General features: G+C 43.6%; 1 protein-coding gene across 1 annotated transcript; it reads right to left on the bottom strand.

The window, feature by feature from the left end:
- Positions 1-38,605: 38,605 nt before the first annotated feature.
- On the bottom strand, positions 38,606-67,354 carry LOC142803347 (uncharacterized). The gene is made up of 5 exons (XM_075888464.1): positions 67,240-67,354; positions 58,723-58,818; positions 57,238-57,522; positions 53,173-53,402; positions 38,606-38,713 (listed from the first exon to the last, which is right to left on the bottom strand). Coding segments are annotated over exons 1-4 (462 nt in total). The 5' UTR covers positions 67,319-67,354; the 3' UTR covers positions 38,606-38,713; positions 53,173-53,400.
- Between the last annotated feature and the right edge of the window lie 4,735 nt (positions 67,355-72,089).

Genomic DNA, 72,089 nt, shown 5'->3' with positions numbered 1-72,089 from the left:
ATAGCCATGGCGGCAAGTGTGGCACACTTTTTATGAGCTCGTTTGATGTAACCTAGCACGTGAACTTCTTACGAGCTGGCAGTTGACGAATAGTCCCTCGTTTACAACCTAATGGCACAAAGTCTGCCAGTACGAAACCCTCGTTAATAAAGAAGGGAAAGAAGTGTATACTTAAGGGCTCATGTTTTGTGTTTTTGACACAATAATAATGAAATCTAATAGACAATAATGCCAAGGTAAGTATTGGGAAGGTTATTAGACCGGATCGCAAGGTAACTGTGAAGGAAGAAAAGTGAGTGAAAAGATAACTTGCCATGGGCGGGAACCGAACCTGTGGCTATATATATATATATATATATATATATATATATATATATATATATATATATATATATATATATATATATATATATATTGTAATGAAGAGAACGAGAGACAACACCCGATCCTGGGCCAGCTGTTCTTATTCTGTCCTTCGTCTTTCTCTGCTTCTACCAGCTAGCTCCTTGCACCCAGAGCCCCGATTCCGCTGCTCTTAGTCATCAGTGCTCATCACACTCGGCCATGACTGCGAGTGCGTGGAGCGCCCGACAGTGCTTCATGTGGGCGCGGTTGGCTGCATTGTGGTCGTCAGACTCTTCCATTCTTGAGCTTCGTCTGAAAATATTTTGCAGCAAAATCCAGTGGCCGACATTGATTATGTGGCCGTGGTCGTTCGAAATGTCGGTTAAGACGCTGAGGTTTGCTGAGGTTTGGCGTAAACTTTGGCCGATAGCGACTCAGAGTTACGACTTTGTGTTGCGACGGTCTATAACCTCGGCCATGTTCTGACGCTTCCAGTGCGTTTTCCGACGGGCGGAATAAGTTCTGTCGTTGCGGTTGATCTCGTCCAAGGTTCGACGTGTTTGGAAGACTTGGCGAAAACAGTTCTGGCTGGTGGCACTGACTTCCTCGCTTAGGCCGGACCCGTCTAGGCTGTGACTTGGCACGCTGAGACTGTATTTGTTGCCTTGGTCGGCCACAGTGTCGTTGTTGACGTAGGGCATTGGCATTCGCTCGCACCTTGTTCGATGAAGACTCGGGGGTATGGAAGTGGTTGTACCTCGGTGGTCTGTCGTTACGACGCTGTAACATGGTGTAAAGATTTGGTGGGTGACAGTGGGTGTGTTGGAGCAGTCGTTGCTTGCCGAGTAGACATTTATGTCGTCTGAGTGTGGTTGGGTGGTTTTTATGCGCAATTAAATGCCGAGCCGGAAAATGTTTGCGCAACAGAGGGTGAGTGTGAGCGCTCACAGGCCACTGGACACAATCATGATGCGACGTGCCCGCAGCTTCCTTGCTGTTATCGCTATTGTTTTGACTGAGCTGGTCATGGCCTGAACAATCAGGGGTGATTTCCATGATTATGACTTCATGGGCGTGTGCGCGATGCTCAGGTTGTACGTTGGAAGTCAGAATGGCGTGCTTGTCGTCGTCGGAAAGATCGTGCATCATGTTGCCAGAAAGGCCGATGCTGACTCTCTCTGCCTGGAACGCATCGATGTAGCTCACACGCTCGGCCAATGACTGAAGATGTGGAACAAAGTGGTTCAAGATTGTCTCCTTGCTATCCACGGCTGTCTTCGACAGCTCTGTCTTGGAAATGGCATTGGTTGCTGGCACAAAAGTTCGTGAGATGGTTCCCGGTGTGGAAGCTGGCATCGGAAGAGCGACGCCTGCCTTGGAGCCTGTTTCAGTGTACCCTGCAGAGAGTTCTGCAAAAAGGTCATAGAAGCTTATGCAGAACACAGCTGCACATTCGGGATGGTTCAGTGTGGTTATGTCGTTTGAGTGACGTCCTTCACGAGGCCCGTCTTAGATTGTGGTCTTTGGCTGAGCTGAACATGAATTGAATGATGGCGAAGAGTCCAAAAGCTCAAGTGAACTGCAACGCGTGACTGCAACCAGGAGGCGGAAACCCTCCAGCGCCTTATACTCGGTTGTCGTCAGGTTGAACTGGGTGATGGAAGGGAGATCGGAGAGTGTCCGGTCAAAGGTAGCTATGAGCGTGGAGCTCCAATCCACCCAGGACTGCTGCTTGAAGCCTTCATACCGGTGCCACGCCGCTGCACCTTCGCGAAGATGGTCTACAGCCGCGGTCCATTTCTGAGATTCCGTCCAGGCCTCGCGCATTGCTATCGCGCTGACGGTTGCCACCCAGCTGTCAGCGTCGTTCCGGACCCCGTGGAATTCCGGTAGTTAACAGACTGCTGGTGATTGTGAGGTGGCATGTGGCAACGCAGAGGTCATCGACGCGCAGCAGTCGAGCTGGTGTGAGAGCTCGATTAGAGAATACCGAAGCTCCCTGCGTTGCTCTGGTGTGCTTGCCTCAAGATCGTATGAGGCAGCTAGATCACACACTGCGTTAATGTCACACAATGCTGGCAACATTGTAGGAGCTCGCTCGGCAATAAACGCAGTCAGTTTCTTAGTCTCGGCGCGGAGTATCCCGATGGTACGCCGCAGTTCCACGACACTGTCGCGCGAGGCTTCTGAACCGCTTTGGTTCGCGTCTGTGAAGTACGTAGTTCTAGTAGTACTCACGGCGGTGACACGAACGTCCGAGGAAGCATAAACAGCGTTTCTTGGTGGCTCGAATGTTGGAAGAGTACCGGACAGGAAATGCAGGCCGTGGGAAGCTTTAACAGCATTCCCAAAAGACAGGAGCCCGTGCGTATTACGGCCGCAAAGTGGTAGCATAATGACTATTGGGTGATGCCCTTGTACTACAGAGGAGGCATGAACGGTGTGCACTGATGGTCCGATGGGCAGCTGAAGCGGCGGCCGTGTTGTTGACTCCATCGCCAAAGAAGCGTTAACGGCGTTCCTGGATGGAGAAGCCCGCACTGCCGACGAAACATGAAGACACGTACCGGTAGCTTCCCGCAGAGGGTTCACTTGTCGGCTTGCGCTAACGGTAGAATCTATAGCCAAGGACGCGTGAACGGCGTCCCTTGTAAAATGGTACCGGTAACCTGTACTGCAGCCGCCGAGGAGGCCTTGACGCCGTCCCCGAACGGTGGTGGCAGTGGCGGCAGGTGAAGAGCTGCCGAGTAGGCTGTCCTCAAGCGGCGCTTATCGCGGCTGTCCTGGATGACGAAGCCGGGACGAAAGACTTCTTCTTCGTTGACCGCGCCATCGTAATGAAGAGAACAAGAGACAACACCCGATCCTGAGCCGGCAGTTCTTATTCTGTCCTTCGTCTTCCTCTGCTTCTTCGAGCTAGCTCTTCGTAACCAGAGTTCCGATTCAGCTGCTCTTAGTCATCAGTGCTCATCAATATATATATATATATATATATATATATATATATATATATATATATATATATATATATATATATATATATATATATATATATATATTATGGAGCATTGTCTCCATTATATATAATCTCGACCTTATAAGAATAACTTTGAAGTCCTTACTGTGAAGTAATCTTTGGCAGTTGATTCGCCTGTGACCAGGTATGCGAGTACAAGTATCCAGCACAGTAGCTCTAACAGCAAGATACTCAGGAGAGTTAGAAAAATCCAGCTGCGTATGTCGCCACCTGCACTCTCAACCTGCGAAAGGTCAAAGCACTGGTTGAGGAAGCGATGGTGTGACTTCTTGGTCATCCACGTAAACACTAAAAAAGCAGAATCCGAAGCCACATATAAGACATATTCTATCGGTAGTGCGACCTTTCAGCCATCACTATTTTAAAAAGAATGCTGAGACCAATATAGAATTGAGGAAATAAATTAGCTTGTGTGCAAAACGCTTTGGTCGTTAATTAGCCACCTATTCATATAAACTGTATGTTAGGATTCATATAAACTGTATGTTAGTAAATTTTAATGAATATGCGCCAATGATTCCGTATATATTTATTCAAATGGTATTGCTACTACGTAAGCGCGCTTCTATTTTATGTTCTAAAAAGAACCTGGAACAAAGAGAGCCCATGCAAAGTTCTAGAACAGGAATGAACAAAGGAGCCTACCGGCAAGGCCTTGTTAACGAAGAACACCCGCGATCTATCTAAACACCTGCGATCTATCTATCTATCTATCTATCTATCTATCTATCTATCTATCTATCTATCTATCTATCTATCTATCTATCTATCTATCTATCTATCTATCTATCTATCTATCTATCTATCTGTCTGTCTGTCTGTCTGTCTGTCTGTCTGTCTGTCTGTCTGTCTGTCTGTCCGTCTGTTCTATACGCTATAGATGTTGACGACTAGGCAGCATAATAGTACAACATGTAGAAAAGGTTAGTTTAAGTATTAGGATAACAAATAGCAAGGTGGGAGTGGCGATGTAACTGAATAAGTTACCGGCAGGTAAATATATATATATATATATATATATATATATATATATATATATATATATATATATATATATATATATATATATATATATATATATATATATATATATATATATATATATATATATATATATATATATATATATATTATGCTCCCGCATGTGTACTTCTCGTCAATTCGGGCTTCACTGACAAATACTGTTCCCAACACTGCCCAAAGTGGTCGCACAGCTTTGGAAAGTTGGAAACAGCTAAGGATTCAACCACATCTGTTACGTTGACAAATTCAGAGACTAAAATTCCTCTTTCCGCTAAAAACTAATCTTTTAGGTATAAACCAGAGTCATTATTTAGAACCACTTACAGCTGGTAGAACCCGGCATCATCACGCTGACACTATTACACCTTATCGTACGAAAACTAATATTTCGAAAATTTCCTTTTTCAACGCGCCATAACATATTAGAACAAGCTATCTTTTTCACGTCTTTCTAACGCCGATCTCTTTTAACATGCTATCATTTGACACCAGGAGGTATGCACTTCTTTCTTATATATATATATATATATATATATATATATATATATATATATATATATATATATATATATATATATATATATATATATATATATATATATATATATATATATATAATAAAAAGAAGTGCATACCTAGGGGCTCGCTTGCTCGTTTATGTATGTTTTGACACAATCTTAATGAGATATCACAGACAATAATGCCAAGAAATGTATAGGGACAGTTATTAGAACCAATGTGATGTAATTAGGAAGAAACAAAAGTGAGTGAAAAAATAACTGGCCTTGCGCAGTAATCGAACCTACGACCTCGAATAACGCGTTCGATGCTCTACCACAGAGCTGTCATGGCGGCTATCTCCCCAGCCACTTTATTGAGCCTATATGTGAATTTACACGTAAGAGTGTCAGTCAGCGCCACCTAGCTGTAGCCATGGCGGCGAGTTCGGTACACTGTTTTATGAGCCTGAATGGCGTCATGTAGCACGTTAACTTATTACGAGCTGGCAGCTGACCAATAGTCCCTCGTATACAACCTAACGGCACCAAATCTTCCAGTACGAGACCCTCGTTAATGAAAAAGGGAAAGAATTGTATACCTAAGGGCTCGTTTTTCTATGTTTTAACACAAAATTGTTGAGATCTAACAGACAATAATGCCAAGGAATGTATAGAGAAAGTTATTAGAACCAATGTAACATAAATAGGAAGAAAGAAAATAAAGGAAAGATAGCCACCGCGATATCTCAGTGGTAGAGCATCGAACGCGTTATTCGGAGGTCGTAGGTTCGATTCTTGCTTACGGCAAGTTATTTCTTCACCCTCTTTTTTTCTTAGTATTTACATTACAATGGTTCTAATAACTTCCCTATACATTCGTTGGCATAATTGCTTGTTAGATCTCATTATATATATATATACATATATATATATATATATATATATATATGGGATATATCACAACGGGAGCGTTGTCAACAAGGATAAATATATTTATTTCCCAACAGTTTCGGGAGGGGACCTCCCTTCATCAGGGGATGAGTTATACTGACATGAACTTCCTTGCTGCCGCGTCCCTCTCGCCTTGAAAGACGTTTGCGAGAGTGAGAGGGAACTGGAAGAAGGAAAAAAAAAGAGAGAGAGAAAAGACGAAAAAAGAAAGAAAAGAAAGAAAGTAAAAAAACAGGAAGAACCACTGTCGACACTGGGAACGAATCCAACTGTCCGTCTACATCCACCTATGGTTCATATCACGTGCTGTTCACTTCTTGGCGTGTGTCGGGCCACCCAAGATTGTCGCCGCGGTGCCGGGAGGGTCCGGGACGGCGTGCCTAAAGAAAGGGGATATCCCATACCTTCACGAAGACTAACTGGCCCATTGAATTATTACTCCCACTATATATATATATATATATATATATATATATATATATATATATATATATATATATATATATATATATATATATATATATATATATATATATATATATATATATATATATATATATATATATAATGAGATCTCACAGACAATAATGCCCAGGAAAGTATAAGGGAAGATATTAGACCGACATATTAATGTAAATAGGAAGAAAGAAAAGTGGGTGAAAAGATAATCCTGCCCACGGCAAGTTATCTTTTCACCCACTTTTCTTTCTTCATATTTACATTAATATGTCGATCTAATATGTTCCTTTATACTTTCCAGGGCATTATTGTCTGTTAGATCTCATTAGTATTGTGTAAAAACACGGAAAAATGAGCCCTTAAGTATACACTTCTTTCCCCCAATATATATATATATATATATATATATATATATATATGTTATCTCGTGTTCTCTCATCTACTGTCTAATAAACTAAGACAACCACTTCTGGAAATACTGTATTTCTTTATTTTTCCACGTGTATGTGAGTATCTACATATCGCGCACTCTTAACAATGTGACTTTAGCCTGAAATATGTGAACATTTTACGTTTGACTATATTTTGGTGTCTACTTTTTGTTCTTCGCAAGTTTTCGTGTCTATATTTTGCATTGTTTCTTCTCATAATTGTACAGTTTGCACTTCCTTCTTTTCATTTTCGTTTTTTGTGTTATATATATAATGCGTTATTCTTCGCTCATTATGTATATTGACATTTTCTAACACTTGTGCGAGTTTCGTGCTTTATAAATGCATTTCTTTGTACGTTGGTCTCTGCTTGGGTCCCTCTTGAGGATTGCAGTATTCAGTAAATAAATAAATAAATATTCTAGATTTTTTCAGAAATCAAGAGACCACCAGCAGCAACGCTGAGATACACTATATCACCTGCTGAGAAACTGACAGGCTTTACCGCTTTGCAAACCTTCAAGGGGCGATGCTCTCTTTGCCGCCATCGGTGGAGAGTGTGTAATGCTTGTAGTTTGGTTTTCTTTTTCTAAAAAGAAATATACTTTATTTGTGCGCAGGGAACGTTTCAGAAAGAAGAAAATATGCAGATCCCACGTACAGTGGGAATGGCTGATATGTGAAGCACGATCGAGAAATGTTGATATGTCACAATAAAATCAGTAAAACGTTACGAGGTGGAGGAAAACGATGCCGGACATGACTTCCATGAAATCATTATTATGTTCGGATGTATCGTTTACCTTCGTCATCTACTCACATCACGTGATACCAAATTTAGTATACCTGGAGCTAGCGAAATGGCCGCGTGCACGCATTGAGCGTATGTTGTCATGTTCTTACATCACACGCCTGTCGGGATTATCATGTTTGCACCAGTCATATCGTTCCTAATTCATTCAAGTCATGTAGCACCAAATTTGATATATGTGGGGCTAGCAAAACGGCCGCGAACGCATCATGAAAGGACCAATATACCTCAATGTAACGTTGACGTGCGCGCACGCTTGGCACAGCAGCGCTACGTTAGCAAAACGTGAGCAGTCTATAGTCTGACGCCAGGCGCGACCAGCTTTCGTCGACATGGCCCTACGACAATCTCGCGAAATGGGGCATGCTGCGTTTCGCGACGGTGCGTAACACGGACAACACTGTCTCCCTCTTTTCGTGACGGAGGGATGCAACGCGCGCTGAAACGCGCATGCGTCAAAGCAACGCAGCGCTGCACGCGCCTGCGAGAATATGGCAGGACCGGTGCCTGGCATGGCAACGCTGGCGTGACGTGACGAAATGAACGCTGGCGAGCACGCGCACCGCGTCTTGTCGAAATGTATTGGCGCCTTGACTGTGGCAGGCAGTCATGTTCTCACATGACACGTATCTGATGATTATTATGTTTGTACCAGTCACATACCTTCGTCATCTATTGAGGTCAAGCAATATCAATTTTGGCATATGTGAAGCTAGCGAAACTGCGCGAGAGCACCATCTGTGTGGCATGTAGTAATGTTGTTAAATGACACGCATGTCTTGAATATCATGTTTGTATGTGTTATTTACCTATGGTGGCCGTTCGCGTCATGTACTATTAAATTTGGTACATGTGAAGCTAGCGAAACGGCCGCGAGCGCATCATGTTCGTAGCATGTAGTCATAAGGTTACATGACACGCATCGCATGTTTATCATGTTTGCACCAGTATCACACCTGTGTCATCCATTAGAGCTCTATAACACCAAATTTATTATAAGCGAAGCTAGTGAAACGGCCGCCAGCGCATCATGAGCGTCGCATGTAGTCTTGTTGTTATATGACACACATCTCATGATTAGCGTGTTTGCACCAGTAGCATACCTTCGTCATCCACTCACGTACTGTATTAAGCAATTTCGTATATCTGACGCTAGCGAAACAGCCACGAGCGCATCCTGAGCGTGGCATGTAGTGATGTTCCATGAAACACATGTCATGATTTTCATGTTAGGGTCTGTCGCTTGTGTTGGCGATGCAATCATCCCATACCATACCAGTATCGCAACATGCCATGTTAACGAAACCACCGCAAGAACTGCAGGACCATGAAATGTAAAGCATGACATTCATTACATCCATTTCATGATTTTCATGTTGTGACAAGTCAAATATATTCTTCATACAGTCATGTTATGCCATGACAAGTTTGGTATCGATGCCGTTATCAGAACGGCCAGGAGGGCTAAATGTGTTAGGTGGCAAGATAGATAGATAGATAGATAGATAGATAGATAGATAGATAGATAGATAGATAGATAGATAGATAGATAGATACGATCAAAGTTCGCTAAAAAGTGCTTCGCATTTAAAAGATAGGAAGGAGTGCGCCCTTAGAACCATTTTACTGCACAGTGTGTGTCAAAAGGGTGGGGAGACGACACACAATTAAGAGGGTGGAGAGATGACGCACAGAAAAAAATGGAACAAATGATGATACATGAGCCAGAACATCTTATTGAAATCCTAAAATAAAACTTCGACTCGAAGTAACCTGTATTAATTGTCCAACAGAGTAGCGGACGAGGCACTTACACACTCAGCTCCTGCTTTTCGAATAAAAAACGCTTCATGTATTTCACGTGACCTCTTGTCTTTATATCTTGCCATTACTAGGCATTCATCTCACTTCGAGATGCATCCACAATTGGCACTGACTTGTCAAGTGGCTGCCGACTGATCCGCGCATGAGATTTGTGTGCTTCCTAGGACGACAGTTCAGACAGCGCGCCTTCTGACCGGTGTAGTATCAACTGTATGATAAATAAGTGAGATAGACAATGCCTATATTAAATTCTACGAACTGTTTTGCGTGCTTTAAAATTTTCTTTGAGGGAAACCGCGGTTAAGGTTGTCCTCACGACAAAAAACAAGCTAGGCTCTCTATTTAAAAGAGTTAATCACGAAGGATCTTCAAGTGTCGGTTGCAATAAGAAGCACGCAAAAATGTTCGTAGAATATATCATACCTTATGTATTTCCTACCTTTCCTTTTGAAACGTTCCCTGGACACTAAGAAAGCATGTTTCTTTCAAAAATGCCAAACAAGCCAAAGTTGCCACACATTTGCAATTTTCCTTTTTATTTCACGAGACAAGTTTCGCCAAATGAAGTATTTATCTTGGACACCGTGACGGCTTCATAAGTCAACAGCCCCGTGACTAGGCATACTAATGGTGTGTACATAAGGTCTGCGTTAACTATGCGCAAGCTTGAAAGCTCGCTCGACGCGTCTTAAAATATTTTAGGCATAAACGACGAAGAAACGATTGAAATGATTGACCTGTAGCTCAATAAGATGTATCTAGGTTCTTGGGACTTTCTGACATTTACACCTAGCTTATAAAACTCAGAAAAAGGCAGGCAAAAGAGCATATTTGCTATGTTCTTCAAGTGCATGCTAACAGGGCTAACTCACGTTATTGTGTAAAGCTGTTTTTATCATCTTGTGTTGATAATAAATTACAGCTGCTGCTCGATGTAATACACTTACGAGAACCATATGACAAAATCATCCAGATTAATTTCAAGCCTTCTATATGGGTATTTTTCTTAGCATTCGTGTTAGCTGTGGAACTTATACTATGCGAGTGAAACAGAAAACCACGTTACCATGTTCTATCGAAGTGGCTGTGGACCCTCCAGAAACAGAGCCCGTTTTTTTTGTACGCTAAAGACAAGGTGACTTCTTAGTCTGAAGGAAAAGATTGCGCCGGGTTATGCAGGTTGCAACGACACTTCACAAAGCAGCGTTGTTGTTGGTGTGACCATTAACACGGATTGTACCCACTAAGGGAGACTGGACAAAATTTATTATCTGAATTCGTTAAACACTTTTATTATTGAATATTGACACCCCGAAAATGCTTAGGCAAATCGAAAACATTGCAATAATTGTTTTTACCCATTCATACCAGACGCAACAGTCGAGATCTTGAATAGAAATACAATAAGAGTAAGCTACTTTTTAAATGAATAATTACCGCTGAAAATATACTTAAACAAATTGCATGTGAAAATCATTTCTTTTGTTTCCTGAAGGTAACTGCAAAGGGCATCAAAAGGTGTGCGTGGCTCAAGGCCAAAGCCGAAGCACCCAGCCTGACTACTTATCACTTGTGAAGTTAGCGCACGGAATAACAAGAAGCCTGGAGCAGTTTCTCCTGGTCTAGTGTGTGCGGAAGTTTAATTACCATGTTACCTATGCCACAGATCTTGGAACATGAATACAGAAAAGAAAGAAATAACATGTTTTAAGGAACGCGTATTAATAATCTCTATCATATTCACTTTTTAACATGCACAATGTTGCAACATACCTCACACAGATGCAGCAACAGCTGAAGCGAAGAGGAACGAACGCTATAATGGGACACCGTCTTAGCCACACCTAGTTGTTCTGTGTCCATATCGCAGTTGTACTTCATCCACTCTGCTATACTCTTTTTGGTAGAGTATAGAACACGGAGTATAAACTGAGTAGGTAGAGTAAATACGGTGTATCACTGCGAACTTGCAGCACTGCCGAAGGTACGTAGAGGGAACACGCAGTATGCTTTGTGTAGTGTAGTATATAGTGTCTTGTCACTGTTTCTTCCTTGTGGGCTGTACGGGTTGTAAGTGTGCTTTTTTGCATGACGCGGTGTAGAGCTACGCTGTGCTTTAGCGCTCGCCATTGGTGCGGTTACTACCATCGATGTGGTGGCGTTGAGAGATTTGATGACGTAACTAACGAATTGAATTAAGCCTAGAGTTCTATATCAGGGCTTTACACGCAGTGCAGAGGGCGAAACTGCTTGTTTTAGTGCGAACATACTTTGGATCGAAAAGGCCAGCGTGCTTTGAAGATGACGAGTGAAGCGATGACACATCACTACGATTGGTGTGTTTTCGCTTTTATTTGCAGGTGAAAACCCTCTTGTTTAACGTGCTGGCCCATGCGTTTCCGAGTAAATGCTTTCACCAGTCAGTGACACTGCTGAATAGTACCTAAAATATTAAAACCAAAATTCAGCGCAAAGGCTTGCCGTATTTGGACTCCTGTGTTTGGGCGTGCAAAGTAACTCGTTTACTTTTAATTATTAGGCAGTCATCGTGAAAGAGTCCTTATTGCTCTATCATTCTTTTTGTGGCACTTGACAGTTGTTGCCACTGCCGAACTTAGGCGATCATGCGTGCCTTGAAGCTGTGCAAGCGTCTGAAGCAGAAAAAGCGTTACATATGAATTGAACGCATGAACGAAACGTTACCTTATATAGAGCGGTAGTCTGCCTTATGATAATCAAAATATTCGCATGGCACAGGCACAATCACATCATGTTAATGAATATTAGGTTATGTGTAATTTAAATGACAGGCATTTCTATATTGCCCATGTGCTCATTATTTCTCGAAAGTTCAGTGAAGCTTCCTAAAGTCTTAATACTACTTCATTCATCAGTAGCCACGATGTCAATCTTATATTGTGCGGAATTCAAGTGAGTAAAAAACGAAGCAAAATACACAAAATAATACCTCTTTACCTTTTGTGCTGTGAACCCTATTGAAGAAACGTGCACCATAGGAATGGTAGATTCCACCATCCACCAATTTGGTAGATTATGGTGCTGGAAACGTTGGTGGCACATGGTGTATGGTGGCGTATAGTAGAGCGGATGGTGGATGGCGCGCTCCAGCCAGCCGGCAATGATGGAGCACGAAGCGGTGTCACAACCACCGTGACGAGCTGCCACTAAAAAAATAATAGAAATAATTCTATAAAAAACAATGCAGAAAGCACCCGTAAAAAAAGAGTGACAGCACGGTATCGGACCTGCCACCTTCGGATTCCCAATTGAGCTTACTAACCACTGCGCCACGGTGACAAACGGCAACTGCGGTGTTACAGGAGTAGTGAACTCACAAACTGACTGTTTAACTTACGTTCTGTTTGCCGTTTACTCGAGCTGGACGGGCTCTGCACTTTCCACTGAAGTTTGCACATTTGATAAACACGAAATACTGCTGTCTGTAACAATTGGCACTGTGATAATGGCAACAACGCTTAGTTTTTTTTTTTACAATTTACTTACGCAAGAAAAAAAAAACAACTCGGTGAACTGAGGAGCAGATAGAGTTTATCGGCGGTTACTGCAGAGTTTGATATCCGTTGCTCGCTCCTTCCAAAGCTCAATATCTGTTTAGCCTTTATGACGATTTTATGCCTATTTGATAGGTAGGCCCGCACAATTGATTGCGATGTTTTTCGCGCAACGCAAAGCACAGTCGTGCCAGCGCACCGCTCTTGCTCTGTCGTTAGGAGCAACTACATAAGGGCTTGGCCAAAACGAATGCACTGCGCCAGAAACATTATGCTATCTTATTGGTTCAGTAAGCATACGAATTGACGATTCTGTGTTCTCGCATACGAACCAGTGAAGTGCCGGCAAGTGCGATCGGCGGCTGTCAGTCAGGGTAGGCAATTATTTATTTATTATTTATTTATATGATTATTCAATATACATTACAGACCCAACAGGGCATTGTGTAAGGGGAGAATAAAAAGAATATATACACGCATTGGCACAATTTTTATGCAAACAATGACATAAACTAATTGTCAACTATTATATAAGTCTTAACAAGAATATCATTCAGAAAATATAATAAGAATTTTATTAAGAATAGAGCGGCAATGAAAATCAGATGAGTATACATGTGAGATAATGGCGAAAAACAAGCTGAAAAAGCAAACACAAATTGTGAAAAGACTTTCTATTATTCAAAAGAAAACATCGCTCAAGAATACACAACAGAACTCAATGGCATGTTAGTATTCAAACCATCAAAAAAGTTTAAAGTAAGAAAAAAGAGAGGTACTAGTAGTGAATAAACACGTAGGTGCTGATTTTGATATAAATAAAACAAGCAGTTAATCCTGGAAATGGGTGAGTAGAAGGTGCAGGAATTTTTCTCGATTGTGTTCATCTATTATTTCATCTGGAAAGCTGTTCCATGTGTGGATGACACGGGGGAGTGCAGATGAGTTAAAAATGTATGTTTTACCGTACATGCGTGCGAATGAAAGATGAATATTCAGTCTCTTTCATGTGAATGCAGATGTTTGCAATGTCATTGATAATGGCCTTGTTTCATGTACGTGATTTTGAAATAATGCAAAGAGGTTTATATCACGTCGGCTGCTTTGAAGAGAAGTGATAAGTTTTGTTTTTTTTGTTATGCTTGCGCTATGATCATAGTTTTTTCAGATGAGTCTAGTGGCTCTATTCTGGATAGACTCCAGCATATTAGTTAAATAAGTGTAATGAGGGGACCAAACTGCAGAAGCGAATTTGAGCTGAGGGCGAACAAATGCTACGTAAGCTATTGATTTATATGTGAGGTTGAACGTGCCACAATCACTATATGATTATGAAAGACGCTTAGTGGAGGGATCCGGAAATTTCCACCGCCTGGTGTTCTTTAACGTTCACCCGAATTTGAGTACACGGGCCTACAACATTTCCGCCTTTATCGAAAATGCAGCCGCCGCAGCCGCATTTCGATCCCGCGACCTGCGGGTCAGAAGCTGAGTACCTTAGCCAATAGACCACCGCTGTGGGGCTGTTACGTAAGCTAAGGCATGTATATTTATGGGCGTCTTACGTAGATTGCGGCGTATGTAGCCTAACTATCGTGATGCGTCGCTGCAGATGATGATGATGTGGGTAGTCCAGGAAAGGCTAGATGTGAAGGTTACACCTAAATATTTAAAAGAGTTAACACTGGATACGCGATTGCTAATAATAAAGTAAGAAAACTAAGAGTTAGAAGGTTTGTGAGAGAAGGACATTGCTTTACATTTACTTGAATTAAGGAACATTAGCCAACAATTAAACCAATTGCTGATGAGGTCGAGGTCATTTTGAATTACTACGTGATCACAAGTACTAGGTATTGCTCGGTAAATTATACAGTCATCTGCGAAAATGCGCACTTGGGAGGACAAATTACTTGGTAAGTCATTAATATAAAAAAGAAAAAGCAGTGGACCGAGAACACTCCCTTGCGGCACACCAGAACAAACTTATGAAAGTGGAGATGAAAAATCATTAACGATGGTTAATTGCTGCCGGTTAGTAAGAATGTTCCGTATTCATGACAGAATTGATGAATCTATACACAAAAAAGAGATTTTAGAGATTAAGCGGCAGTGAGCAAAATGATCAAATGCTTTGGAAAAATACAGAAAAAGACAGTCAATTTGCAGGTTTAGATCCAAGCGATAATATAGGTCAGTCGTGATTTTGAAAAGCTGTATTTCGCACGACATGGCCTTTCTAAATCCATGTTGGTTTGGGAAGAAAAAGTCATTTTGCTCTGAGTGATTGTAAATATGGTAGTCGATTATATAATCAAGTATCTTACAGCAGATGGATGTTAGAGAAATGGTTCTGTAATTTTGAGATGAGTTTTTATTGCCGCTTTGAAACACGGGGATGACCTTTGTAGTTTTCTAGTCATGCGGAAGCTGTTCTGTTGTTAGTGATTGCTGGCACGTTAAAGAACCCCAGGTGGTCAAAATTTCTGAAGTCCTCCACTACGGCGTCTCTCATAATCATATGGTGGTTTTTGGGACCTTAATTCCCACAAATCAATTAATTAGTGATTGCTGAAAGATGTGGCATAATATTTTACTCGAGGGTGAGGGCGTGCTTATAAGTGTCTTAGTGTTAATCTTGTCAACGCCCGCTGACGTGGACAGTTTAAGATTATTTATTATAAATGCGATTCCGTCAACAGTGATTTCAATGGGGGGCAAAAAAGGATAGTCAAGATCGGCTACATCGGAAACGTTTGTATGATCTTCAGTGGTGTAAACTGATGTAAAGAAAGTATTGAAAGCGTTAGGACAGTCTTGATCTGGAATGGGAATGTGATCGTTATTTTGCAACGTGATTTTGTTATCGTGACAATCTGGGCACACTTGTTTCCAAAACTTGTTTTCAAAGCGTTAGTGGTGAGCAGTGACGGTAGCTCGTGAGAAAAATACTTATCACGAGCGGCGCGTATCGCGGAGCAGTAGCTATTCAAGAAGTCTCTATACCTTTGCCACGATGCAGCAGTTTGCGCGCGTTTAGCCGCCACGTACAATCTCTTTTTTTATTTATTAATCTGTTAATTGATTTAATAAACCATGGATTTTGTTTATCATTTGTTATTATGATTGTAGGAATATGTTCACTAACTAATGAAGCTAACTTGTTTTTGAAGAGTGTCCAGTTGTCTTGTACGGATCGATTATGAAAGGATGGTGAAAATACGCTCTCAAAGAATGTACATATTTCATCATTTATAACATTGTAATTACCTCAATTATAATAACGAATTGTTTTTGTTTTAGCTCCAGCGAGACGAAATGGGACGTTGAGAATCATTTGCATTACCGGTGGTCGCTGAAACCATCTATGTATGTTATATTTATATAGTATTGGGTGCCATTGTTTATACCAAGTCAAGTACGTTCGAGTCAAGTATATTCGAGTGGAAGTGCTGCAAGCGCGTCGCTTCGCTGTTTTTCGCTTCTTGCGCGGACACCATACGCAATAAAAAGGCTTCTCTTAGGATAAGTTATGCCACAGCTGTGCTGTATTGCAATTTTTACTCGTCAAAATTGTGTATTCTGATACCCAGAACCGCCGATAACCCTTGTACGAGATTGGTCGGTAGGACTAAACTTTGGTGGAAATCATGGTGGTAGAGCAGAAGGCTGAAAGTTAAATTCGCTGGGGCTTGTCTCGACGCATGTCGAAAGTGAAAGTTTGGGCATAGTCGCACGCACTTTGTTAAGTTAAGTGTACGGCTCAAGGAACAGGGTGTGCGAGAATTGCCAGAGTTGCGTTTCTAGCATGGTGACTTCAAGTGATCGCTGTCTTCTGCTCTAACATTGAAAAGGGCAATTCTGAACTGGAGCTCGTTTATTTCTCGAGAACTGCGCGCCGATGTGAAACATTTTTTGTCACTTTTCACAGTGACACTTCTAGTCTTCTAAACATCACAACAAAGAAACACATTGCAGATGTCGTTTTGATGTAAGTACGTGCGCGAAATGTAAACATATTCATGGCCTTATATTCCACGCTACCCAAAAATTGAAGCGTTGTTGACACCACAAGAATAAAAAAAACGTGCTAGAAAGCGTTATGAGCAGCGTCGGTTTCTTTTGACCATAAGCATATACTTCGGCGCATTCAAGAATGAAACACTACAAATAAGTGACTTCACATACTGTCATGTGCTTTTTCATCATGCCACCATCATCCACCAAGCTTCCATCACGCCACCGTCATCCACCTTGCTCACCAAGCCTTCCACCGAACACGTTCTTCCCCGCCACCATCAGCTGGCGTTTTCCACCGTCACCACTATTGGCTCGCCACCTCCACCACCACCATTTGCCACCATTTTTTCCCCTCTAGCGGTAATCAGCCGCCATTTTCCACCGTTATCACCATTGGTTCGCCACCACCACCAACATCTGCCATCATTTTTCAACATCTGTCATCAGCCGCTATGTCCACTACAGTTACTACCACATCCACTAATAATTCCACCATATCTAGTATTCTTTCACCATGTTCACTAACGATTCCAGCATCCACCAACCCAGGATTTTCAATAGAGAATATTTCTATCCTGTTACACTACGTGCAGCATACGCTAAATGAAAGGTGACAGTGCATGGATACCTCGACTTGCGCTGTTTTAAGCCAAACGCATATTTGCTTGAAGACGCTACTACCTTTCACAAGCATCATGCCTTAAGGGACACTAAAGACAAATATCAGGTCGATGTGGGTTGCAGAAATGTTGGTCAGAAAACCTTGTTGTGCTACTTTTAAGTCCAATGGGAATTGTCTATTTTGAAATAAAGTCTTGTTTTAGTGGTGCGAATCACGATAGGGCACTTTTATTCCACCACCTGAAATCAATCCTTTTCACTTCAGTGTTGCCGTGCCTACTGTTTTCTGCTTTTACTGCACGGCCCTCGACACTAGTAGCAGCAGAGCGAAAGTAAAGTGGAGTTGTAGCAGCAACAGTGGCCTTCGAACAATTTTCAGTCGTGGCCCCCGAGATGGTGGGCGCACGGTGTGTTCGGTTGTTTCAATTCAGCCCCGCTAGATGGCACCAACTATTCAGCCTAATTAGGTGAAAAAAAAACTTTGAACCGCTCACGCCGTTCCTCAACGGACGATTTTTTTTATTGCTGTTAGTTTTCTTTCTAGTTAATAATTGTAGTCGCACACTCTGACGTCGTTGGACTCATGTTCAAGCTATCCCATGTGGGGCGCGTCGTGTGAAACACTCAGCAATAGATTTTGGTAAGTAAGGCACGCTGTTGATAATATTACTGTTTTAGACATTGTGACACATTGAGCTTTCACTCTAGCGTAAATTGTTATTTTTGTTTTGTATGCCCTTAGGAACGTTTTCTTGTTTGCACTCCGAGCACTTGCAATACCAATAACGTTTACAGTACCGTGCTAAGTGTCACTACATTGTTTAATTTGTTTTATTAAACGCATACTGTGAACACAAGATTCATGCAGGGTAGGGAAAACACAATCAAAAAGTTAAACAATCTTGTTAGTTCAACTGTATAGTCTTTAGCATTGCGAAAAAAAGAACTTCGAAGAACACATTTTAGGTAACCCATCTTACACAATGCAAGTTTGCAAAATAAACAATACAGTAATTTATTTTTCTAATCATTATTGTTGCGGAGAAAAAAGAATATTAGAATTGCTCAATTCGGGCAATGTAGGGATGGAGTGTATTCGGGTGATGCTGGTGAATAGACCTCGTGAATATTCGACTCACATATGCTGCTGGATCGAGTGCGAGTTTACCAAGTAGCTTTGACAGAAAACTAATCCGCAGTTTTTTCGACGCGACTCAAGAGTGGCAATATTATTCGACTGCATCACCTCAGTTGGTGATTTGAAAGCAAAAAAACTATTGTAAATAAATCTGATATCATGTATTTGGATTCGTTCGATGTTTTGTTTTTAATTTTACACTTAGTGTAAGAGTTGCATGCAATGCAAGTGTACTCGAGCCTCGGCCGAAATAAGTAGGAATACGCAAGAACTTTAAAAGAGACCAGGGCATGTTGAAGTTTGTATTTAGAAAAGAAATTTTTGGGAAGGCAGAGGAGTATATGTGTAGCACAGTAAGCTTCCAGGAGAGGTTATTGGAAATTATGACACCTAAATGTTTCTATTTAGTGGCTTCTTTAGATGGGGAGGAGCCCAACATTTAATTATATTATAGAGATTTCTTTCTTTCGCGAAGTTGGTAAAAACACTTTTTCTATATTCCAGGTCATTTCCCAATCAGAGAGATATTGGAAAATGTGACTGGGGCTCTCATTCTAGTCATATTGGTCACTGACGCGGTTGAACTCTTCAAAGAACACACATCCATCAGCGACTAGCCTATTTGCACATTACGTTTCCCAGCATCAACAGTGTCATTGACGTGCAGGAGAAACAACAAAGGACCCAAGGCAAGGTGGTTCGGCGAATCACTTACAAATAAGTGTTCGTCGATATTCAAGCATATAACGAAATGAGCAACATGTAGTCATGCGACCTCACCATAAACGCCAAAAGTATCAGCATTTGTTTTGATTCAGCAATAACGATACATTTATTCTATCTTCTGGATCAAAACCAGCTGCGTCTGGGTATCATGTTTCCTTGCCACAGTAACTTCTTTTTACAACAAAATCTGTAGAGGGCTAGGGGAAGCGACAATCCATTCGACAGTGGTGTCACGAGCAGTCTACATTGACTGAGCTATCATTTACGTTGTTGTCAGCGTCATACGAAAGCACGCTTTCCACTGGCTGCATCGTCAGTGACGTCGACCATCCCCTCAAAGCCATGGCGCCGACCACGTGCGCATCACTTTCTTCTGATACCTTTCATGTGGGTAAGCCAGGGACAATTCTAGAAGTGCACCAACAGTGACAACGCAAGAGAGCTCGCATTCGCTGGGCCAGTGGTGCAGTCCGGACAAAAAAAAAAAAAAACAGGCCTGGGAGGCCAAGTACCAGCCGCAAGAGCGTTTCGATGATCCGGCTGCCTTCCCAGCCACGCGAAAACTCGAATGTGACTGCCAGCGTCGGTGGTGGGTGACTTGTGCAAACACACCGCCTTGTTAGCTCACGATGTCCAAAATTGTAAGAAGACCAAGCCGAACAAGCAGTGTGGCGGGCACGACAACAGGATGGAAAGGTGGGATAGTTGGTAATTCATGATGGTTCAGCGAACTGGGAGCGCGGGGGTAAATACAGACACGAAGCAAAGAGGAGGCACACAGCACGACAACTTCAACGAGATTATTGTTGGAGCCTGGCACCGTAGCAAACTCCCGCTTTCGGCGAGAGCTTCGTAGCTGCACTCTGGCTTCAGTTGTGACGTTTGTGACCAATTGTGCAGTTCGACAACAACCACTGTGATTAACTAGTTGCGACGCCTATTCAACCAATTATTTCGCTCCTCCATGACCTTCATCATGCTAGGCGCAATGTGCGGAAAGTGAAATAAGCACTGTAAGCCAACCCAAAAGCATGTCTAACTTTACTAGGAAGCGTGAAAATGCAGCCAAGAATTTTGAAATGCTTTATTGTAGCATTGGTTTGCACTTACTGACAAACACTGGGACAGAAATGTCCAGCTTTCACTGGGTAAGCATTTGTACCAGATGCTTGGGCAGTGATCTTTTCGTACGGAAAGCTTGGGCTGGGTTCCTGGGGACGGCACGAATATAAAATTCCCTGTTGCTTGAACAAAAATGTATCAAAAAACAAATACTCTACTACCTCATTCCGATCACGTCTTGCACGCTCAAAAATCCTGATAAACTGTAATAATAAAGTGAGTTATATAAGTAGTCAGTAGTGTGACGGAAACATAAGGAAATTTATTTGTATAGATAAACCACTCGGTAGAATGATAACCAAATGAAAAAAGGCACTGGTGATTCCACCACGTGAGCACAACTTGTCACCCGCCCATCAAGCAACAGTTCAGGGGCTCTTAGAATAATTTGGAACGGCGGAAACGCCGCTGCCTGCACAGCTGCTGAGCATGCCCACAGAAAAGTAGCACAAAGGTCGGCTCCTGCGCGGTCGCCCTAGAAAGCAACCGGTACTACCCGGCGCTTGTATAATTGCGCTGCGTTGCTACAAAACGGCAGTCATAGGTGCCCATTATAGTGCATGTTGAGGGGGCTAGGTGGTTGAGTGTCTGTGACGAGCTGTGTGTGCAAGCATCGCGTTGGAGCATAAGCAATCATTCATGCATTCGGGATCTTCGGTGTTTTTTTTTTTATTTTCTTACGTTGAGCCATGTTCACGATTTTATCGAAATTATTATTACAGGACGTGACTGCGACTACCGCTAACGAAAGGCGACGGTTTTGTCTGACGCATTGACCAAGAACAATTATGTTTATAGTTTTTATTTGTATAAAAAAAACGTCACAGTTTCTACGCAAGGGCAAAACATCGAATGCGACAGCAACAACTTTGAATGTAACGCTGGGAACGGCAAGCAGATTGGAACGTGCAGTGAGCTGCTCGTGCACAAATGACACAGGAAAACAACATCCGCAGGACAAAAGCTAGCTTAGCACGTTTACCGCTCGAAACGGAATGCGCTGTTTAAACAAAAGTGAGGCAGGAAACGTATATAAGTGGAGCAGATATATTTGCGAACTACCAAGGGCCCAGTAGTTACTTCACTGTGCTTCGAAAACGCAGTCTTTTCGCAAACTACACCTGTTCAGCGAGCTAAGTGATCTTTGTGCACCCAGCGATTAAACGCAATCGTTCCGGCCAAAAGAGAAGGCACGCGATTCTCCCCGCCGAAGAATAAGCGAGCGCACACAAGCATCTATATACCCCCCCCCCCCCCCCCCCCCGTCACGGGGCAAAGTACGCGAGGGAGATAAGTTTGCGTCAGTGCATCGTGACAAGCTGGGCGCCGAGTGCAGGCGGCTTTTTTTAGTTTTCATATATATATTTTGTAGTATATATAAATGGTGAATGACGGTGGCGGTGACGGCAAAAAGTAGATGCCCTTTCACATACCAACTCTTTGTTTAACCGATGTTTCGACGGTAGTCCAGTCTTTTTCAAGGCATAATAATGTAGGCCCGCCGCGGTGGTTAAATGGCTAAGGTACTCAGTGGCTGATCCGCAGGTCGCCGGATCTAATCGCGGCTGCGGCGGCTCCATTTCTGATGGAGGCGGGAATGTTGTAGGCCAGTGTGCTCAGATTTGGCTGGACGTTAAAACAATTCCAGGTGGTCTAAATTTCCGGAGCCCTCCACTACGTCATCACTCATAATCATACGGTGGTGCTGGGATGTAAAACCTCACATATAAATCAATATATCAATCAAGGCATAATAATAATTTCACATTCTTCGTGTATTCTTATAGCTTCTCGGGACAGGAGAGGTGAAGACAGAAAAAAATATGAAAAAAATGGGGAGAAATGGTGTTAAAAACGAAAAAAAATCTAGGAGAATAAGCAAGAGAAACACGATGGAATTAGGAAGGCACAGCATATCAAGAGAGTAAGGCGAACGTAAAAGAGCCATGCCATCATTGTCAACAATACCTCCCACGCAACCACCCTTCCCCCAAGTGAACAGTGTGACGACTGTTTTGGCAAAGCACCTTCCGCTGCAATCCGCTGCCGGCTTGTCCACCTTTGATGTTTACGACAAATTGGGGGGTGGGAATTTAGGAGCTTCTAGAGAATATTGGTGGTGTCGAGAGATATGAAAAGTCAGTAGTAGTGGTAGTGCCGTCAATACTCATTACATGCATTGGCTCTTGCCAGTGAAGGAAAAGGGAAGGTGAGTTAAAATGTATGAGAGAAAAAGAACTAAAATAGAACAAAAAAAAAAGACTGTACGACATCCGGGACCACTTGTCTAGGCATTCCAGCTGTGCCTAAAGCGAGAAACCGATTCTATATTGTCAGATGCCTACGCTTACAGCTTTGTTAGGGGGTAATATTATTGTCGCAATGGGAGGCTAGGTGCAGAGGACTGAATAAAGAGAGGCATTTGCGTCTCCTAATAATCGTAACGCTGACAGTGTCTGGTTGTTCACTTGTTTCGTTTTTTATCGTGCTGAATTTGTAATATAAGTAAAATTCCCGTCGTTGCGTTTCTGATTGTTCGAAAATGGTTTTATAATAGTGTAACCCTTATATCATCAAAGCTGTGGCGTTTTATTGTGCTGTGCTTTGGAAGTGGAAGGCCTGGCCGAGAAGGTAGATGTGCCTGATTGTTGTTGAATCTCATTCTAAACGGAGTGTCTATTTATCCCATGTATCGCATGTTACATACTCCACATTCGAGAAGGCATATGGCGTTGTCTGAGTCGCAGTCAAGTGCACCACTTATCCAGTGCTTAAAATTCAAGTGGGTGCGTTCCGCCACTCTCGCTGTCTGCATTTGTTTGCATACTTTGCATATGCTCTTTTCGCAAAGGCGACACCCAGTTTGAGGTTTCATGCCTATCTTTGAATTTATTAAATTATTTTTCATACTTTTCTGCCGCTTGAATACCACACACGGAGGTGAAGTGCAAATCTTTGATTGTCGCACGCTCTGTTCCTTTATGTTAAAATGTTTTTTTAGTACCTTGTTTATGTTCGGTGGGTTGCTCGTGAAAGTTAATAGCTAATTTTCGTTGCCGTGCTGGTAGGCATATTTTTGGTGGTTTAGGGGTCTGGCCGTCTAGATTTTCCGCTTTTTCGGTGGCATCGCCGATAAGAGGTGGTTAGTAGCCCCATTACAAAAGCTAGGAATACAAGTAAATCTACCAGTAATTTTATCATTTGGCGGAACTTCATTTGGTTACTGCCACAGGGATGTATGCTCCGCTGTGTTTGATTACATCAACGCAACTAAAAGAATACCATGCTAGTGAACACCTACCTTTTCAGATCTTTAGTTTATAATTCGTAGTTATGTCTTTCAAAAACAAAAGATGGTTTGACCGCTTGCTCAGCAAACATTTTTGTTTTTTGGTAGTATTATTTTGAGCTACTTTTTCAGATTGACTTCATATTCATTTTAGTTTCATTTAAGTATCCTGCCGCCCGGTTCTTGGCCCATCCCCCTTTGTGGGTAAGCGCCATTCATCAGAGGTCATCAGCATCAGCATCAGCATCAGGTGGTAGGTATTTCTGATGAAGGAGTACTTTGCACATATGTGTGCTGTTTTTGTGAAAGTTCTTGATGCGGGAGCAGATTCGTCAGCGTCTGTGTGCTTGGAAATAGGGAATGCTGGTCTTGCTGCGTTGTGGGCGGCACCTTTTGAAGTGCAGGTATTGTTGCCTGTCCGTAGGTTTTCTGTATATGCTAGTTACCAACGCACCATCGCTCATTCGAATGAGTGTATCAAGGAAGCTTATTTAAGTGTTAGAGTAGGAGTGTGTAAAATAAATGCTGGGTTCACTGAGTGAAATGTCTCTATGAATTTGAGCAGCTCGTTTTCCGAATATGTCCAAATCATAAATATATATTCTAGACATCATTTATAGAATAAAGGTTTGATATCGCGATGTGCATGAGAATGTAAGAGAAGTTTGGGGCCATCTTTGTATACCCATCGCCGTGTCGCTCATTTGAAGGTAGTACTGAATGTTTAATTCAAAGCTGCTCAGTTCTTGTACAAGTCTCCTTAAGATTTCAATGCTTTTTCGCTTGGATATGCATCAGGGTTGTAGGTTTCATAAGATTCGGCAAGTCCCCTAACACCATCGTCATTCGCGATATTTTGTAGAGTGAATGAAGATCCAATATTACGAGGAATGCAGCATCTGGAAGTTTTACGTTCAACATTTCCTGAAGGAAACGGTTTGTGTCACGCAAGAAGGACTCGTCTGTGGGTGGTATGTCTTTGATTAAAATAATTTAGCTGAACATTGGTTCAGTTAACGTTCCCGTACCTGATATAATAGGTCTGCCAGGGTTCCTATTTTTATGAATCTTCCGCAGCATGTAAAAACGACCAGGCGCCGAGTGTACCAAAATAAGTGCTTCTTTGAAGCTTTGAATCAAGAGCACCGTCACGTGTGAGACCCTCTAGGGTTGTTAGAATGAACTGTCTGTGCTCAGCGGTAGGATTTTAGTCTAAGTGTTTGCAGAATTGTGTGTCATTTAGTTGGCGCTTGCCTTCATCTATGTAGCCCGATCTATTCAGAACAAGAATTGCGTCTCCTTTGTCCACTGTTTATTCATGAGATCTTAGCGGTTGCTCAACACGAGTAGTGCCTCTCCTTCTTTCCTTGAAATTTTATTCATAGTTTGTCTGTGCACCTTGTACGCATGTATGACATATTTCTGAACTGAACCGCGTGTATATAGAGATCCAGATATTGATGTCTGTTGGCGTCTGGCGTTCATTGCCGTCCAAATATTCCACGAAAAAATGCGTTATAATTTTGGGATTTAATGAAGAAATATTGCTCCAATCGTGAATTTCATGCGATGTCATCCAGGTCTTTTAAAAGTGTGATTTCATGGTACTTTTCATTGCCAGGTTAGAATATAAGTTCATGTGATAGTACACTCTGTTGTTCTTTGCTAAGTTCTTCATCTGAAATAATAATAACGTTTGGTTCTTTGGAGCACGGTGGCAAATTATTTTGAACGTGAGGTGGCTTGGTATTTTTCATTTAAGCAGCCGTGGGTATAGCTTGTGGTGAGTCGTTGTCCCGCACAATTTTTTTCTTTCAAGATTTTCTATTTCCCGCGTTTTTTGTGCTTAAATACGTCAAGCTCTTTAAACCTCCCATACCGAAAGAGAAAAGTTATTTTTTTACATACCGCTTCTCGTCTGTCAGTGCGTTCACAGTCTTTTTACAGTGTTCAATTGTGACCTTAACTCCTGTGTGATCCAACGTCTCAGCATGTTCGGCGACTGCGCTGCGCTCTTAGTAGAACTTCCGAACATCGTTGGGGTGTTGCTTCAGTCGTTCCGGTAAGTTTTTAGTCTCGGCGATATTCGACGAGGGGCACTCGGCACACGGAATTTCGTAAACGACACCGGGGCGCCTGTCCATTGTTGGCTGTCTTTCGGGCGGGGGAGCAGGCGGCCCAGCGTACACGAAGGCTACAAAGAGCGCAGTTCTTCTACAAAGAGCGCAGCGCAGTCGCCGAACAAGCTGAGACGTTGGATCACAAAATAAATTCCGAAGCGACGGCCATCCTTGAAAGCGAGCCGAACTGGAGGAGAAGGTTGTTACTCGAGTGCTGGCACATACAAAGGACCGCCCATAATATCAACCGCTCTCTCGGAACCCTTCCCTCAGTTTATTCACACGGACTGCGCTCCAAGACAAAACGAGAGAGAGAGGGGAGGGGTCATTAGCCACCCCGTGAGTGCTTTGAAGACGACGCTGCTACCTAGCCTCCGCAGTCACCCCTGAGGAAAGAACCAAGTCGGTTCCGTAACGTCGGGTTTCTTCAAAACTTTTGGTTGGAGTCTAAATCATCTCCCAAAACACTTTTGTGTATAAAAAATTCATGCATCTGCAAGAAGCTAATCAAGAAGATTGGCCAAACCAGTGGGCTTTGTACGGGTTAGTTACCATACGTTACCCGAGCGTTACCCTATAAAATGTAAGAGTGATGACATGGATACAGAATTGAGTCAACGAGATAGATACTAAAGTCCTCAGTGCGTATGCTGTGGCGGAGTTGTATAAAGCGCTTCTGTTTTGAGGCATTGTGGAATGTTCCGTCACAATTGCGGCTGATAATAGTCTATTTGTAAATATTTTTTTGTGTCTTATAATCAAGTTTTAGTGATTGACAGTGTGGGATGACAAGCCTCTTCCCTAATGCACTTTGTGCCTGATATGTAAGATCTTGTCACACAGTGGTATAGGCAGCGACGAGCGCGTGCCATGTCCTTGAATAGAATAGCTTTAAACCTATACAGCATGCGGAAAAAAACCGGCGACAGTAGTGCAGCCCGTGAAGCAAAGGCCGCTATGGTATTCAAGTGGTTTTATTTTGAGATCTTGACGAAGAACCAGCAAACGAACAAAATGCTTCCACCTTTTGTTCGTTCGTGCAGACCACACGCACATTAGAAGCGGGACTGTGTGTTCGCATTTTTTTTGTATTAAAGAGAACGAGAACGTGGTACCATTGGAGCTTGCAGAATTTTTTGTTTTGTTTTTTGGTCGCGCAAATTGGATGTGTGATAAGTTTGGCTAAATACAGTATAAAAAACGCATCACGGTTGAGCTCTTGTTGAAGAGTTGAACAATTACTAGATATAGTTCACCTCAACTTTAAAACAAACACGACTGTGACATGTATGAAAAACAGGCATGTACAGTGTGCCGTGAACTACCAAAACGTGCACTTATTACGCGGATTCATCAGCGTGTCGGCCTTACAGCGAAATGCGCGGGAGAACTCGGGCATGTTTCGCAGGGGAACTATACACCGTGAACGAAATGGCGCGTAGTGTTTTTTTGGTATGCTGCTCCAAGCACACACCCTGGAACACTGGTTGATGAAGAACAGTTTCTCCGGAGACATGTCGAAGCCCGCCAGCTTCATCCGTTTGACGTCTTCAGGCAACGAGGCGTAGGCCGCGTAAGCAAGCCTGGCTCCCACGAAGTCTGCCAGGTTTTCGGAGTCCAGCTCGTCATCCAGATGATCTTCCTGGCCACTCAAAGACAGCTGAAAGAAAACGCTGATTAGTAGAAAAAAGTGTTCATACAAGCGCAGCTCGCAATACAACTTAGAGAGCATAGTCGGCTTGATTAGCTTAATTTTAGAAGTAACTGCGCATTCACACTAGGTTCGTGTTGTGAGTGGGCCTTATCGTGAAGTTCCAAAATCAGAAAGATAATTGAATTGTGTGGCGTAGCCGCATGTTTTCATTTACTCTGTGTCTGGTATTTTGAAGAGCAATGGTCAGTGGCTTTCCAGGAGGCTTCTAAAAAATATATCTCACATCGTTTCGTTTGCGCCAGGCTAGCTGCAACTCCGGTGCCACTGTGAGTTTCAACAATCTCCCTCTCGCCGGATTTGTATGTTTCAATTGTCTCTCGGTTTTCCCCATATATATATATATATATATATATATATATATATATATATATATATATATATATATATATATATATATATATATATATATATATATATATGACGTATCAAGCGATGGGTAGTAGAGGCAGAGAAGGAAGAAGTCAGAGAATCGAATAAACATGGAGTATGAGCCGGGCCACGTCACCCATTCATCGTACCGTCACACAAGTCGACAGGATGGAGACCTGCCTGCCCCTTCATCAGTCACTCATCATCAACGCTGTTCCCCAGAAGACGCCCTGACCGTACATTGACTACCGAATCATCGCCTAGGAAGACAACGACCAGCACCATGACAGAACCATCGGCTGACCTCGACATCCCCAAGTATACCGGAGCAGCGGACGACGGACCCGTACAGGACTGGTTCAACCTGTTCGAACTCCACGCTACCGCTGCATCTTGGTCGGAACGGGAGATGGTTACGAACTTCAGCGACTACGTCACTGGTGAGGCATTCAAATTTTACCTAATTCACATCTTCGAGAACGATGAGTCTTGGAAAAAGATCAAAGAAGAAATGATCATTCGTTTCAAAGAATACGATGAAGACCTGTTCATACCTCATCAGCGGAAGGCTTTTCAACTGACCCATCACAGTTACGCGAAGTCTTCCCGCAGTAAGCCTATTTTCCAAACGAGATCTCTGAGAAATTATACCACCATTGTACCATCACATGACTCTTCTGAAAAAACGTCACGCATTCGAACACCGACTGGTAACGTGCACGTCGCAACAGACAAAGTAAAGCGTCCGTATACCGAAAGGAATCTAGAAATTTTCGCGAAAAAACTGAACCTAAACCCGCCTTTCCCAAGAGCAATGAAATCGGCATTTTCAACGTGTTTACTGCACCACAACACTTCAGATTTTACAGAACCACCCAAATGCCTTGATGCATCGTGTCACACACAACGCCCAAACGGTTTCGAGCGTGTGACGGAATTTACGTGTGACGAGCTGGTGAATCCTTGCAATACCAGCCCCCACCCTGACGTTCCCGACCAGGGTCGTTCGACAGACATTGTCAGCCTAACTACGCTGCAAAAAGAAAAACATACACCATCAGAACCACCTGAAGCCATGTCTGTTGTGCTCTCATCGTCAAGTGACAACACACATGTGAGTCAAAGCACTGCAGAAAATTCGAATCCACCAACGCCGGCGCATTGTCAACTGACAGAAGCATTTACAATTAAGGATGACTCACAACCATCTTGGGAGCGTTCTCATCAGCCTGTCACGCTGCTTTCATCGCAGGACAAGCCTAGCAGTACAGTGTCGACTACCGACAATCTATTGATCACATCACCATCTAAAGAAAAGCAGACTCATGTTCCTGAAAGAAGCCCATCTGACGAACTTTCACAAGAAGACGAGCAATTTCAACGAAGACAACTCCACGAACTCCAAGAACTGCAACCGCTACTCGAACAAGAACAAAGATCAAGTGAAACCTCCTCACTAGTACACTTGTGGCTGAAAGATCATCAGAGACAACATCAATTAAAGAAGCAAAGACGAAGTCGATGCCTAAGCCATCTTCGCAGAAACCAACGTCGACAAAGTTTCCTGCACCAGTTCTCAACGCCGTGTCTACGGTTCAACAAACTGAGAAAATACCACAGAAAGCTACGAAAGAGACGTGCAGCTACCACGTGTACAATGAAGGAACAAAGGCATCATACCATCAGCTTCGGTTCTCGCACATGCAGGCTGCAAGCACTCGTTCTGTCTCAGCCACGACACAGAAAGCAGCGTCTACGGCGGAGAACTTCGTGCCTACGACATCCGACTCTCAAATGCTACAAGTACTTCGACCCTTGTTCATTCATGACGAGAATCGCTGTGTCATCAGTAATTTCTACGTTCAAGGCGTGCTTCAGTTGGCCAGAACGCAACAGTCAACCTCGCCCACCAGAGTTGTCATGAAATTCATCGGACTGCTCAATCGGCCTTGAAGATTTTGTGAGATTGTGGAACTACGTCTGGACGTGAAACTGTGAATTTGGGCATTGTTTTGTTCATTCACTTCTTTAATTTGTTATAGTTTGTAACCAGTGCCATTTTTCGGGGGGAGGGGGAATCCTGTGGCGTATCAAGCGATGGGTAGTAGAGGCAGAGAAGGAAGAAGTCAGAGAATAGAATAAACATGGAGTATGAGCCGGGCCACGTCACCCATTCATCATAGCGTCGCACATATATATATATATATATATATATATATATATATATATATATATATATATATATATATATATATATATATATATATATATATATATATATATATATATATATATATATATATATATATGCAGGCATGCTGGCTGAGTGGCCGTAGCGTTGCAAGTAATCAAGTAGATCCTCCGTCAGCGGTTACAACGTGGTTTATTTCGACGTTTCGGCGGGGAGTCTGGCCTTCAACAGGATTGAGGGTACAGTTTGGTGGTGTTCAGCTTGATAAAATCTTAAGTCAGAGGGGGAGACAGAGAAAGAGGCAGAAAAACTAAAGGAAAAAGGAAGAAAAAAGAAAAAAGGGAGAATATAAGGTGGACTCCCCCGGACGCCCCTTTCACTCTTCATTCCCCTCCCCCTTCCATCTCTCTCCTTTTTCTCCTTTTCACCTTCAGATAGTCTGCGGTCTGTGTATACTTTTTTTCACTAACGCATTGTTCCTGACCAGACGGCGCCTCCAGGCTCTGTTGGTTCGGTGTGTGGGAAAAAGAACTTTTTTAAGAAGTTTAAGCCTTTAACTACTCAACGTCCCGTCGACATTTCGTCGTAGAAAGAGGGGCGCCGCGTATTGCCGCAGAGGCTGGCAAGCGGGGGCAACGGCAATTCTCGCCCGCTTCTGGATTACGCGTGCAGTAGTGGCCTCCCGACTGTGCACAGGGTTGCAGTTGGGCTTGCCATGTTTGGCATAAATGATTGGGTAGTAAAGTGAAAACAGAAAACAGACAACAGCTGTACTTAGGAAGAGTAGTTATTTAGTAAGTACAGCTGTCGTCTGTTTTTTTCTCGAGCGTTGGCTGCTCCAACGCTCGAGTTGAAGCAGCCAACGGCTAAATAACCGACCATTGTTTATCAGGGCGAAGATGAACGTGTGACCGAACACGTGAATCTGAGGCTTGCGGCGAAGCGGTTTGCCGTCATCTACTCTTCTCGAACCAGAATACCGTAGCATACGGTGCATCCCACAATCCCTCGCTCTTTTACTGGTCACCTATTGCCATTGCACCCGCTTGCCAGCTTCTGCGGCAATACGCGGTGCCCCTCTTTCTACGACGAGATGTCGACGGGACGCTAGTTAAAGGCTTAAACTTCTTGAAAAAGCCCCTTTACCCCCCCCCCCCCCCCACCGAACCGCCAGAGCCAGGAGGTGCCCTCTGGTCGGGAACAATGCGTTAGTGCAAGGAAAAATACATAGACCACAGACGTCCTAAAGGTAAAAAGGAAAAAAGGGAGAGAAATGGGGGGAAGAGCAAGGAAGAGTGAAAGGGGACGCCAGGGGGATCCACCTCATATTCTCCTTTTTCTTCTTTTTTCTTTTCTTCTTTCTTTTTCTTTTCTTCCTTTTTTGTTTCGTTTTTTTGTTTGTTCACCTTTCTCTCTCCCCCTTTGATTTGGGATTGTATAAAGCTGAGCACCAACAAACTGTACCTTCAATCCTGATGAAGGTAAGACTCTGGGCCATAACGTCGAAACAAACTAACAAACCACGTTGTGACCTCTCACGGAGGATCTACTTGATATATATATCACAACGTGGTTTAGTTCGACGTTTCGGCCTAGAGTCTGGCCTTTATCATGATTGAAGGTACAGTTTGTTGGTGCTCAGCTTTATACAATCTCAAATCAGACGAAAAGAAGCTTCCGCGTTCCCCACCGTGGTGGTCTAGTGGCTAACGTACTCGGCTGCTGACCCGCAGGTCGCGGGATAGAATCCATCCGCTACAAACCTAGACGAACACGACCAAATAACATGGAAAAATGTCCTAATTGAGCCATCTCTTAAATAAATAGAAATCGCTCTAAATCACAGTGATAAGCAGGTAAAGAAACTGGTTGCTATGACCAACACCATTCTCCGCCACAACACTTTATCGAACGAAGAAATCACGTGATTAACAGAATTTTAGCAGAATAAATACCACGTCATCATGACCACAAAAATTCATAAACTCAAAAGAGACCATGTGCGCAACCCCGCGTTCCCTGATACATTTACTTATCACTACAACACCACCACCCATGAAACCACTAACGGTACAAGCGAGCACCCATCTATGAAAACACCATGTGACACTTTGGTTGTAAACCTATCGGACACGAGCTTGTCACCTGACGAAGAAAAACTGCTATCTAAAGGAATAAGCTCCTGCATGACCACAAAATTTTTCGATGAATTCCACTTGCTCCGAGACCTCGACAACTTCGCTAGAAGCTTAAGGTTGCTCGAATATTTCTTGGACAGGCCTTCTAACCTTGAAACAATTCATCGAAGTAAAACAAATGATTGGACACCGAACAGTAATCGAGACAAGTGCCTGGACCTTTATATCAGCGCAGTACAAAAAGATATAGTACACGAATACCACAGACAGAAAGCAAACCGAGAAAACTTGACAAAATCTGAAAAAAAAATGAGTATGAGAAATCTGTAATCTAGTATAGACATAACAATAAAACCTGCTGACAAAGTAGGAGCAATTGTAGTCCTTAATACAACCAACTACGTACAAGAAGCATACCACCAACTAGACGACTCAAGATTTTACGAACGGCTCCCAGGTGATCCGACAGACGAATGAAAACGTATTGTATTAACAGAAATAAAGAAACTGTTGGATGCAGAAAAGATAACCAACACTGACCGCAAATTGATGCGAGCAGCATACCCTCGTCCAGGTAGCTTCTACATTCTCCCCAAAATTCATAAACCCGGTAACCCAGGTCGACCAATCATATCAGGCATCGGTACAATAACTGAACCCATATCAGGATACGTGGACAAACAAATAAGACACATTCCATGCACCCTCGCGTCGTACATAAGACACCACACGTTTTCTTCGAGACATTGCAGGTCTGTGTGTGCTGAAAACTCGTACTTCGTTACTCTTGATGTCTCTTCATTGTATACAAATATTCCTCACGATGACGGCATCACTGCATTACAAAACATGTACACAAACCACAGACAATCTAACACCTCATATTTCTCAGCCATTGCAACTTTGACGAGGATGGTCCTCAAATTAAATTCATTCGAGTTTAACCAAGAGTATTTTCGACAAATCAGCGGGACCGCTATGGGCACCAAAATGGCCAACACCAAAATGGGCACCAATTATGCCAACATATTTATGGGAAAGCTAGAATCGGAATTTCTTGCACAAGGTTCCTTGAAACCACTGTTATACAGAAGATACACAGACGACATCTTTCTTATTTGGACCCACAGCGAGGACGAACTTCTAAGCTTTATCGACACTTACAATGCTGTACATCCGAACATGCACTTCACATACACATACTCGCAAGTAACCGTAAATTTTCTTGATGTCACCATAACGATAGAAGAGGACAAGCTCTCTACAACCCTATATCGCAAACCAACGGATCGACAACAATACCTCCATTACCATAGCGATCACCTGCGCCACTGTAAAAACAGTATCCCATACAGCCAGGCTCACCGGTTTAAGCGAATCTGCTCAAGAGACGCTGGTTTTGACACGAGCTAACACAGACTAAAACTTATGCTCGAGAAACGAAAATACCCCCCCACATGTAATTGATGACGCTATTCAAAAAGCGAGAAAACTGAAGCGTGATGACTTACTTATGAAGCGACCACCGCAAGAATACCCACAACAAACAAACCTCTGCTTGACTTACAGCACAAATTTCCCCAATGTAAACAAAATTCTTAAACGGCATTACAACAACCTGAAACAAAGTGAACGTCTGAAACGCGCATTCCCATTCGCTCCAGGCGTCGTTTACCGACGACCACGCAACCTCAAAGACACACTTGCCCACTCTCAAATCAATAAATCAATACCTCATCCCCCAGTAATTCATGCCGACCTTGTTTAAAGTCACGATGTCTTGTATGTAGGGCGATGCGAGAAACACACAAAGCAACCAGCACACAATCCAAGTTTTCGATTAACATACCAGAAAACCTAACGTGTGATTCCTCTAAAGTGATATACCTACTCGAATGCAACGTGTGTAGTATGCAGTACATCGGACAAACAGCAACACCATTTAGAATTCGCTTCAATAATCAAATAGCCCATGCGAAATCAGCCCCAAATCTACCCCTATCAAAACATCTTAATCTTCCCGACCATGCAATCGACAAACTATGAGTAACGCTCTTAGAGACGGGATTTAAATCAAAGCGAGGAAGTGAACAACGAGAGTCACACCTTATCTACCGATTTAACACTGTCGATAGAGGAATAAATGTGAATCCTGGTACACTTGCAGCAATTAAAGCATTAGAAAACAATAATGGCCATAATGAAAATAGTAACTGAGTTCACGGCACTGCAGCTGCGATGGGCACTGGACAAGTCAAAACAATTCCAAGTGTAACTACTCTTCCTAAGTACAGCTATCGTCTGTTTTCTGTTTTTACTTTACTACCCAATCAATTGTGCGAAGCACGAAACGCCCAACAGCAACCCTGTGCACAGTCGGGAGGCCCCTACTGCACGCGTAATCCAGAAGCGGGCAAGGAATTCGCATTGCGCCCGCTTACCAGCCTCTGCCGCAATACGCGGCACTCCTCTTTCTACGACGAAATTTTGACGGGGCGCTGAGTAGTTAAAGGCTTACACTTCTCAAAAAAGCTCTTTTTGCCCCACACCGAACCGCCAGAGCCAGTAGGCGCCGTCTGGTCGGCAAGAAGGCGTTAGTGAAAGGAAGCATACAGGCACCGCTGACATCAGAAAGGTGAAAGGGAAAAAGGAGAGAGAGATGGAGGGGAAAGTGGGAGGAAGAGTGGAAGAGGGTGCCCGGGGGGAGTCCACCTTATATTCTTTTTTTCCTTTCTTTCTTTCTTCTTTCTTTTTTTCCTTTTCTTCTTTTTCTTTTTTTTGTCTTTTTCCCTATTTCCCTCTGATTTGAGATTGTATAAGGCTGAGCACCAACAAACTGTACCTATAATCCTGTTGAAGGCCAGACTCTAGGCCGAAACGTCGAAATAAACCACGTTGTGACCGCTCACGGAGGATCTACTTGACTATATGCAACGCTACGGCCACTCAACCACCATGCCTGCCTACATATATATATATATATATATATATATATATATATATATATATATATATATATATATATATATATATATATATATATATATATAATGAGCTCTAACAGACAAATTGCCAGGGAAAGTATAGGGGAAGCTATTAGGATGAATTGGAATGTAAATATGAAAATGCGGCAACGGGACTTTCTTTCCCTATTCAATAACGATGGTCTCGTACTGGCAGCCCTGGTGCCTTTGTGTTGTATACGAGGGACTATTGGTAAGCTGCCAGCTAGTAATAAGCTCACGTGCTACGTGAAGCCAAACAGGCTCATAAAGAACTTACTACACTGGCCGCCATGGCTACTAGGGGCGCTGACTGACACTCCCACGTTTAAATTCACATATATACCCAATGAAGTGGGTGGAGTATAGCCGCCATGGTAATTCAGTGGTAGAGCATCCAAAACGTTATTTGAAGGTCACCGGTTGGGTTTCTGCCTAAGGCAAATTATCATTTCACCCACTTTTCTTTCTTCACATTTACATTACAATTCGGTTTAATAACTTCCCCTATACTGTCCTTGGCTCTATTGTATGTTAGATTACATTAATATTGTGTCAAACACGGAAAAACGAGCCCTTAAGTATAAATTTTTTCCCTAGTCATTAACGAAGGCCTCGTACTTGCAGATTTGGTGCGTTTTGGGTGTATACAAGATGCCAGCTCGTAATAAGTTCACGTGCTACCTGTTGCCAAGCAGGCTCATAAAGAGTGTACCACACTCGCTGCCATGGCTGCTAGTGAAGCTGACTGACACTTCCGCGTTTAAAATCACATATATACCCAATGAAGTGGCGGGGGGGGGGGGGGGAGATAGCCGCCGTGGTAGCTCAGTGGTTAGGCATCAAACATGTTATTCGAAGGTCGCAGGTTCGCTTCCTGCCCACGGCAAGTTATCTTTCACCCACATTTCTTTATCATTACAATCTGGTCTAATAACTTACTCTTTACTTTCCGTAGCATTATTGTCTCAATAATATTGTGTTAAACACGGAAAAACAAGCCCTTAAGTATACATATATATTCCTATTTTGGTTCCTATTTTTTCAGTTTTGCACTCTGGCTTCCTCTTTATTGGTTCAAATTTCCTACGTAGTAATAGTTGACGTGTTCTGCACCTATTATCACCTAACAGTGATCGAATAACGAAATGAAGTTGATGTCGGTTAGGCGCGAGTGTGCGCTCAGATGGCTAGGCTACATGTGAATAAACACTTACAGACAATTATGCTAAAGAAATTATAGGAAATGTTAAAAAAAGTAATTGTAATGCAATTGTGAAGAAAAAAATGTGGACAAAAGATAATTTGCCGGGGGCAGTAACTGAACATGTAACCTTTAAATAAAGCGCCCGTTGTCACCACGGCTGCGTTATTGCATCCATGGACCCGCTTGACGTTCGGTTCTTTGCAGGTGAGCTGTCGCTACTCGCTTGTGGCCTACAGCGGCAAATGCGTCAGGCAGGTTCGCTATACCCACTACTTCAGAACGCCGTTTAGTTCATAAGTCAGTTTTAGTTCATGTAGTTTTCTGGTGCACGCGCGAAAGTTTGTGAGGAATCGTTCATGCATGGTAAAGGACCTCAAATTTAACCTTTTTCAACACTGCAACTAATTAGGTAGCGAGCTTTCATGGTATCAAAATGTATTTTGGTCTCACACATTTTCAGTGCAACTCATGGCTTTATCTGGTGAAGAAGGCACGGTCCGCACTTTCGCACGTATTATCTGTTCTCATGACTGCAATCAGGTCTACCCTCCTCCAGATGCTATCTTGGAACATACAGTGCGCCATCTATAGTTAATGGGCATTGCGAATACAACTCATTTTCTAGACATTTCACCATGAACAAATGCGTGAGAACGCATAGTTAAAAACATTGTGGTCTAGAGTGGAGTAAACAAAGTGTGGTAAAAAACTCAATTATCGGTATAGTAGCACACCTTAGTGGTTACAGCTTCTGGAAAGCCATGCATATAAAGTAGGAAGAGTGCAATGAACTGTATCCTGGAGAACGCCAGAAGAAACATCAGCAGAATATGAGTCGGAAGCATTGTAGCGTACATGCGAGAAGCCATCAAACAAACAAAAAAACTGCAATCAAGTCTACGAGTTTAGATTTATGTAGGAAATGGCTAAGTTTAAATCGTAGTTGATGCCACTCGCTCTTTCTGCAGACGTAACATAACTGCGACGCTTCTGCTTGAGGAACCAGAGAGTATGAAAAGGGAGTCATGATCACTCAGGAATGCCTCGAGGGAATTGTGGTGAGTTTTGTGATATTCGGCAAGCTATTCGGAGGTTTTCTCAATATTATCCAAACATTCAAGTTGCCTAGCAACAAAGTTATACCAATAATGAAATCTGTTGTGGCTAAGTGGCTGAAAGGTTACCCAAATGTTGCGCACGCATAGTGGCTGCCTTGTTACTATTTGTAGCACCGTAACAATATGTTCTTCAAAAGTTGCTCAATGTTGTTGATACTCAACTACACAGTGTTGTCATAATGTCACACATTGTCACAGTACACAACGTCACAAAGTAAACAATGTCATAGTGTGCCAACGTTGCCACATTCTACACTTTATTTGCAGTAATGCTGCCCATCTGTTGCAGGAACTTCCCAGCGGCATTGCAGAAACATAGCATCAGTATCGAGGCACGCTGCAGTAATGTTACATAAAGGTTGCCAAGATACTGCAGAAGCTTTTAAAAATGTTTCGTCAGTTGATGGCGATGTTGCTCCTAATGTTGCGAGAATGTTGCAATATGTGGACATTAGCCAAAATTGGGCAATGTTATAAGCCAAAAATGAGTCACCAATGAGTGCTACAGTTCTGTGCGTAGCGAGAAACAAACGTATAAAAAGAACAATTTCCAAGAGGGCCTCATGGAATTTCGAAGTGTAGTAATGAGTTACTGTTGCAGAACAGCATGTGTAGCTCTTTTCTCGAAATAGTGCAATGAGACGTATTTTAAGATGCTGTCATAATATTAAACTTTTTGTAAGTACTTGTGTATTGGAGTATAATTAGGACTAATTCATTGAACATTAGGAGCATAAAATTAGTGGTGGCTAGCCAAGTGTATTGGAAACAATGTGAGCTTCGTTTGCTTCCAATCCATTTTTTTCTCTGTCTTAAAATCATGCTTTGTAAGAGTTGAAACACAGCGTGAGTGCACTTGCGTGTAAAGAACAAAAGAAGGAGGGTTCATACTTACAACCGATCTATGTGATCTCCTCAAGCAAAAAGCCCTCTTAGTATATTCTCTTTTCATCTCCTCTGATTTCGACAACGCATCTCCCACGTTTGTTACGTCAAATGCGTGCATGAGCTCGTGGCCTATTACCTGCAATACCAAGCCAGGGGTAATAAAGAGTTGAATTTTTGCCCAATGCACCAATGATTGATCGCTATAGCAATGGATCTACAATCATTGTAAAAGTATTTTCGAGTATCTGCCCTCTGTAAAACAACAAAACTAATATGTGCTCCTCAAACCAAAGAGCGCTCTCTCTGCGCATAAAGTAACCCGATCACACATGAGTCCTCGTCTTGGAGATTGACTTTCAGACTTGTGTTGTGAATACAGAACACGCTGAAACAAAACGCGATTTGTTCCCTATCGCTCTTAGCGACAACAGAAGCCGCAACTTCAGGTGTAAGTGCATTGATATGCCGGGATATCGTAGACAACCACGCTAATGTAAAAGCTAAAGATCTATTTCACCGAGAAACAAAAAAGGATGGTATAATCAGAAACTAAATATCAACGATTTACATGTTGGACAAAGCGCCAACCTCGTGGATAGCTAATGAAGTAAAATGCAACTTAGTGAAATAGGCTCTTGGTTAGTAATATAATATCACTGAATGCAATGGTTAGTGCGTCGCTGATTTAATCTAGACAATACTACCAACTAAGTAACCTTTCACAATGTATTGAACAACAACTAGCCGTCTACAGGGGTTCAACTACTCTTACAGTGAAAAAAAGAAAAGGCTAGGCAAAGGGAAAAACTGTTCACTGCGAGTACCGGTCACCATTAACTTCTCTATTAGTTACGTCGTTCTCTACATCGAACCTAAGCGCACGCACCATAAGGAGCACCATGAGGGACGTCATTTATATTTCGCCGCCACACCTTGGAACATTTCTATATCATATCGTAGCACAAATATATATAAACTCTCTTAAGTGTTAAGCATGGGTCATCCAACAACAACTGTGTCAACCTTAGCACTCGCCCAAACTCAATTTCCCTTACAAAATGAGAAAGAACTACACACGTTAAAAAATAAGTTTGTTCAGTTATTTTCCATACTACTTTTATTACCAATGATTTTTGACAGTGCCACTTGAACTTCACAAATATGGTGGCAAAGTAGGCACCAAGAAACCTCGCTACAAATAGATTGTCTCATGCATTGCTTCAACAAAAGCGTTTTTCGTATTACTGAGTACCGTGAGTTTTGTTTTATACTTTCCTGCAACAGCTATTTTTCACTTTTTAAGGTGTGAGTACATTCAGTAAATTGCACCATCTGCTGGAATTTGTTTACAAAAAGAGGATGTAGATCGAATGCATCAAATATTTTGATGGAAATCTACACGAAGCATGTTATTACCGAAAATTTTGATATTTGTCTGTAGGCGGCGCATGTGCACTAAAACAAAGTGATAAACTTGAAAAAAAAACCCAACCTTGGTCTATGTTATGACATTTTCAGCCCTACCCTAGGATGGGCCAAGAAACAGAGAAGAAAAAAAAAGAATTATATTTAGATTGTTATTGACTTTTTCCAGATGAAATTTCTCGAAGGTCTTGCTGTTTTAGTCGACAATAAGGAATTGATGTCTAGTGCTACCATTGCATTGCTTTGTTTTGGGGCAATAGAAATTGACTGAATCTGCAACATTAAAAAGAGTTGTAGTACCGTGGAGGCGTCCGACGTAGACGTGCCACCATCGCAGGTTAAGTGAAATGACGAGACGTACAGGAGGAAGCGAGCTGTCGAAGTAGAACAGAGGCGGTGGCGTTCAACCAGCTAGAAGCATCAAACATCCTAGCTCCGCGTGCCACGAGCCACCAGCGCTCGTCATTTTTTTCATTAGCCTGCTGGCCGCCACTAGCACTGCGCTACAAGGGCTCCCCGCCTAGCGTGTTAAGTGATAAAAAAATGGACAAAATGTACAAGAGTGTCCGGGCCGCGAATCGAAGGGTCCGTGAGCAGTCCAGGTCGTCAACGGGAGGGACTATCGGAAATCAGTGGGTTTCTGGCGGGCGACACTGGGAATTGCGCAGCGGACGAGGGTGGCGACGCAGGTACGCTGTTGGAAGGAACGGGTGAAAGTTGGGGTGAAGGGACCCATTTGGCATTTACCAACGACAAGGTGAAAAATGGCCAAGGGCCGAGATCACACTCGGACCGTTTCGGTGTGGTCGGTTGTCGCGCGCACTCGGGCACTGATACTTAAAATATGGATTGTAGCATGCGCGTAGTACGGTCAGTCCAGTGGGTCTAGTTGTGCGTCCTTGCTAGTGCTGGTGGGAACGTCGATAGGGAGTGCGGTAAACCCTGGTAGCGTGTTGACGGTGCTGGTACCGTCACTTCCGGTGGCACATTAATTACCAGCTGTGGGTACCGCCTGCTCTGCTGAGTAGGGTGTAGACAAGTTAGAAGTCGTGCGCTTTGGACCGACGAAGCGCGACATGGCTTAGCGTGGTGACGAGCAGGCTCAGAGGGCACTGATAGATAGGTTTTTCCGGCCTTTGACGACGTGTAACGCGTAGTAGTACGCCGATGAGTCATCACGTTGTTCGAGCGAGAGCCGATGTTGGGTGGCGCGAGATTGAACGGCGGGTCTTTGGCTTCAGAGTTGTCAAGGACCGTCGACGACGTTGAAATGCTCGAGCACGCGTACGGAGTGGTGGGCGGAAGGATTACTTGCGCTACTGTTGGGGCATGCACGGTGTGCTCCACCTTCAGTGAGCCAGGCGTGCGGTCCTAGGGATTTCCTGACATCGTCGCAGAATCATGCACGTTCAGCCGTACATGCTCACGGGCTTGAACTTCTGTGGAATACATTGAGGATGATGCTAGTAGGTGCCGGCAGTCCACGAGGTTTTGAGCAGCAGGCACCGTTGTGCCGGGGAAACTGCGTGCAGTGTCACAGCGGGCTCTGGGTTTATATTGTGAGTGATGTCGCGGGCCTGCACAGGTGCCGGGACAGGCGGGGAGTATGCAAGAAGGTCAGCTGGCCCAGCTGAGGTTGTCGAATTGCCCGGGACAGACAGTTCAGCCGACCAGGTTACCACAGCGAATGTGATGGTGCACGGGGCAGCAGCCGGTGTCGAATCTGCGACGGTGAGAAGTGGTCATGCCTTTGTTGGCATAACCGGCAAACCGGAGGCAGAATGCGGAACTCCGGGGTCGTGGGTTTATCGAACACCAGGTCGATTAATGTGGAAGGCTGGTATCTGTTACTTGTGTGGCCAGTTGATGTCGGTAGAGAAAGTGTTTGGAGTGGCTGTGGTTCGGGAGCCGTCCTGAAAAGTAATGAGCCAGATGCCGTTGTGCCACTAGTGGGAGGAGGAGCACGTTTGAGGCCGTGAAACTTGAGGACGGCATCTCGCAACTCATCGTACGGGAGAGGGCTCCAGGGGAAATACGTAACGTGTCGTTTGAGGTTATGTGGAAGATGGTATTCTAACACCTCGTGCATGAACTCTTGGATCCAAATTTCGTTGTGATACAATGCCACCGCAAACTGCTCGAGCAACGACTCCAGGTGTCAGGTCCGTAATGTCGGGAGTGGCGGGTCGAATTGGGGCGGCCACTCTTGCGCTGACTGGAACATGGCCGCGGAGCTTGGTGGCAGTAGTGCAACTCCGGTCGCTTGTTCGTGTGTCCATGGTCACCATTTGTAGCGACGTGACGGCCTCCGACGTAGAAGTGCCATCGTCGAAGGTTAAATGAAATTACGAGACGTACAGAAGGAAGCGAGCTTCCGAGGTAGAGCAGCGGCCGTGGTGTTCAGCCAGCTAGAAGTATCGAACGTTCTAGCTCTGTGAGCGCACGAGTCACCGGCGCTCGTCATCTTTTTCATTAGCCGGCTGGCCACCACTAGCTCTACGCTACAGAGTTGTAGGAAGACGTGCGGTGTTTGGTTTGCTACATCATTTATTTATGCCTGCTCTGGCATGGACGTCCACAGACACTAACGTTCTTGCTGGCGTCGTCTTCTCTCGTGCTGGCTCGAGTACGCGGAGCAGCTGCAGCACAACTTCTTTATCTTCTCCGAGACGCTGACGGTTTGCCAAAGCCCCGCCCCGCCCCCCTCTAGCGAGGTCGCCCGTGCGCGAAAGAGCGAACCCTGTGAGCAGGTTGTAGGTTCTGCTATTGCGAAGCGCGTTTGTCTGGTTATCGTGGATGGTTTGTAGTCTTCAAGAATGGCCCCAGTGTCGAGAAAAGCCGGCTTTATGCGGTCAATGCAGAAACTGTCTTCGCGTTCATTAAGCAACAGAACGAAAGGCTTCGGGCCACGCTTGACGACCTTAAGGGGTCCGTCGTAAAGAGGTCGCAGTGGTGGTCTAATTGCGTTATGTCGTACGAAGACAGGGGTGCAGTCGCAGAGCGCATGACTCATGAAACTTCGGCGTGAGTGGTGACGTGCAGGAATAGGTGACACATCTCTCATGGCATTCCTGACGCGACTGGCATAATCAGCTACGTCGAATGGTGATACCGGTGACGTGTCAAAAAACTGTCCAGGAAGCCTTAGGGAAGTGCCAAGTACGAGCTCAGCTGAGGAGCAGAGCGACACCGTACGTGTCGTGCTGTGCAGGGCGAGGAGGACGAATGGTAGTCGCTTTTTCTAGGGTATCAACGATTGCGAAGCCATGAGCGAAGATTAGAGTTGGCACTGAATTTGCTCAACCATGTCATTCGACATTGGGTAAAAGGTCGTCGTCCTGATGTGTTTGACACTAAGCATTCGGGACAAGGTGCGGAAGAGCGCATAGTCAAATTGACGACCTCGATTCGTCGTAATGGTCTCGGGAACTCCGTAGCAGTTTATCCACACCGTGATGAGTCCGCGGGTCACTGACTCTGCCGTGATGTCGGTCAGAGGTAGTGGCTCTGGCCACCGCGTGAACCATTCTACACAGGTTAGCATATACCGGCTGTTTTGCGATGGGGGCAAAAGGCCTACGAGGTTCAGGTGCACGTGACTGAAACGCGAGTCAGGAGGCATCAAGGCACCCAGTGGGCTGACTGTGTAGCTGTGGACTTTGGTTAGCTGGCATTTGAGACCAGCACGTGTCTGTCGGCGGACGTCGATGTTCATTCGTGGCCATAGTTGTCACCCTGTGATGAGGCGCTGAGTCGCACGTATGCCGTGGTGCGACAAGGAATGCATAGCTTCGAAAACTCTGCGGCGAAATGGTCCTGGACGTAAGGGCCAGGAGAACCGGTAGAGGGGTCGCAAAGGAGAGAAATCTCGCAGCCCGGAAGTTGGACATCTTCGATTTTGAGGAAATTCTCTTGGAGTTGCAACACCTGATGTTCGCTGTCGTCCTGTTGTGCAGTAACCCTGGCTGCTAAATCAACTGGCGGGTGGTCATTCCTAGTTGCGTTGATTTCTAATCTGGAAAACGCGTCAGCAACGGGGTTGTCTTTGCCACTGATATGCCGGATATCAATTGTGAACTCCGATTTATAGGCAAGCTGGCGGATCTCAACTGGGGTGTGAGCAGAGTTGGTAGCAGTCGATTGACCCGTAAGCGGCTTGTGGTCGGTGAGGATATGTAACAGCCGACCTTCTAGAATGTGTCGAAAGTTCTTCACAGCCGAATTGGCCAGGAGCAGTTCGCGACCGAATGTACTATAACGACACTCGGTCTGTGAGAGCTTCCGTGAGAAAAAAGCGACCGGCTGCCAAACTCCGATGACCAACTGCTGCAAGACTGCTCCTATGGCGACGTCCGAGGCGTCCATTGTGAGTGACGTGATGGCGTCGCTCTTTGGATGCGCGAGGGGCGTTGCGTGAGCCATAGCTTCCTTGATGGAACTGAAAGCTGTTTCTGCATCACCCGTCCAGAAGATGGAATGTTTAACCGGATAGAAGTGCGTGCAGTGGTGGCAAGGCGGCAGCGCATTCAGAAATAAACCAACGGTAATAGTCCGAGGAATTCACGTTTCTTCGTATTTATTGGTCGTGGAAACTGCAATATAGCTTAAACACGCGCGGCCGGTGGAGAGATCCACGCGAAACCACGTGATAGCCGAGAAAGTTCAGTAAGGGAACGCCGAACTAGCTCTTTGGTCCGTCGACGAGTAGTCCATGTTTGCGGAGTCGTGTGAAAACCTAATGCAGGAGAAGTTCATGATCTTCTGCAGTGGTGCTGATGACAAGTATGTCATCAATGTACGCGAAGCGAAAGTTCAAACCACGAAGTACCTGGTCCACGAACTGTTGAAAGGTTTGGCTGCGTTTCGTAGACCGAAGGGCATACGCGTGTATTCAAACGTGCCAAAGGTGTTATTATGGCAGTCTTCGATACGTCGCAAGGCTCGACAGGTAGTTGGTATTATGCTTTTATTAAGTCAATTTTGCTGAATGCCGTTGAACCATGCAGCAACGCCGTAAAGTTCTGGATGTGAGGTATCGGATAGTGGTACGGTGCCGTCACTTTGTTGAGGGCGCGGTAGTCGCCGCGTGGTCTCCAGTCTCGTGAGGGCTTGGGAACCATGTGTAGCGGTTACGACCAGGCACCGGAAGAGGAGCGGACGTATCCGAGTTCAAGCATGAGCTCGCATTCTTGGCGTGCAATCTTGTAGCGGTCAGGAGCGAGACGACGAGCACGTGCAAACACGGGCGCTCTTACTGTCACTATGTGATGAGTGACATTTTAGCGTATCGGGTGTTTAAGAGATAAAGCACGAAAGAGGTCGGAAAATTCTTGCAGAAACGTAGACCACGGCGTGGAGACTTTGGCATAAGCTTGCACGAGACGCAAGGGTGGCGAATTTGATGTCATGCCTTGAACTGTGACGAGGGTATCAAAATGCCTGAGACGGCTATGTCGTAGGTCTACTGCAAGCTTAAAACGCTAAAGAAAAACCGCTCTGATGATGGGTACACGCACGCCAGCGATTAGGAAGATCCACCGAAACGTGCGTCTAAGGCCGATGTCAAGCGTAACGAACCTGTGTCCGTAGGTTCGTATGGTTGAACCATTGACCGCGGTGACTGGCGGCGAGGTCTGGCGTCGTCGGCGGTCCTCCAACGAAGGAGGAACAGCACACAATTCACACCTGGTCAATGAAGTAGCGGACTTTTGAGACGTGGTCCGTGACGTGGAATAGGCGGCTGTAAGTCGGGTCTGAAACACTGGCCGCCGTCAGTGCGTGGCCCGTGCGTTTCCCGCTAACTGGCATGGCTGTTTGCACTGACGAGCTCGAGCTCTGTATTGGTTGTGGTACCAGCAGACGCCGAGATGCAGACTTTGTGATCTTTTGCGGCTTTGGCATCGTTGTCGTGACGCGTTGTGGCGGTGGTCTACCTTGAGCATGCTCAGTTCTGTGACCTTGTGCTTGACCTCTTCTTTAACTTGAAGAAGGTGGTCCAAGCAGTCGTCGCGAACTGGTGCAGAGAGGGTAGATTCCCATGGTCTCTCGATCGCAGATATGGACGGCGCACCAATATTCATAATCTTGTCCGCCATCCTCGCTAGTGATTCGAGTGTTTCTGTAGCCGATACGCTCAAAATTATCCGCACCTGATGTGTCAGTCGCTGTAAGAAGAGTTCACGTACAATGGATGCATCCAATGCGGCAGAGTGGTCCCCAATCAAGTGTCGCATGCGACGCCGAAGCACGGTAGGCGTTCGGTCACTGAATTCTTCCGAGGTGAGCAGCTGCTGCAGCCTACGCTGTTCCGACTCAGTTGTCCGGCGTATGAGCCCTTCTTTAAGGATGTCCTATGGATTGTCAAGAGGTGGAGAACGCAGAATATTTTTTACGATGGCGATCACAACATGTGGTAAAGCACCGATGACGTAATTGTACCTCGCTGTTGCGACGTTACCCGGTGTCGTCGGAAGAGTGGCTCGACGCTGATAAACCAGAGTTCAGAGTCCACCTGCCAAAACTCCGCAAGCCTTAGGGTAGCGACGACAGCGTCAGGTACCGTGGGACTCGGCGTGGCGTCGCTGTTGGGTGTGGTGTCCATGGTCAGCCGAAATGAACAGGGCTGAACAAGCAGAGTTGGCTATGATGTTAAGTGCGTTGTCAAAAGGTCGAGTAGGTGCGCGGTGACGCTCGAAGTCCGGGTGACCACTTGTAGAAAGAAGTGCGGCGTTTGGTTTCCTACGTAGTTTATTTATCCCTGCTCTGACATGGACGTCCAGAGACGCAGTCCTTCTTGCTGGCATCGTCTTCTCCTGTGCTGGCTCGAACACGTGGAGCAGCTGCGATAAAACTTCTTCGCCTTCTCCGAGATGCTGTCAGCTTGCCATGGGATTATAGTATGCATATCACATTTTATTTGGTTACTTTTGTTTGTACGTCATACTGTATATTTCATTCAAACGTGATAAATATGTACAAAAAATTATGCCATGTTGCGCTGAAGGTGGATATGTGGATGAGAAGCAGCGGCCAGATGGTTAGTATGAGCGGCAGATGGAGAATTTATTGAGAGGATGAAGAAAAGTGTATCGAAAATGCATAACAAAACAGACGCTTTAAAAGCGAATCCACTTTATAAACAACCCTGAATCCACCATCCGCGGTGCGCCTCCTCCTCTCCCATAGCAACAGCGCGAGGAGTGGAGCGGAGCATCTGTAGCAACGGCACTGCGACGTCACACACCACGTGATTGCGCGTGCTCCGACCTCCGCTCCGTGGCTGCGCGCGCCCGTGCAGCCACGTCTTGCCCGAGATCGGCAAGTCGTCATAGGTATGAATCCATCGCAGGCATCAACCTCGACTGTGATACCTCCATAACAAGTACAACGCAATCGAATGCGAGCATTGCACTCGTCGTTGAAGATGTCGCGCCGGTGGAAGACAAGGCAGCGCGGCGAAGGGCGCGTGATGCCGAGCGCAAATGGGCGAAGTGGGCCGTAGACATAAACATCATTATAGTGTGAATTTACTCTGACATACGTGCAAACTCACCAAGATTTCCCGAGAGGTTCCAGTGGTTCCTGGGAATTGCAATGTGATCACACGGGGGACTTTACGTTAACTCACTGGCTAATCCCAACGGATTTTAACTTTATTCCCCCTCATAGCATCACCCCGTGCATTCGCACTTAACCATGTTCGTCCTCGGGAAAATGCTTGACAGTTTTTTCTACGTGGTGAAAACGCACCTGTAAGAAGCCTTACTGGCGTATCTTCATGTGATGTCGACGTCGATGGCTGCACCATCGCGGACATTTGTGGGGAGACATTGCAGGCGTTCCTGCGCTACGATGGACACATTGACGAGTCGACCTTTATACTGTATTGCCCGTCTGACTGACTCAACTGACTGACTGAACTGACTGACTTTTACTGACTGAGTGACTGAGTGACTGAATGTGACTGGATGACTGAGTGACTTTGACTGAGTGATTTGAAACTAACGACAGCTCTCGCGCTTGTCGGACTGAGTGACTGTGACTCACTGTGACTGAGAGATTTCACGCTTGTCGGTCTGACTGACTGTGACTGGCTGACTGAACTGACTGACTTAACTACAGCTGTCGCGCTTGTCGTTGTCTATGTAGTCGGAAAATTCAAAACATTGACCAAGTACTCAGTATGTTAGTTTCAAAAACTTCCGATTGATCAAGTTGACGCGTGCTGACGTATGTTACTTCCAGGACAAACGTATCAAAAAGGAGCACGAGTGCCCTCGGGTGAATTTGCTTCTAGTTTTTCAGTGGAGGACGCGCCCGCCACTTCTAGCGCCACATGTGGTGGTTGAAGGCCTGGTCATCTAGGAACACCTCGTTGTTTGAGAGCACAATTACGGGTGTCCTAGAAATGGTCTGGTCAGCACTGTACTTGACAGCCACCGAGTCTACGTCTGCACCAAAAATACTTTGGACAGTATCAAAAGCAGATGACTCACAGTTTAGTTTGTTCTATACAAGGATGCGCCGGCCCATGGTGCCCTGTAGTGGAAAGGTAGTGTAGCAGTTGAAGTTACGGATGATACCGCAGTTAATGTAAATTGAAAGAACAGGATCAAAAAAATTTTTGCCTGCACGCGGAGAGGACATGATTTCCATGTAAGTTGTTTACAAATACCGACACTTCCTCGTGAATGCCGTTAAACTTAAAGTTGACAAGTTGCATCATAGCATGAAACTACGCGGGAACATCCGTGTAAAAGGTGGCGAGGTTGCCTTGTGGGGCGTAAAGGAGTGGCTGCGTGTTCTTGTACATTTCAATGAAATCGAGGGTAGAGTACGAACACAACTCATCATTAAACACTTGGATGACTCCTTGAAGGCGCTTGTCGTCCAGGTGAATAAACCGGAAGACTGGGTCCACCAGCTACTTATTCAAGTCTAACTTATTGCAATGCAAAGCAAGAAAGTCTGGGTCACTCCATATTTTTTCTTGTATGTCGTTGTCTTTGTAGCTCCACTCAGAGAAAGTATATATATATATATATATATATATATATATATATATATATATATATATATATATATATATATATATATATATATATATATATATATATATATATATATATTCCTTCTTTGTCTTCGACGACGACGACAGCGACGATCCAGTAGTGATAAAAATTCAAACAAAAATCTTTCATCTTGCTTTTACAGTAGAGAAAAAGACACCGAGCGTTGGCTTCTTGAGACCGCTGTATGCTGCTTACGCCTACGCGAATTTTCGGTGCTCTGCCTTATTTGTGTTTTGTCACATCGGTTTTGGTGCGAGCAAGGTTTACTGGACCTCCGTGACGTATGAGGCTGTTGTGACTTGCTTTGGTGTTCTCATTGGTGTGACAAAAGTATGGCTCCACGCTTGACGGCAGAGCGGCGCTGTCGGCTACTATGGTGTACACGTCATAATGAACCACCAATTCTCTGCCAATTAAAAAAGAAGGCGGCAATGACTAGAAAGTTTCGGTACTGCCGGGATGATCTTTGTTCAACTTGCTTACCGCCAACATGCCGCAGCTCAAATTCGGTTGACTAGTGGAGTGTGTCATTATTTTAAACCACGGTGAAGTATGTATTTTTCATTGGGTCCAAATTTTTCACGTGGTGCGTGTGCACACGTGCATATCTTCGGCTCGAAGTCACATGGTGACGTTCAGATTTGGCTTTTGCTGGTACGATTCATAGTTTGACAGGTTACTGGTAGTGTAGGATACATCAGTAGGCAGGCCAAGCTGTGTTCCAGTTAGCAACTCATTCCCCGCGTTGTAAGTAGGACCCATCTTTAGCCACGCGTCACCTCCGAACTGGCACTCATAGTCGACTAAAGCTGTGCCCACGTGACCTTTCAAAGGAAACTGGTTTACAAACTTGGTCAAACGTGGACTAGTCTTGTCAATGTGAATAAAGTCGTAGGCAAAGTCGTGTCGCAGCCCAACCATGCACACAGGTATGCTTTTTTGTCACCGCCATCTTAATCCTCGTTTCCCGGTGTGATTTTAAGACCCCAGCAGCTCTTAGCCAAATCGGCGTGTACTTTCTCCTGACATGATGCGAAAGACTGCAGTTTCATCGGGCTGTTTGTCTCACCTTTCCGAACGCTGCGCATGCCTGTCTCCAAGGGGTGCTTAAACTCGACGGAGCTAAGACCACAAACAAGCATGTGAGAGTTGACAGGTTGGACAACCTTAGAGTCAGCCTTCCTAGGGGGGGTAGATCATGAGAAGTAGCCTTGACAGTGCAACTGAGAGCTCTTGTGTGAGATGGTAAGTTAAGGTAGGTGCCGCGATGAGTGTAGAGATACGGCCGGTTCACTGGCAAGTGAGAGAGGCTCATTAAAACTCCTAGAAACGTTTGCTCGGTGTCACACACTAAATTCGTTTTTAGCATTGCATAGGCCCATGTGGCGAGTATTTCGCTGTCACGGAACACTGTGACCACTCTGTGGTCGTGAGTACGGGCCAAATCTGTTGAACCAGTTCTGCGGAACTTTCACCATCACCTCCGATTTCTGCTCCGCCTGGGCGGACAGGAGCCTCCAATTGCATCTGCGCCGACATTTCAGCGTCGCTGGTGCTTGAGTAAGGCTGGCATCGCTTTGCGCCTAGTGTATCTGATTGCCCGTTATGTGCACGTTTCCGTCTATTTACTGGCATTTTGTAGAGGCTGCAAACCAAAACGTATGGTTGTAGAATATTCTTCGATTCCAGGCCGACTGCACCTATTGAAGAGTGTCAGTTATTAGTGCATCCGAAGTCATTAAAGAAGAGAGCTGGAGATGTCTGGTCAGCCGTAAAGACGTAGTCGTGACTTGTGGCTCACTCGTAGGCTGCGTCGTGTGACTTGGCTATGCCGTCGTTTTCGTCCACCGGATCTTCGCTGTTCAGTGGATTTGTGGGTCCCAGGTACCGGTGACCTGAAAACAATGGCATATTACTCAGGTTAGGAGATATACACATAGTAGTGGTAGCGACATCGACGACTGCTACACTCTTAGCCGCCTCTATTTAATGTAACTGACTGAACTGCCTGTACAGACTGTGGCTGACTGTGACTGACAGCTGTCGCGCTTGTCGTAGGCCCCATGAGCCATTTTTCGACTGGATTCACCTCGGCCTGATGCTAGGGTTTCACCGCGCAGCTGCAGCTGTTGTCACGCTCATCACGGGCTCCTTGCGCGACACTTACGCCTCCTTGCAGGTTGAGCACACCATAAATCCACTGTGGTTGGCATTGTTGTTACTCGCCGGTCCGAACTCCTAACACAGCCTGCCGGCGACCACCTTCCGGTGTTGTTCGTTCTGGACGCTGCCGACCTTGGTGAGGTTCGTTTCGAACCAATGCCGGTCACACACGCTGCAGCTGTGGCCGAAACCATGGTCCAGAAAATCTCTCTTGAACCAATAGTCCTCGCCATTGATTCGGGGTCGGTGCTGTTGCTTCAAGCGTTCGCTGTCTTTGCTGCCGACTCGCATGGCCTTGTCGTCTCGGAATCTACTACTGCTCGACATTTTGCATTTTGATGCGGCTTCGCGTTGTTACTGCACCGCCTTCAGAACCTAGAAAAGAGAGAGGGGGAGCATAGAATTGAAGAGGGGAGATGGGACGGGCATACGCAGTGGGCGTGTGGATTCCCTGGGAGCGTTCAACAGAGTCCCTGCTATAAACTGCTTCAAATATAGAAATAAAACAGTAGCACAAGCTTAGATGCGAGAATCATCCGAATAAGAGGTTTTCTAACTTCTTAGATGCGACTTCAACAATCAAATGCCACCAAAATATCTCAAGCCTCAACGACCAAGTAAACTGTTGGTAGGAGGCGTAATTATGAACATTTCAAATGGATCTAAAGGAAGTTCCTCTACTAATCGCGCTATGAACGACACAAAGTATGACGATGTGCCACATATTCGCGCCCTCCGTACGTTTCCCGCAACCCTACAGGCCGAACAAGTCAGACTTATTCGGGTAGTTGCCAACAGCACGTTTTGGTTAGTGTAGACTTTGTCAGTCTAATAGCATGCTTCTTTACAGCTGCTACGACAACACAGCAGCCAAGGTCGTGCCATAGTTTTACACCACCGCATGAGGTGTGCGTTATAAGTCCAAAAAGTGACGCTAATTATATTTGCTCGAATGATCACATCTAAGAAAAGAAATTTCTGCATTTTTGCTTAGTTAATTATCAAAATGATATGTATCGTGTGTTATAAATTACTGACAAAAGGAACTAGGAACCATGTTGTCTGATTACACTTCCTCTTTCTTATGCAGGAAATTGAGTTAGTATGCATTTCCCACACCACAAATAATTCGATTATTGGCTGAAAATTACGACAGTATTTTTTCGCGAAAAAAACAAACGAAAATACTGGGAGGTAACTTCATTCTGAAAAACAATTTAGGTTTCTCAATTGTATGCTTTTTTTCTGCTTCTGTTTTCTTCGACCACTTTAGTGTGTCAAAGGCGTGGCAAGCTAGGCCGAAGTATCATTATTGCCAATTTACGCACTTCTTTTAGAAACTATGCGCAGCACAGAGCCAAACAAATGTTCAGCTAGGTTGTACACTTTACAGAGAACTTTCTAAAATGAATTTGCGAATTTCGTATAGAAATCTTTAGTGAGAAAAATACAAGTAATCTACAATTTTCCCTATTTTTCTGAGGCAGTAGAGAGTGAATCAAAAGCTTCCATAAAGAACTGTCCTATAACAAAAGCAATATCACCAGAAATCCCAGAAAAAAGGCATTATTGAAAGAATGTATGAAACTGCCTATTTACACCTAATTTTTGGGGGAAGGGTGGACACCCTTCCCAAATATTTGTGGTTTTTTATGTCTTTATATAACACAAACATATAAAGGCACGAAACAATACGTAAATATTGTTGAACCATTACTTTCGTGAAAAGCTTTCGCTACACTACAGGTCTCGACATAGAGCTCGTGTTGAGAACTTGTCAGGCTGTCGAAAACACTTTGTATGTACTTATAATCTGAAAGTAAACACCACAATTTCAATCGTTCAAGGTATAATATCAGATTGGTACCACAGGGAGGAAAAGTTGAATGAAATACAATAAGCTTGAAGCCTAATGAAAAAATAAATGAAGACTTACCATTCCAAGGCCACCGTAGTTCAGTGCGACTGGTCCGTACTCATAAAAGAATGGGTCATGCACGATGCCTGTCGGAATTACAACTGTACTTTCCCACATGTAAAAAGCATTGACGGCCTCCTCGTCGTAAAACCTCGTTCTCTGGTCTTTCCAACGATAGTGAGTGTTAAGGCGACGACCTTGTATCCAGGAGGGAAACAGTCGGTTGAATGGTACGTCGGGTAGACGTTCTGCGTCATGCGATGGAAAACACGTTACTATGCGAAACTGGTTTGAATTAATGCAGAGACGCTTCACGCGAGAGCGCATTGGAGTGATTTCTGATGAAAAGCGCATGTGTTGCAACCACGGCACTTGTTTCATTCTGTGAATAATGTACAACATGCAATTAGTAAATAGAGATGTCAATGCAGTGCAGCGCGCTTATAGAAGTCTTGCAGTACAAAACGCTAAATGCGCAAATGCGTATGCTATTGAAGGGAGCTTGTACATCTCCCGCGTTTGCAAATGCATTGCGCATTCATGAAGAATCTCACGAAACATCGCAATAATACGTTGCCTAAATTATTTCATGGGAAACAAGTTAATAGAAAGTAGAAACCATCTTGACTCTGCTATTAAAAACTTGGTTATAATTGGCTAAAAACTTTAACGGATGTAACTGTTGGTGTGTATCGGGGAAGTTAAATACATTCTTGATTGGCCAACATGTGGTAGTATTCGTAAGCACCGGAAATAAATATATTGTGGCATCTATGCGCATGCGATGTGCATGCTTAGGAGCGGCGCGTCCGGCTTTTGCTTACACCTTAACATCCTCGTCCTTCCAAACGTTTCTTATACAAAGACATTACTAAGCTTTGTCAGTATCGTGTCTCATTGCTCTTGAATATCAACCAGTAATGATAGTCCCAATAAAATTCAAACTTGCTAAGTAATGGTCATAAGGTTATATTCAGGTCGTTATCTCAATCGGCAAGTTATCGGTCAGCAGTGACTGTTTATTGATCGGCTATCAATTCATAATACATGGGTATCCCAAATTAAGAGAGCCTAGCTATGTGTCTTGCGGCATTTTTCATTAATAGCTGAGCATGGATAAAACGGGGCGTAAAATATCTAAGGTAGCTTGTTAGAAAGTGTGAATAGCTCTCTAGTATTGTGGTGAGCTTCGTTTTGAAACCGAACAAGGAATATAAAAAAAAACTTAGTAAAGACTTACTGTCCAAGAATTTGTCCACTGATGAAGTCGGCTACTCTTCGATAGTATGTAGCAAAAAATGCGAATACAGAGTCCTCAGCACACCATATTGATGCGAAACTTAATGCAGAAGGAGGAAAAAACGGAATCGGAGGGGGGGGGGCGCAGTGTGAAACTATGAAAGTGGTACTATTAGTAGAATTTGCAGAGCGTAATATTCTCCGCGTTGTCATGAGTGATCACCAAAATGTTGGATGACGAATGAATTGGCGAGTTTTTCAAGTAGCATGGACTCTTGCGCAGAGTGTTGCAGCGCACTCGAGACACGTGCAACCAGCCGAAAAAGTGGAAGGCGATTGTTGTCTCTTCCGCCATCTTGCTTTCCGCTTTGCCGATTTCCGGAGAAGATAATATCTAAAAAAACTCCTGCCTATGTTTTCGCAGGTGTAATAAGGATATGCCACACATTTGCTTCAATTTCTTTGTCAATTTCGTCACAATCAGAAACGTTTGTGCCCTTTCGATAAGACACCAGTGCCGAAAGGGTTAAGCAGTTACAGGCCAATTTATTTAAACAAATTTTCTTTACTTAGCTTTACTCATTACATAAGATATTCTGTAACGAGCAATATGAATAGCAAATACGCACTCATGCTTGTTCAGCGACTGAAACAAAAGCACTCTCATGAATGTAATGCCTAAAATTGGCACAGATGCTCTGCCGCTTAGTTGTTGTTTGCTATAAAAGCTTCGTGCTTTACCGACTGCATTTAGCCGCTATGTCCAAGTAGTAATTTGTGTTTCCAGCTTTGTACCACTCATGACCAATGTATATGTTTTTTTAAGCTTCGACCTTCAAAATTTTCTCCACTGAGCTTGGAAGTACTGACCGTAAAACGTTTCGATAGACTCAGGGTCTAATCGATCTTCTGGGCTTCCTACTTGGAACTTGACTAAATCCAACTTGGTCAGAAAGCGTGTTCGAAAAGTGGAGGAGAGCCAGCTTGAGGAGTTCAGAGCCTCCCAGAATGTATTCTTGATCCGAAACGCCATGTGCCTCACTTCGCCTATCATACCAGGTGTAACCACTGCGGAGAAGAAAAATATGCATGCACAATTTGTTGCCTAACTCTGTATCCATAGTATTAGTTCGTGAAATTAAGGCCAATGACAATAAGATTAACGATGGCAAAAAAGCTTTAAAAATCCACAGCATTGGCATACATACGGTAGCAGGTCGTTGTCTTTGAATTACGTTCATCTTCGTACAATGATAAGTAACAGGTCAAATATGTCACACCTATTGTTTTTTTACTTAATTCATGTTCATATTGTAGCAAATATTAAGCTTTTAGAGGAAAATTCTTTTCAGCGCAGCCTATTTAATGTGTCTCTGCCGCTAATTGCCCATAAATGCCTCTTGCCATTATTATATTTTACGCAAGCATGCAATAAACGCATTTGGGCCATTCTAAGGAAAACTTCCAAGCCCGAAATTCTACCACCAGCGATTCTATGAAAAACACTTGACCTGGGAGGCAAGTATGCGGGAGTGATTTCAGTAAAGTCTTCGCGTTATAAAATAAAAGGTGGACCTGTCACAACCCTTTGAATGTTCCGGCAAAAAGAAAATAAGCAAAGCGCATTCAACATGGAGAATGGTTGCCATGGCACATTGGGTTTTAGAGAATTCTATTGGCCTTGTTAATTGAAGTAACGTCGCAAGTAAAACTTTATATTGATTTACCTGCTGAAATAAGTTTGGCCAAAAGCAAGAGAAATGTATATTCAGTCATTTTCTGCCACAGTAAAAGGAATGTTCCAACCGCAAAAAATTTTCAGCTCTAGTGTAAGTCCGGATAGTATTTGTTGTAATATTTTTAGATTATGTAAACAAAGTTTATGGCCGAGAAATGCCTGGCAATTGGAGACAAAATAACTTTATTGGAGATCCTTTTATAAAATCATGAACCAACAACCTTGCTTTAAACACAGAGACCAAACTAACTTTATGCTCCAACGTCTTCTGTTTTGATGCGACAGTTATTTATGTGAATGTATTTATGGGTGCACAATGAAAATATAGTTTTTCATGTCTACAACCAATAATCATAGTAGCTGTAAGTGGTACTGGTGTCTGCTTTACCTGTAGAATGCGTGCATATTTTATTTCTCTTTTCGAGCTGTGCTTCGGCTACGTGAGTAAACGGTCATATTCATGTATAACAAAGTTTCGCTAGCCTAACTAGCCTTGGTTCAACACCTAACCCGCAGCCATCTTTGTTTTATGTACAGTTGTTGAACCTTTAGTTGCTAAGGCGCTGTCGTACTCAACACCATTGTCCTATAGATGTAAAAGATAGTGTGCGGGGGCATAGTGTGTAGACTGCGAGATCGCATGGCAGAAGGCATCGACGCGGCATCTAGAGACGAGACGCCTGTTGCGGTGAACATGCACTTGGTGCCGCATAAGTTGTTCCTTATGTCGCTTTTTTTATGCAGTTGCAGTGCTCGTAGCCAAAAGAACCGGCTGTCGCTTTCTTTGCTCCATCGATTTTGTGCCATTTTTTCGTACCAGCTGCGACAGAGCCAGTTCCTGCGCCAGGCTGGCGTCGTTATTTATGTTGCTATAATTCATTTGATAGTTTATTAAAGTGTGTTGCAGGGCCCCTTTAGGAGACAATTTGTTTTTATTGCGTGAGTGCTATCTGCCCCATGTTCTTGCCGTGTAACCTGCTACCATAAAATTTCATTCACTGAAACTGGTGCCATTTCCCCGCGACTGATTTGCTTTCAGCTTGTCTCCTTAACCCAATCGCGAAATGAAGGTGGTTTTGCGAGAGGTGAACAGTGAATATACATACATGTCTGGAAGTGGTGGCTGAGAATTGCAAGGTTCATGACATTCTTGACGTGCACGAAGCAAGATTCGTCGGCCTTTCTGCCACCGCGGAAGAAATATGGCACAGTGAACTCGAAAAATTGCCTATAGATGCTCCAAGCGACCAGGTATTGCAGTCCAGCTTTCCCAACGTATTTGTCTTCGAACAGCTTCTTGATGATAATAGTGCTGTGCGGGTAACACTCTATGGTGTCGGAGCCCGTATATATGCCCTCGGTGTACTTGGAAAAGAAGGCCCCCCAGTCCTCTGTTGAGAAATGAGTAAAGAGGGCAAACGATAGCATTGTCACATCATTACCATATCCACGTGGTTATTGCTATATACGTGCTAATATCAGCACCAATTTTTGGCCTTCGCTTGTATAATACAGAATAGCCACGTATTATATTATCGATGTAATGAAGTGAGCTGCACAAAGACATTAATGACACAGTCAGAAATTTTTGTCCCACCGAGCTTAAAGAGTAAAGAACACTGACGTGAGAGCCGAGGTTATGGGTGTGCTGTTGCACAAAATGTCACAAGGTGTCTTCTAGCGCGGCCTTTGATAAGCAAGCATTTCACATTTGCCCCATATTATTCATTTCAAAAGTAGATTCAACAGCAGCATTACACAAAGACATGCACTCCAATCTCGCGAATGACAGCGTCTTGAGCGTGCCACTCATTATTTGAATATTTGTTCTATGTTTTCGCGTATAAAATAGTAGTGACAAAATTGTTTGCCGCATAAAACTTGCCTTAAAATGGTACCATTTCTGTAGCGCAGATTTATTATGCGCAGTGTTATAACGTCTTATCAAATGCTATATTTGTAATAATTGTGTGTTACTGATCAGAATAAGTGAGTGTGTATTGCAAGTATATTTAGGAAAGTCTCAAATATTCTACTTCTCGTGTAACGGTGGCCCGCTTGTGCCCAGTGGGTAACGTGTTCGAGACACCGGCGTGATGCCATAAAATGCATGACAATAGGAAACAAACGTATTTCTAAAGCGTTAACTTTGGATATCAAGAGTGGTAATGTTATTGTGAGGCAAGTATGGCTCCTACACTACATAAAGCGCATTTTGTCGATTTTAAAGGCGTTCTGTAAGTCTCACTTTTCAGCGCACAATAGAACACCATTGAAACGCAACGCATATACTCTTTGAAGTTATACAATAAGTGTAATACTTCAATAGTGATTTCACAAATTTCTCATAGCTGCGATTCACCCACCCTTCGAATATTTGTTCTCTCCAGTCAATTGAGAAGGATAATGCCAAACAAACTAAACTCAACTTCAGCCAGACCATACAATATCATGTGCAAGTTATGTCGTATATGCGACTGCTTTTATCGGGATTAATGATGATCGACAACGTTTATAGATCAGCATATGCTATTCACAACCTCTCAGGCCAACGTAGGTTATATTTCATATAGTGAAATATTTGCACCTACTTCCAGTGACGTGTGGAGATGTGTCGAAGCCCATATCGGATATATTCACGAACGTTGACTGGTTCCAGTTGACTGTGGCTTTTTCTATTCGTCGTACTACAGATAGAAGAAAAAAGTTAGTTATCCTCGGTACAAGAAGATTTTAACTGTTTACGAGAGAAATCTTTGCTATGATTACCAACTACACCACTGTGAAAAGCTCCGGAAACCTGACCACCGGTATTTATTTACCTTCCACAAAAATCAAAAGGCTTGGTGCCCTAGTATTTGTCTTAACATGACATTTGTGCCTTCCATGAGCAGGATAAGACGCACAGTTCCTTTGTCAAAGATCGAGCACTGTAACCAACACACCTTGCAGTCCAAAAGATTGTTACACAATATTTCTACAACTTTTACATAACATTTCTCCGACATCGTGTGAAAGTCCTATGGCACAATTCCGGATAGTGTGGGCCTGCCAAACTATTTACTTGCCAAATAAAATATAGATTATGTGCCCAAGAATGAATCGCATACTGTCTTAATATTAAAAGTACAGGCACGTGAGCGTAGCAATACATCAACGGTATAAATAACCATAGGTCATTGCAGTCATTGTTTAGCGGCAAAATCTTAATGCGCATGACAATATACGCGATCTGCATTCTCTGCCCTGTCCAGAATTTTCTCGCATAATATAAGTACAGCTCACCAGCCATCATCTGATAGAGTGTATTAGTTCTCAGGACCGGAAAATAATTGTTCAGGACTCTCTATACCTAGATAAACTTCTGCTATTGTTGTCTAATGATTTCTTGCTTCAGCTAGCGGTAGCTTACAAGCAAATAATGTTGCTGTGTAGTTGGTCATGTTTCCCAACAGTGAGGCAGTTACTGCTCGTACTTGGATGTGTTGGCTAGTGTTGAGTCCTACTTCAAAGCTGTTGGCGAATTCTCGCGATTGGCTATATGAACTTGGGTATGTCTAACGCTATAATGCTATCAAGGAAGGCTAGAATAGCTTTGTTCATACAGAAATAAGAGGGTGGTAAATGAGATGTATAGGGGTGGGCAAAGTTAGGAGGACACGTGAGGCTTAAACACTGCTGAAGACTGAAATATCCTATCCTTTCGTGACATACCCGACAGAAAAAAATTAAGGGAGGGTTCGCTTATCTGTGAAAATATGGCTAAAAATAAGGGAGTAATGAAGATAACTGATAGTTTAGGAAGCATTGCAATTACGTTTGATAAGAGGTATGTGATAAAAATTTCATGCAAGCATACGCGCCTACATTCAGCCATAATATAAATTTAGTTTATTATTTCTACGGAAAGAGAGACTCATCAATTAATGAGACAAAGACACAGTATACCATGCTCGTGGGTGACATTATTGCTGATGTAGGCAAGAATGCTGTATGTTGTCTGCTTACGCGCTCCCTATACTACTATAGGCAAGAAGCAGGTTGAAGACCATGGAGTTAAAAAAATATATCATCGGCTCTAAAAAAAAGCCACAGGGGAGAGAATATTAGATTTCACACAAAGTATTAACTTGCGCATCCTAAACACCTTCTATAGAGAACGGGTTAACCGTAAGTGAAGCAGTCAAAATGGCGAAACTAAAATTGAAATATCTTTCATTCTGTGTGCGCACCGGGGAATAACACACAATTTAGAAGTAGTTGGCTAGATATGGTGCAGTGAAAATAGCATGGTAAGTTTGTGAATTCACCTAGACATGAGAAATGAATGGCAGACTCGAGAAACGTACGGCAAATGCTTTCAAATTATTGAGGGTAGTCTGCCATCGTCTTTCAAGAAGAAGACTTATAAGAGCTGCATCTTACCGGTACTTACATATGGAGCAGAAATAAAGAGGCTTACAAAGATAACTTAATTTATTGAGGACGACACAGCAAGTAATAGAAATGAAAACATGTGTAACCTTTAGAAGCAGGACGGGAGCATAGTAGGTCAATAAAAAATGGGAGTTAAGGATATATTCGTTCAAATGAATAAAAATGGAAATGGGAAAGGCACGCATCACGTAGGCAGGATAACTGCTGCTCTGAAGAAGTAAGTGATTGCATTCTAAAGCTATGCCAACAGCTGGAATGAAAAGATAAAATTAGGTGGACCAAAGATAGTAAGATGTTTGCAGGTATAGCGTGGCAACAGGAACGTCAAGACCAGGTTGATTGGTGGAACATCAATGAGACATTTGCCCTGCAGCAGATGTAGTCAGGCTGATGATGATGATCGTGATGACAGAAAGCGTGAAGTACACGTCTAGTGCACCTCCTTTAGAGACGTCACGGATAGCTGCCAAGTGGACGTCAATGACAGTGCATGCGCGAAGCCTAGCTGATGACAAAGTTCTGCGTCGCTTCCCTCTGAGAGATGGATGGAGTTTTCGGCTGGAAGTTTCCTTTCGTTCGGTTGCCAGCCAACTGAATCAGTGGTGACATCAGGAGGAAGGGGACAAGCCTCGACAAAACTGGGCTTGTGCACTGTGTTAGTCACAAACGAATGCTGAGCTAGGCGGGCGTCATTGATTTCGAACGACAACATTTAAACCAACCAGAATGGTTCGCGAGCGACAAAGTGGACGTTGAAGTATCGAAACATCATGCCGTGGTGGTGATGACATGTTTTCAGGATGATAACCGAGAAGACATGTTATGACTGAATGTGAAAAATAACAAACCGGCAGCGCTATTATCTACGTAAAGTGAATCGTCGAGGTGGTGAATATGGAAGAGTAGAATGAATTGTGTATCGCGTAGACCAGCGTCAAATAACCCATCTGTGAGGTGTAGGTCGTGGAAACATCCGCTTTGTATTGCTTAGAAACGCAAAGTCTCAATCACTTCTAGTTCTTTGTAAGGTCAACCATTCTTTCATGGCTGTTTTAATAAAAATAAAATAGAGAACGTTTGAGTGAAGCGACTTTGGATGGTTGTTGAACGGAACCAATACAAGCTCAGGCCGCGACAGGTTTCGTCACCTATCAGTGATATGATTGATTGAATACAATGAACACCGATATGGGTGAATGAAATGGGAGCAAATAGCGTTACATTCTCCTGCACAGTGAAAAAGTGGCCTACTTTTGCTTCTGAGACTGTTAATAAATTAATAAAACCACTTCTTGCCAAGCTTTTAAAGGTGTTTTCGCACCCTAACCATGGTTCTAATTTTCACAATACGTAGCAGCACCTTTATTTCCAAACAACTGATATTGATATTTGTTACGCCTAGTGGCAGACATGCGGAACTGATATACAAACAAAGTTGAACAAAGGTGGGAATCATTCAACGAATGTGGCAGTTCCTTTCGAATAAAGCACCATGAACATTGCGCCAATATACAGAGCTCTATGATTTTGGTATCAGCGTCTAGTTGTGTGCTTTCCAGCCCCGCTAAGAGCTATTAGACACGAAGCACAATTCATCAATCAAATTGCCCTCGCAGAACTACTACATACTTTCTAGATTCAAGAGAAACAAGGGTTGAAAGACAACACATCACCGGCCCAAATTGCGTTTGTGGGATAAAACGTTACGGAGTCGTGTTACGCACGAAACTACCTGAGGCCTACTATACAGGCATGAAAACTGGGCTGAAGGTACGCCCATGCTTCTCTATTTTTTTCGGCCGTGTATTTTTAACTACAAGCGGCTCAACACAGACCTTGGCTCCAACAGCAATAAACTGAACACAGGAAAAAAATGGACAACAAAAGTAATACTAGTAACTATATCAATACCAATTATATAATAATAATAATAGTTATTATTATTACTAATAATAATATTATTATTATTATTATTATTATTATTATTATTATTATTATTATTATTATTATTATTATTATTATTATTATTACTATTATTATTATTATTATTATTATTATTATATGTGGGGTTTGTCACCCCAAACAACGATATTACTATTATTGCTTGGCTCCGGTTATTTTCAACATCTCGCCTTCACGGCAATTTGATCATCCTGGTCGGGATGGAACCAGTCTTCTTAGGGTGAACAGCCGAGCACATTGGCTACTGATCCACTGAGACAGGAGACCAAAAGAAAATTTGGTGCATGATATTGTTGCGTTGTTGCACCTCTCACTATGGTGAAGCGTGCACAGAAGTTGACGACTGCTTTTCTTGTGAATCACAGCCGCCATTTGTACGGCTGGACTATATGCGAGTGTAAATAGGCTGTAAATAGCTGTATATAATAGTAAACTGTGGTGGAGAAGCTGGGTATGGTGGAAGACAGAACTCCATAGCGGACGTGTTCTGGACAGCCCCGCATTGCCAACAGAAAGCGATTGTGCTGCTTTCTCTTTGACCGCGACTCCGGTACAATTGATGCATTCAGTCCTATAGGTTCAGTCGTGACAACCTCGTAACTAAGTGCCACTAATCACGTTGACATCGATGGCTGGAGTATGAAATACGAATAATTTGCAGTCGTCTATTAATAAGACCCGGCAGTTTTCTTCGCTAACGATGTCTTTTGTATCTGCGGAACAGAAGGCGATTTGTTTCTGGTTCACAAAACTGATTTACCGAGTTGCGATGCCTGTGAAATAATGCTTCGTGAAATTTCTTGTTCAGCCGTTGGATGCCAGCGGCCCGTTTATAAAAAAACTTTCATGTCCGCACAAACTTCAAATGCATTGTACTTCTGCTGCACACTTGACGTTCTCGCCCTTTGCCGTCGTATCGACACCAACATCAGAGAGGAAGACAAAGTACAATCATTTGCCATTTACTGGTGTCTCAAGACTGCTTAACCGTAAACAACATTTTGAAATAACGTCGCTTGCAGACTGGAAGACCTGGCGGCAAAGACCAGTTTGGTTGGAAAACGACGAAGAATTGTACGAATACTTGACCTCCAATCCGAGGTATGTGAAATAAAATGCGGAAGTAGACACCGTTAGCCGAAAACAAGGATTCCGCCTTGAATTAGCAGTCCTCCAGGTTGGACGAGATTAACCCAAGGCGTCGACAATTCGGGATTTGCACCAATTTCTTGCGGAAGAGGACGGATTGCTGAGAATTCAAACAAGGCTCCGGAATGTCGAGTACCACGAGGGGATCAAACACTCGATTCTGCCTACTGGTGACCACATTACACCTGAACTCATCGCTACCGGCGCAGGAGTCGCAACAACCATTACGGAACTCCAAAAGCACTTCTGGGTGACGAAGGCGAAGCAGTGTGTGAAAAGAGTGATCGGGCTGTGTAGATGGTGCGCGCGATTAAGGGTGAAGCCTGCGACAGCTTTTACGGCAGCGCTACCTGCTGACCGAGTGAATGGGTCCAAACTATTTGATGTAACTTGTGTAGATTTTATTGAACCAGTCTACTTGAAAAGTGAACCAACGCATAAATCATACATCGTGCTATTCGCTTGTGCGGTAATACGCGCTGTTCATCTAGAGCTTAATTTACGCTCCCCAGCAGACAGTTTCTTGGAAGCCTTTCGGCGTTTCACTGCACATCGTCGATTCCCTTCAGTGATTTACTTTGAAAATGCTTTGTGCTTTAAACAAGCTTCTCGAGGACATCGTGCTGTGTATGACACTATTAGGGTAAGTGAACTCGGCGATTATATGTGTGCTCATGGCATCACGTGGAAATTTTCTGCTCACCATGCTCCTTGCTCGAGTGGATTTTGGGAGCGTATGGTGGGGCGAGCTAAAGACACCTTAAGCAAAGCTCTAGGAAGGTATCTGCTACATTATCGTCAAATGAGCATGGTCCTAGCAGAAATTGAAGCGATCTTAAATAGCAGACCGCTGACGTACTTGTATTCTGCACCAAAGGAACCAGAAGTCTTAACACCTGCCCATTTCCTACATGGGAAGCAATTGACGGCGCTCCCCGACTTGCAAACTGCAGACGTGGTGCCCAGCTCCCATAAGGAGCTTTTTAAAACTTGGATACAGCAACAAAAACCAACAAAAAGACTTCTGGAATTGCTGGTATAAGGAATATTTATTACTCCTTGGAAGCGCTCATAATCGGTCAGTGGTGGACATTACTAGTATTACGGAAGGCAATAGAGTGATGGTGCGCGACGATGATCTGCACAAGTTGTGTTGGAAGCCCGCACGCGTTCTGAGGAACACTACGGGACATGATGGCATTGCTCGTGCCGGTAGCCTAAAGCTAGCAGAGGGCAAAATTGTAACGTGGCGTATTCAACAGTTGTGCTTCCCAGAAATGCGCCCGCAGCAATTCGTGGCCGGGAGTCTTTAAAACCAGTGGACATAGGGTGCAGGAAAAGAAGAGAAGGATGAAGGATTGCGTGTGGCACGTGGGGTGTTTCTTGGAGCTGCGCCGCAGTAAATGGACGTCGAGACGTTGTGCTCTTCATCTCCAGGTGTATTAGCTCTTAGAACACGGTTTTCCACGAAAGAAGTCTTCGAATTTTGCAGCCACAGATTATAAAGATAGAGGAGTCGCTGCATCACCCAGTGATTTATGTGACTTCCCAATACGCCTGGTACGTGATCTTGCGAGGACATTCAGCAAGCACGCAGTCAACCGCCTATCAACGAAAGTGTAGTCATCATCTTGCGTCGAGAAATCGAGGCGGAGTCTCTACCATCTTTTTTTACAAAACCATCAATGGTCTTCGAATAACTACCTTGTTGATCGAAAAGGTTGCGAGAGAGGAGCTCGGAAATGTCGCACCGCAGCCTGTATGTTCGCTGACGAAACATCTTGTCAATGCCAAAGGAATTCTTGTATGCCCAAAATATTTCGCCACTATGGCGGCCGTGCACAGTGAGGTAACACTGGACGACAAGCCGATATGTTTTCACTGCCATGGTGTAGCTTATACTCATAGCAGTTGTGCTTGCACATCTCAATCTTGCGGGTTTTCTGGTTATTGACGTGACGAAAACTGGCTCCTGCGGTCAGCCACTCGCGATGGTGGATCATACAATGAGGCTCTTGCTACATCAGTCCAACGCCTAGCTTTTCGCCATCCCCGCAAGATCATCGCGTCTGCTCGCACTGAGCAATCTAGCTTCCATGGATGACAATGCATTCGAAACCATCTCGGGAATCCGTGTGTTCACCCTAACTGGAGACCTGGACCTGCTTGATGTAAAAGTGAATGGCTTGCGTGGGTAAAGAACCCCCATGAACATCGGTGCATATAATACAGTGACAAGTTATCACCTTTGCGAATGGAAGTGTACGAGTTACACATCTCATAGTTGTCACCTGGACTGCCTGCTGTTTGCTCTTCAAACCCGCATAGTGCCGACCTTGCCACATATTCAACGCTGCACAACAACGTAACTAAGATGATTGCGTGAGACCTTTCGACCTCTCAATCAACGGTTTCAGTAATTGTCAACGATACACTTTGATATATTTGACATGGACGGTTGGCCCATAGGTCAAGTCGCACATGCGAAGTGCCGCACAGTTACCGGTAATGCAGCTCAAATTCACAGCGTCCTTACCAAGCTCCACAATCAGAGCACCGAGTTATCGAACCGAAAGTCGACAAGAAGCTCAAAAAAGGATTAATGAGTTTTCTTGGATTCGTTCGGCTGCTTATGTGGTCTTAGGTAAAACGAAACACTATATTTGGTGTTTCTGCGTGGCCTATCAGCATTTATTCAGGATTACCATAACGAAGTGTACCCGCTTTCTGGGATCGATGACGCCCTCGTATTCCCTCATAGTGCAACCTATATTCTTTGATAGGCTTGGGCTCTTGTTACCGGGTGTCACAGAAACGAACACGACCGTGAAAAGGCGAACTTTTATAGCCAGGTGCTCTCTACTTATTCATAGTTATGACATTTGGCTTCCCCAATGTGCCATTCACGTTCTAGTGGATGATAGACACGCTTTTGCGCAGCTTTAGATAGTTTCTGTACCTTTGTTACCTGTATGATGTATAAGTGTTTGCCCCGTGCAACGCTTGATTCTTACCTTAACCGACTATTTTTTTAATATTTCCCAGTTTTGTGCAGCTGGGTTGCAACATTATACTTCCGAAGGCAACCTTGGACATTGCTGAGTTGATATTCTACGATATCTCGTTGACTTATGTGGCAGGCATGTCTATTAGGGCAAAGTACGCTCTGTCTTCCATTTATCTCTTTCCACTTGTACCAAAGACGTTAGAAGCGTTGGGGACATACGGTAATAATACCAATAATTCATCAGAAAATTTTCAAATACTGACGATTGTGTTGCGCAAGCTGATATTCCATTTGCAATAACAGTGCAATTTAATCACCTAAACGCCTTCTCGCAGCGGGATACTTATAATTTATAAGTGTTTTTTGTTGGCTCTTATCTCACAGTACTCATTTTAAAAAGAAATGCACGTTCTCCCAAATCTTTTTACATCAATTGATAATAGAGGCTGCAGCAAAAGCACGCTATATAGCACTACAGTATAGGGAAAAGTGTTTCGCAAACGCAAGCATTGACAAGGTTAATAGAAGAAAAGAAAATGCCAGCCCAACTCACGTTGTTCTTCGTACGCGAGTATTTTGCTGGAGAATGTGTAGTCTTCATATTGGCTACCTCCATACAAAAGGAAAAGCATGCCGTAGTAGTTATTGTTCGTCCAACTCGATTTGTAGCTCCTCTGCCTTAGCCACGTCTGTTGTTCTTTGCTGTAGTCTATCTGCGAGCGAATAAAAAAACAAATATTGCTCATTCTACTCTAGTGAACTGTGGCGGTGAAGAAAAAACCACCAGTCATCTTTGTGTTGACATTCAACAAGATCAAGAATAATTGAAACTGTAGGGGCTCAAAATAAACTATATCTATTGCTTTTACTATTTGCTGGTGAATTTATATGTTACGCTTCACGTAGGACATGCATTTCTCAACAAAGTTCATATTTTAAGGACCCTTGAACATCCCCTTTTGTGTCGTTAAACATCTAAGAATATGTCTGAAGCTTTCTAGGACTATAGTGTGGAAAGAATATTCTAAACACGACAGAAGGAGTAAGGAAAAAAAAGATGCTTCTTCACGAATTTAATCGTAACAAGTAGGTGAGGTACTAGGCATCGTAATGTTAGATAACCGTACATTACTTGATCGTTGCCCCACATATTGTAGTTTGGCATAAAATCTATACTTAGGTGTAAATGCATTTTGTCTTCCTGCCGTCTTATGCAATTCAAAGAGGACTTCCAAGAGTGCTGGGGTGGAGGATATGCCTTGAATGTGCATCCAAGAACTCGCTATCTTATCGATGGCAAGATGTTGAGATATATAGTGCTCGTCCTATGCATTCCTGTTGCGCGCTTTCGTGAGAAGCCTTAACGCATACGCACATTTGATCTGCTATCAACTCATGAATGCTCTACTCGATAGGGTACCATAAACGGGAACAGCGGTTTCTACCTTATGATTATCTTACTAGTACGTTTAACTGTGACGTAAAACGTTTTTGCTTCTCACAAGTCTAGAATACAGCACCGCTTCTATCGACCGCATCATGCCTATCTCACACCCAGGCGCCTAAGCTGATGGTGACACACCCACGAACCAAGACGATATTTCAAATTCTATGCAATACAAAAGCTCTAAAAGGTTCATTTTTTTATATGATATTGCGTTTTTACCAAGGTGCATGTAGACCATTGATATATCATCCCCATTGCCACAAACATTCTGCATTGATTCACCTAAACATAAACATGGTATTTCCAAAACATGTTTTTCGTTCTTCATCTCTTGTACTACACCAGCGCTGAAGCACTTATGCATCGCTTGATGGCCACTACTATGCACTGGTTACGATCAAGTATTTCTATTAAACCACTATCGCTACAATTAAAAACTGAAGAAAATGTATGCACATTATAGAGCTAAAGACAAAATAACAGACCACAGAATCGTCGTGTACGTTGACCATCAATAATAATAATACATTCTTGCATGTAGTGTGACATACGGTGTTATTTGAATTCGATATCTAGGCTTGAAGACATATGAGGTTTCGCTGGCGCACCTGTATGACTCTTTTCCTGCGATAAAACCACCTATCGTACAATCTGATGGATATGATGACTTCAATTCCCAAGTCGAGAGAGCCCCGCACCATCATCTCAACTGGATCGATTTTCTCAAGTCTTCCAGTATTTACCAAGTCCAAGTTCATGGCAGTCATCCATCGGACGAGCTCCATCGTCTGCGATAAAAACGCGCCACCACAATGTGAAGTGTAACACGTCGTTCAGATTCTCGACAATGTCATTTACTTCAGTGAATTACAAGGTTTACTAAATAGAATGAGAAGAAAAAAATCACTAAAGAAGAAAAAGACTTTAGCCACCAAATCGCAGACGAATACATAGGCAACACTTTTCTTGCGTTGTGCTGATGGCTAAGCAGTTCTGCTCGTTCTACGATACTACGGTTTTCAGCTGTTATATATATATATATATATATATATATATATATATATATATATATATATATATATTCAAGTCGATCATTTATGAGAAGTCAGAACGTAGCTTATTTCGTTCGACGTTTCAGCCAGAGTCTGGCCTTCAACAGGAATCAGGGAACAGTTTGTTGGTGCTCAGCTTTGTACAATCCTAAAAAAGAGGGTACGCGAGAAAAAAAAAGGCAATGAGAACCTGAGCTAGACCCCTTCCCCCCTCCCTGAGTTCCGCCTTCCACCTTTATTTTTTCTCTCCGACGATCACAAGATGTCCACGGTCTGCATCTCGTTCCTTCCACTAACGTATTGTTTCTGACCAGAGGAAGCCGCAAGGCTCCGGCTGTTTGGTGTGGGGAAAAAGAGCTTTTTGAAACGTTTAAGCCTTTAACTACTCAGTGCCTCGTGGACAGATCGTAGTTGAAAGATGGGTGCCACGCATTGGCGCATAGGCTGGCAAGCGGGTGCATGGTTAATTCTGGCCCACTCCTTGATTACTCAGTAGCCCAAGAAACACAAAACGTCGTATAAACTTCTCGAAACGTCTAGAAAGGTATGCGGACATCTATGTATAATATTTGACGTTGAATAAACGCTTTTTAAAGGAAGATTTTTAGAAGACGTTGAGAAAACGTTCTTTACAAGAAGTCTTTTTCAAAACGTTAACTAAAAGTTCTTTTCTAGAACTTTGGTAGAATTCGCGGATGAGGTCTCCGGGGGTGTTTTTTGCGTTTCTTTCTTTTTTTGAAGCAAAAATCTATTTGCTTTACATATTAACGTAGTATATATTTTTACGTATTCTTTACATTTATAAATGTAATAATTCAGCTCTCTAGTCAGCATTAAGAAATTAGGTGGTGCAAATCCGGTGTGCGCATGCGCAGCCAGAGCAATTTTACTTCTCTGGACGTGTTTACCGGCCGCTCAGTCACCTCTTGAAGAAGCGGGCTTAAGTCGATTTCTCTCGTGCTTTAAAAGTGTGCTTGCGCTTTGTGTTCGTGTTTTGTGTTCTGCCAGTGCTGCTGATTAGGATGATTCGCCATACTGAAGCGAAGACATTTGGGTTTGTATCGTGGAGCACTCGCCGAATATGTACCACACTGCTGGTGTCAGCGCTTTGTTATCACTGACAACGGTTTTCCTACCATGCGCTCGATAAGTTAGCTTTTGTTTACATGGGGACCAGGCTTTTCTGTACTACTTCAGCAGTGTAAAGGTTAACTAGTGCGAAGTTAAGCGCGGACAAGTTTTTTCTTGTTTTGTGTGGAGTGTGAAGCATGCACGCGTAGCGGGAACTCGGCGGAAGATTCGAGCAGAGTTGTGGCGGCTGTTCGCCTCTGTTAGCAGTGGTGTTGGAGGGGGCCCTGCTCGCGAGCGTCAATAATTTTTGTTTATAATTTTTGGGGTGCTTGTTAGCTGTAGGCGTTGATGCCTGTTCATATTGTGCGCTATTGAAGTAAACGTTCCTAAGACAGTTCCATTTGCTGTACGTTCCATTTTATACAGCTACAGTATTTATACGTTATGACTACTATCAGAGAAGTTTTGGCAAAGTTCTCTTTGGCGTCTCTCAATTTTTTCCTTGCGAGTGGCTGAATGTATTCTGGTGTGTGCATCCGCGCCGGCACGCGTGTTGATAAACTACCGTGATACTCGAGTTGATGCGTGTTTGTCTGCGGCGTGTTGCATTATCTTAGGCAGGCCTCGCAAAGGTTGCACCTACGATTAGGTGTTCATGCAGCTCGCTTAGTAAAATTCTGGCTTTTCGTATACACCAGCAACATAGGTTGCCTCATGTGGCCTGAATCCGTGCAATTAAAGTCATTCGGTTATCCTGAACTGTATTTTAGAACAAATAATTCATGGCTAAACGTGGCCAAAGTGCTTTACCTTACTGTGCGAGCACTAGTTCAGTCATAAGTCCACGCGTTCGAGCACCATTGATTTTACTCTGCTTGTTTGCTTTATGCTTGTATTTTGATTTGGTTTAATAAATCTTTCATGCACCTCGCCCAACCTTGGTGTTGAAACTTTGATAAACACATTTACGTGTTTGAACATGAAAAATAGTTTATAGCACCACCTCCAATGAAGTTTTCTGAATAATGACAAGCTTACCAGTATAATGGATAAAGTAAACTTTCTACGCATGCGCTACACATGTTGACGGAATCTGTGGTATGTGGAGAATCAATATTCTATTTGTCACTCGATACTCGCGATGATGTTATAAATAATGGTAAGCGTGCATAAGTCATGAACGTATTGCTGCTAGAATGTAAAATTGGACACCGTATGTATTTGAGAGTCATTAATATAGACTGCAAGCTTTCAAGCTATTGGGACAGAAGGAATTATACAAAGTCGGAAATCAGTTTGACCAGATCTTATTGATAAATCACGGTGAATAGCTTCCAAGATTCTGGTTCACGGAGATCATTGCAGAAGCTTGCATGCCTTATTGGGATTGTGTGTGGTTCAAAATGGGTGCCTCATATGTTTTTTTTTGCATTGACAGCCTGTGGTGCTTCAGTGAGGGGTACTTCCATTTTAGCCAACCAGAACCATTGAAACTGATGACAATAATTTCGCAGCACACAATAGTAATTTATCGATGCCAATTTATGACATTATAGGTATAACTGTCCCAGTGTGAGAAGCCTGAAAAAAGCTACATTAGCTGTATTTGAAATCAAATTCATATTAAATACATAGGTTACCTTTCATGAATACTTGAAGAAAGTGCATACTGTCATGTATGTGTTGAGGTGTCATTGAATTTGCTTTCAACGCACTATGCACGAGCGCAATTCAAGCATGGTTTTGACACAACTGCAAAGTGAAGATTGCATTATCTTTCATAAGGTTTTGGCTGTGTTCGCCAAAAACGTCAATAAAGTTTTGCTTGTAACA

The sequence above is a fragment of the Rhipicephalus microplus genome, chromosome 3, assembly GCF_043290135.1.
Source record: "Rhipicephalus microplus isolate Deutch F79 chromosome 3, USDA_Rmic, whole genome shotgun sequence".
Lineage (NCBI taxonomy): Eukaryota > Metazoa > Arthropoda > Arachnida > Ixodida > Ixodidae > Rhipicephalus > Rhipicephalus microplus.
This window is presented reverse-complemented; position numbering and strand designations above follow the sequence as displayed.

Coding starts and splice junctions, on each gene's coding strand:
- LOC142803347 (XM_075888464.1), bottom strand. CDS start 67,318: ATGCTTTTCCTTTTGTATGGAGGTAGCCAATATGAAGACTACACATTC. Junction 58,819..67,239: donor ACTCGCGTACGAAGAACAAC/GTGAGTTGGGCT, acceptor TTCTATCTGTAG/TACGACGAATAGAAAAAGCC. Junction 57,523..58,722: donor ATCTCCACACGTCACTGGAA/GTAGGTGCAAAT, acceptor ATTTCTCAACAG/AGGACTGGGGGGCCTTCTTT.